The 65,883-nt window shown below is 57.7% G+C and overlaps 18 protein-coding genes across 18 annotated transcripts; 8 read left to right on the plus strand and 10 right to left on the minus strand.

Annotated features, from left to right (window-relative positions):
* Window positions 1-5,525: 5,525 nt before the first annotated feature.
* BKCO1_490009 (uncharacterized protein) lies at window positions 5,526-6,937 on the minus strand (the record flags this gene model as incomplete). The annotated part of the gene is made up of 2 exons (XM_020276598.1): window positions 5,526-6,518; window positions 6,584-6,937. 2 exons carry the CDS (start codon window positions 6,935-6,937, stop codon window positions 5,526-5,528), a joined length of 1,347 nt encoding a protein of 448 aa, XP_020127619.1.
* Window positions 6,938-8,648: 1,711 nt separating this feature from the next.
* On the plus strand, window positions 8,649-10,811 carry BKCO1_4900010 (uncharacterized protein; the record flags this gene model as incomplete). Its single annotated transcript, XM_020276521.1, has 1 exon — window positions 8,649-10,811. One exon carries the CDS (start codon window positions 8,649-8,651, stop codon window positions 10,809-10,811), a length of 2,163 nt encoding a protein of 720 aa, XP_020127654.1.
* Window positions 10,812-12,771: 1,960 nt separating this feature from the next.
* On the minus strand, window positions 12,772-14,219 carry BKCO1_4900011 (chitinase; the record flags this gene model as incomplete). Its single annotated transcript, XM_020276522.1, has 4 exons — window positions 12,772-12,879; window positions 12,976-13,188; window positions 13,282-14,124; window positions 14,172-14,219. 4 exons carry the CDS (start codon window positions 14,217-14,219, stop codon window positions 12,772-12,774), a joined length of 1,212 nt encoding a protein of 403 aa, XP_020127653.1.
* Window positions 14,220-16,228: 2,009 nt separating this feature from the next.
* Window positions 16,229-17,473, minus strand: BKCO1_4900012 (ctr copper transporter family protein; the record flags this gene model as incomplete). Its single annotated transcript, XM_020276523.1, has 3 exons — window positions 16,229-16,314; window positions 16,728-17,202; window positions 17,327-17,473. 3 exons carry the CDS (start codon window positions 17,471-17,473, stop codon window positions 16,229-16,231), a joined length of 708 nt encoding a protein of 235 aa, XP_020127652.1.
* A 1,051-nt stretch (window positions 17,474-18,524) lies between these two features.
* On the minus strand, window positions 18,525-20,330 carry BKCO1_4900013 (pyoverdine dityrosine biosynthesis protein; the record flags this gene model as incomplete). Its single annotated transcript, XM_020276524.1, has 2 exons — window positions 18,525-19,528; window positions 19,577-20,330. The coding sequence occupies 2 exons, from the start codon at window positions 20,328-20,330 to the stop codon at window positions 18,525-18,527; spliced, it is 1,758 nt and encodes a 585-aa protein (XP_020127651.1).
* A 1,009-nt stretch (window positions 20,331-21,339) lies between these two features.
* Window positions 21,340-22,989, plus strand: BKCO1_4900014 (cytochrome p450; the record flags this gene model as incomplete). Its single annotated transcript, XM_020276525.1, has 3 exons — window positions 21,340-21,927; window positions 21,983-22,861; window positions 22,939-22,989. The coding sequence occupies 3 exons, from the start codon at window positions 21,340-21,342 to the stop codon at window positions 22,987-22,989; spliced, it is 1,518 nt and encodes a 505-aa protein (XP_020127658.1).
* Window positions 22,990-23,567: 578 nt separating this feature from the next.
* On the plus strand, window positions 23,568-25,362 carry BKCO1_4900015 (major facilitator superfamily transporter; the record flags this gene model as incomplete). The annotated part of the gene is made up of 4 exons (XM_020276526.1): window positions 23,568-23,900; window positions 23,949-24,279; window positions 24,342-24,677; window positions 24,749-25,362. 4 exons carry the CDS (start codon window positions 23,568-23,570, stop codon window positions 25,360-25,362), a joined length of 1,614 nt encoding a protein of 537 aa, XP_020127657.1.
* Window positions 25,363-26,151: 789 nt separating this feature from the next.
* BKCO1_4900016 (sentrin sumo-specific protease) lies at window positions 26,152-28,232 on the minus strand (the record flags this gene model as incomplete). The annotated part of the gene is made up of 3 exons (XM_020276527.1): window positions 26,152-26,516; window positions 26,793-28,089; window positions 28,149-28,232. The coding sequence occupies 3 exons, from the start codon at window positions 28,230-28,232 to the stop codon at window positions 26,152-26,154; spliced, it is 1,746 nt and encodes a 581-aa protein (XP_020127656.1).
* A 2,371-nt stretch (window positions 28,233-30,603) lies between these two features.
* On the plus strand, window positions 30,604-32,570 carry BKCO1_4900017 (conserved glutamic acid rich protein; the record flags this gene model as incomplete). The annotated part of the gene is made up of 4 exons (XM_020276528.1): window positions 30,604-31,591; window positions 31,643-31,733; window positions 31,782-32,322; window positions 32,379-32,570. 4 exons carry the CDS (start codon window positions 30,604-30,606, stop codon window positions 32,568-32,570), a joined length of 1,812 nt encoding a protein of 603 aa, XP_020127655.1.
* A 1,940-nt stretch (window positions 32,571-34,510) lies between these two features.
* BKCO1_4900018 (polyubiquitin binding protein) lies at window positions 34,511-37,010 on the minus strand (the record flags this gene model as incomplete). Its single annotated transcript, XM_020276529.1, has 3 exons — window positions 34,511-36,363; window positions 36,445-36,898; window positions 36,963-37,010. The coding sequence occupies 3 exons, from the start codon at window positions 37,008-37,010 to the stop codon at window positions 34,511-34,513; spliced, it is 2,355 nt and encodes a 784-aa protein (XP_020127660.1).
* Window positions 37,011-38,288: 1,278 nt separating this feature from the next.
* BKCO1_4900019 (btb poz-like protein) lies at window positions 38,289-39,743 on the plus strand (the record flags this gene model as incomplete). The annotated part of the gene is made up of 4 exons (XM_020276530.1): window positions 38,289-38,374; window positions 38,436-38,629; window positions 38,686-39,136; window positions 39,461-39,743. The coding sequence occupies 4 exons, from the start codon at window positions 38,289-38,291 to the stop codon at window positions 39,741-39,743; spliced, it is 1,014 nt and encodes a 337-aa protein (XP_020127659.1).
* Window positions 39,744-45,389: 5,646 nt separating this feature from the next.
* BKCO1_4900020 (vanillyl-alcohol oxidase) lies at window positions 45,390-47,305 on the plus strand (the record flags this gene model as incomplete). The annotated part of the gene is made up of 5 exons (XM_020276532.1): window positions 45,390-45,948; window positions 46,000-46,229; window positions 46,289-46,387; window positions 46,450-46,620; window positions 46,694-47,305. The coding sequence occupies 5 exons, from the start codon at window positions 45,390-45,392 to the stop codon at window positions 47,303-47,305; spliced, it is 1,671 nt and encodes a 556-aa protein (XP_020127612.1).
* A 2,848-nt stretch (window positions 47,306-50,153) lies between these two features.
* BKCO1_4900021 (sugar transporter) lies at window positions 50,154-52,005 on the minus strand (the record flags this gene model as incomplete). The annotated part of the gene is made up of 3 exons (XM_020276533.1): window positions 50,154-50,530; window positions 50,591-51,171; window positions 51,224-52,005. The coding sequence occupies 3 exons, from the start codon at window positions 52,003-52,005 to the stop codon at window positions 50,154-50,156; spliced, it is 1,740 nt and encodes a 579-aa protein (XP_020127613.1).
* A 3,712-nt stretch (window positions 52,006-55,717) lies between these two features.
* On the minus strand, window positions 55,718-56,233 carry BKCO1_4900022 (transcription factor c6; the record flags this gene model as incomplete). The annotated part of the gene is made up of 4 exons (XM_020276534.1): window positions 55,718-55,738; window positions 55,788-55,880; window positions 56,021-56,099; window positions 56,226-56,233. The coding sequence occupies 4 exons, from the start codon at window positions 56,231-56,233 to the stop codon at window positions 55,718-55,720; spliced, it is 201 nt and encodes a 66-aa protein (XP_020127610.1).
* Window positions 56,234-56,514: 281 nt separating this feature from the next.
* Window positions 56,515-59,061, plus strand: BKCO1_4900023 (uncharacterized protein; the record flags this gene model as incomplete). The annotated part of the gene is made up of 1 exon (XM_020276535.1): window positions 56,515-59,061. The coding sequence occupies one exon, from the start codon at window positions 56,515-56,517 to the stop codon at window positions 59,059-59,061; it is 2,547 nt and encodes an 848-aa protein (XP_020127611.1).
* Window positions 59,062-59,311: 250 nt separating this feature from the next.
* BKCO1_4900024 (uncharacterized protein) lies at window positions 59,312-60,367 on the minus strand (the record flags this gene model as incomplete). The annotated part of the gene is made up of 1 exon (XM_020276536.1): window positions 59,312-60,367. The coding sequence occupies one exon, from the start codon at window positions 60,365-60,367 to the stop codon at window positions 59,312-59,314; it is 1,056 nt and encodes a 351-aa protein (XP_020127608.1).
* A 2,370-nt stretch (window positions 60,368-62,737) lies between these two features.
* On the minus strand, window positions 62,738-63,166 carry BKCO1_4900025 (cell wall biogenesis protein; the record flags this gene model as incomplete). Its single annotated transcript, XM_020276537.1, has 2 exons — window positions 62,738-62,931; window positions 62,992-63,166. 2 exons carry the CDS (start codon window positions 63,164-63,166, stop codon window positions 62,738-62,740), a joined length of 369 nt encoding a protein of 122 aa, XP_020127609.1.
* A 162-nt stretch (window positions 63,167-63,328) lies between these two features.
* BKCO1_4900026 (inositol-pentakisphosphate 2-kinase) lies at window positions 63,329-64,979 on the plus strand (the record flags this gene model as incomplete). Its single annotated transcript, XM_020276538.1, has 2 exons — window positions 63,329-63,658; window positions 63,711-64,979. The coding sequence occupies 2 exons, from the start codon at window positions 63,329-63,331 to the stop codon at window positions 64,977-64,979; spliced, it is 1,599 nt and encodes a 532-aa protein (XP_020127606.1).
* Window positions 64,980-65,883: the final 904 nt, after the last annotated feature.

Genomic DNA, 65,883 nt, shown 5'->3' on the forward strand with positions numbered 1-65,883 from the left:
GTCCGTCGTCCGTGCCCAGGTAGTCCTAACAGGCCCCAGTGCCATTTTGTTCCTACCCTTATCTCGATCCTATACACAACCTCAGTGTGCGATGGCCCCTCGCACACGGATAGGTCGGCATGGGCAATAATCTCGCGACCCTGGCAGAAGAAAAAGGCTTGATCAGCCGACATCAAAGACCCCGCCAACTAAATCAAAAAGGCGACCAAGGACGCACGCACGCACTCCCAACAGCGAAAAACCAGCGCAAGTATGGAAACATGCACGCTTCGACCTACCGGAAACGAAAAAAAAGGGGTGTGGGAAGGGATGGTGAAAAAAAAAAGAAACGCAAAGAAGGGAAAGAACGAAACAGCCATGTTCCCTGTCGGTTTAACGCACACACCACCACCCGCGCCAGCGTTGTAACGTTATGTCACACACACACACGTCAGGCGTCGAATGGTGCGGCAACGAAGGGGCGTATTTTGCATGTGCGGTGCAAACTGCGGTCCTTTTTTTATTTTTCGGGTGTGGGTGTGTATGTGCATGTGCGCAGCGGGGCCGGCGAACTGACCCATCCCTATCTAAGAAGGCAATGGAAGTCGTCAGGCTGCATGTGGTCGTCGAAGGGAGGGGAAGAAGGAGGGGGGGGGGGAGGGACACAAAAAAAGTAAACAGTTCCAAGCCGCTCAGCCGCTCTCGCAGCTTTCGCTAGGTATACCTACTAAGCCCTTATAGGGCTGACGGCGGTCGATGATCGACGCGGCCGAAAAGAGGAAAAAAAATTAATTTTTGGCTTCTCGTTGGTTGCTGGCTGCTGGGCCTGTGATGGATCCGCATTCGCTTTCGGCCGCGGCCGCGGCGGCGAGAATGGAAAAAAAAGAGGCGTTGGAGCGTGGCGCCGTTCGGACCCTTGCGGACGAGCGGGTCTCTCTTTGTCTATTGAACGGGGGCCCCGGGGCGCAACGCGTGCGCATACACGTTAAATACCGCGCACGGAAGGCAGACGCGGCGGCGGGGATCGTCAAAGACCACCCGCTGGCCTGGGCGACGCAGCGGCGGGCGGGTGCTGAGCATCCTCGCGTCTTCTTATTTCGCCGCGGAGTTGCGGGCGAGGGCCGACGGCGGCGGCGGCTGGAAGTCTTCCAGGCCTTTTCTGCCTCGTTTCCATGCGTCTGGCGGGAAAAGAAACCAGGCGAGCTTCTTCTTTTTTTTTTTTGTTTTTTTGCGCGACGCGAGCCGGGGAGGGGAGGGGAAGGCATGGGATGGTCTTGTACTGTACATGCGGCGACGGATGTACGACCGGGGGGCGTGGCCAAGGCAAGAACCGCGTCGTACCCCCTGCCTTTCTATTCGCTAAGGATTGCTGCAGGGCAGCCGCCGAACGGACGAACGAGCGAGCGAACGAACCCACCCATGGCCGCCGCCTTGCCGCCGGCATCAGTTGACAGCGGCACAGTTCCGCTGCCTGGGGCTCGAGATTAGGCCGAATCGAAAGCAGCTAACTCCTGCGGCGCTCCTTTTCCCTCAGGCAGGCTGATCGGGCGAATGGGGGAAAAGATGCAGCGCCATGGCACGCTCTCTGTCCAGCCATCTGTGTCGCGGGAATCCTTCCATCTCATCCCACAGGCGGTGCTCGGGGGGCAGGGGGAAAGGCCCGGTGCGGCGAACGACTTGGACGGGCTGGCCGAGTATGCCGAGCGAGCGGGCTTTTTCCCCATAGTATAAACTCGCGAAAGACGGGAATCCTGAAGGATTTGCGGCCGCCGTAGCCCTGGCGTGGCGGCTGTCAAAGCGGCGCGGCGGCGGCGGGCGGGGGGAGAGCAGGGCAGAGCAGGGCAGAGCAGGGCACGGCAGGGCACGGCTCGGCCGGGCAGGGCAGCGTAGTGCAGTGGGTTTTTTCTGTGCATGGGAATCATGGCTTGACCGCCTCTTGCTGAGCTGAATGGCATCGCATCGCCAGAGAATCGAGTGAGTAGCGCCGGCAGCTAGCCAGTTGCACATGATTTGCCTTGACGCCGGCCGACAGGGCTGCGGCCGTCACGGAACAAAGCGTGCATGCGTCCAGCATGCATGCATGCATGTACGGATACGTCAAGATCAATTGTTCCTGCTCTGCATCATGGATTTCCTTTTTGGCCCCCGCGGCGAAGCGAGCGTCGCTGATATTAAAAGGCGAGCGAGCGGATCGTCCTTGGGCAGGTGTGTGCTGATGATCGAACTGCCCCAGCCCCCCGCCCGCCCGCCGCCTGCCCGCCGCCTGCCCGCCTGCTGCTGCTGCATCGTCACGTCCATTCGGGAAATCCGAGCCCGCTCCTTGCCCCTCGCGCCCGGGCCTCGCCTTGTCCGCACTATTGGTCATGATGGACGCAAACTCCACAACGAGCAACGCCTCTCTCGTACCACCCAATTTTAGACTTCTTATTTTTAATTTTCCCACCGACCGACGAGACGAAGAAGCACCGATGCGCGTGCCCGGGGGCTCTCCACGCCCAGCCGAGCGAGCGAGCCGCCGACGGCAGCGGCCCGCGCTGCACAGCTCAGCTCGACGGCCTCTGGCACAACCTGCGATCGACGATGAGACTCTGGCGGTGGGGATCTACGCAAATACGGTGCGGCGGAGGGCAGGCAAGACAAGGTGACAGAGCATCTCGAATAGGAAAGAATGGTGGGAACGGGCATCAACGGGGCTCGCATGGTGCCGACGATTATCATGCAGCAGGGGTCGTGGTCTGGAATGAGGATGCCAAATCATTTCGACTCACCCAGGCCTTGCCTATCCACGATAACGTACGTGACCGCCGCCTCGCTCTTCTCATCAGCCCCGGTACGGGCAAGACTCGGACGCAATTTGGCGCTTTCCTGCAGCGCACATCCGACACACCGCTGGAGCACGAGCGAGCAAACCCGCGCGCGCGCGCCCACGCCTACCGACGTTCGCGCGCCGCAGCCCTAGGTACTGCGGCCGGCCCATCATCATCACCACCGCCACCAGCAACACCAGCTTTGAGACCGCCCACCGACACCACCTCCGACCCCCATCGCGCCCTTTCAGGCATTGGCCGCGGCTGTCAAAGGTTATCGACGAGATGAAGGGAGAGACACCCGCAATTCGCCTCGGCTTACGCTTCGAACGAACCCGACGCTCGCGAAGAACCAGGCAGGGTCATAGCCATCCCTTCTGCACAAAGCACACTAAGGCTAAGCGCGAATGACTTCTCTGACAGCAAGCCAGGCCGTCGCCGCTACGCCAGACGCGTTGCAGATGACGACGCACAGACGGGGGCCAGTGCCGGGGCAGTGAATGATCGCCACTCGACTGACGACTATGTTTGCCGTTAAACTCCCCTGGGAGCTGTCTGTGGGGGCCACAACGACGAGTTGAAACATTCGAGATCGTCAGCAGTCGCCGCCGCCGCCGCCGCCGCCGTCGTCGTCGTCGTCGTCGGCGGCGGCGGCCGCCGAGAGAGACCCCATTTGGGGCTTGGAATCGGCCGACAAAGTAACGCTTTGGCACGCGCACCTGTGACCACTTTAACGTCCGTACGCAGTACAACTCCACTGCCAATGACGACCCAGGCGATGATGCGCCACGGGCGGACGATCTTTACGTTTCGCTTGTCCTCTCAGGGAGACGACGATGCGGGACCCTGCTTCTCGAACTTCCCGCCGCCTGCGCATTGCAGATCATGGACCGCGTCTAGAACCTTGAGGTGGCAGTGGGAGCTAGAGCTGGGCCTGGTGGACGCCTTGCGGAGCACAAGAGAGATTAGGCAAGCAGGCACATGCTCCAAGTAGATGCGGCTACGTGTATGGACTCACTTAGCCGCCTCTCCCTCGCGGACCACGGCGAGCTGCCTCAGGGGAGTCGATCATCGTGAACACGATCGGTGGCAAAAGATTTCTGACCCCAACCGCCTATGATGTACCAGGTATGCTTGATCCATATGCGGTCCATCAACGGGACTAAGAACTACATTTCTCTGCTTCTCAACCAGGAGGGAGGTGTCTCGATGACAGAACGGTTCGACTGTAGGTGCTTCCGCCTAGAGAGTTCTGACCACGCCAAGCCGTTTATCCTCATACAACCCTGTGTCCCTTCGAGAAGCCAACCCGTTCAGAGGTGCGTTGGGAAATAACGGCTCAAACCAACTAATTTCCGGCGGGTGTTCACTAGCTTCCCCAGAAAATCCTTCCGTTCGACGCATGTGCTTGACTGCGAAAACGCCGAAGGTCAGCTAGACGGCTACGGCCGTAGCTTTGAGCTAACGGGGAGTGGGCAGACGGGCAAAGGTTGGTGGTCCCCACATTGACGATCATCCAGTGCGAGAGAGCGTTGTTGCCTTGACCGGTGGAACCAAATGCAATAGTCTCGGTGCTTTGCACGGCGGCTTTCTTTCCAATGGGTTTCTGGCTGGCGGCAATGGTGATTACCATCACCACAATATCGCGTATACGCACCAAACTTGGCTTGCGTTGTTTTGGTACTATTGCCTGCTGGCAACCACAAGGGAACGTAGGTGTAGGTTTGACGGCTGACTGGCTGACGGACTGTGGTGCCGCTATAGTTTTTTTTGCATCCACAGCTTCACATCATCGCTGCACAATATCGCTTCGGTCAGACTGGTTCCCGGCTTTGGAACTATGCCGGCCCATCTCTCCAAATTATCTGCAATACTCGACGAGGTCATCCTTTTCGATTGTTACTTTGGGGGTTGGCTACCGAACGAGCATCCATGGCCGCACCCAACCGTGGTTGCGGGTGCAGAGCCGCAACAACGTCCCGCGTAGCACAGCCACAACGACTCAAAACAGTGGTAGAGCATTTTGTGCAAAACATGGCTGCGCGCAAACGGGATTGCGCGAGGGCAGTCTAAACGCAAGTGAAGACGCAGTTAGGGAGCGCACATTCCCGAGGTCGACCCTGCCTCCGGCTTTTGCCCTGCATGAATATGAGACCGGGTTCATGAAAATGTAGAGTCCCAACTCGATATGCACGCATCTCTTGCCATAGGTGTTCTCAAAGGACAAGCGCCGACATCTTCCTATCTTCTAGCGCTGCCCGCGGATGAGTCAGGCGGCAGCTGAGAGATCCGAATGACTATCACAACAAACACTTCTCAAAAACCTGACGAGTTCAATGATAGAGCATTTTCTTGTGGATTCATCGAATTCTCAAGCTACTAAAAATTAACATTACCCTAATGCCACCCCCAAAAAATGGAGGTACTTCGCAGTTCCTAACGAGAAGAAGCAATAATCCTATAAGCCGCAACCTCCGCGTCTATGCTTCAACACCGAGTGACCACTTGATGAAACCAAAAGAGAATTGGCCGCCCACAAATGTCCTCCAAAGCAATGATGACCCAAACGTCTTTTCCCAACCCGCCAGAACAGGCAGACAGACAGCGATCTACCCAACGATCCCCTCCCAAAAAAAAAACAAGAAAAAAAAAGCCAAAAACCTCACCACAACAACTCAAACTCTCCCAACCACCAACCACCAATGATCATCATGATCATCATCACCGTAGACCATTCACTCAGTGCTCACCGCACACCCCCCACACCCCCCTCAACACGCCCCTCAGCCCCGCCATCTCCCGCCTCGCCACCCACCCCTGCCACTCCACACACGCCCACACCAGCTCCCGCTTCTTCTGCCGCAGCCCCCCGTGCTCGGCGTCGGGCCCCATCCCGATGGCCACCGCGTCGTCGTACTCGGCGAAGGCGGCCGACACGGCGCGGCGGTGGTGGGCGGCCATGCGGGCTTCGAGGGGTGGGCGGGGCGATGGCGACGGTTGGGCCGATGGTTGGGGCGGGGGCGGAGCGGTTGTTGTTCTCGTGACGGTGTTGATGAGCGTCTCGTTGCGGCGGAGGGCGTGATCGAAGCGTTGGAGGTTGGTGAGGGCGAGGGTGAGGGTGCGGGTGGGGGAGGGGGAGCGAGGAGGCGGGTGGGTTGGGGGCGAGGTGGTGAGGCAGTTGAGCGTGGGCGACCACCATGTTGTGTTGTTGCTGGCGGAGTCTGTGCTGCGGGTGGTGGGCGGCGGCGGCGGCGGCGGCTGTTGCTGCTCCTCGACGTACCTGATGGCGAGGATCGCGGCGCGGAGGTCCCTTTTGGCGTTGAGGCAGGCGATGTGGTCGCGGGCTAGGGCGGCGCGGAGGTCGGCGGTGGTGGCGAATTCGTGGATGGTGCCGGAGCCGTTGGGGTGGTGTTGCGGGGCGGAGCAGGTGGAGGATGGGCCCGTTCCTGCCGTCGCTGTCGTTTCTTGTTGTTGGCGAGGAACTGGAAGGCGCTGCTCTTTCAGGAGACGGGCGAGGTTCGCCCGGTACGTGTTGACGCAGTGGCAGGGCGTCAGCGCGGCACGGGCGTCCTGCAGGGCGTTTTGGAGGGCTGTGCCCACTTGCTGGCAGGTGAGTAGGATGTCGAAGAAGGCACGCAGGCGCAGAAGGCGCTCGATCTTGTCCAGCTCATGTGCCGACGGGAGGGTGTAGTCATCTACAAGCGCTGGGATGCTTGGAGGACCGGTGGCAGCCTGTGATGTTTGTGTCAAAACCTCGGACATGGAGCTAGCTGGGGGACTTTGTGTTGAGAGCGCACCAAGGATTCGCCTTTCAGCCTCGCTCTCATGTCGTTGTATTGGGCGTCGAGCTTGACTATGATCTTGTTCACCTGCTTGAGCTTTCCCATGAGGTGCGATGAATATCGTTCGTAGCCCATAATCATTTGGGTGATAATCTGTTCTTGCTGCTCTTCTTGCGCGTGCGATTGGTTTCCTGGTGTTGCGGCTGCCGGTGCGGCTTGGGAAGGTTCGGTCTCGCCGTCTGCAACCGCGTCTGGCCCGCCGTCTGCAACCGCGTCTGGCCCGCCGTCTGCATCCGCGTCTGTCATTACGGCATCGGGGATAGACGACATGTTCGATAGCGGTTGCTCGGCTGGGTCGGGGGCACTCATGATGGCTGATAGCAATGTGGTGGGGCGCGAGTGCGAAGCCCGTGACTCGGGTGCGCGGAGCGATGATGATGTGTGGTGTTAGAAGATGAGGGAGCCGCAGCCATAATAATGGTGCGCGCCGGGCACACAGCTGCAGAAGACGCGGTGAGGTTTCTGGTCTTCACTCTTTTCGGCGCCTACCCTGCAACCAAGGGTACGGCCAGACCCTGCCACCTCCACATCAGGGCGCGCACCGTGTGGTCTCTTTTTTGGAGCTCCTAACACTCGATCTGGTTCGGTGGTGTGGCAAGTCCCTAACCACGGCTTCGCCTCGTCTTCGTCATGCTATTCCACGGGCTTAGTGGGTTTCCGCTCTCCACTCGGGCTTGCCGCAACGATTTCTCTTGATGGATGGCTCGGTTCCATTAGCCACGTATACCTGTGGAGGACCCTCGGACATTTCCATGGCGCTGTGGACAGATCAGCGCAGAACCTTCCCGTGAGCTTCGGAACACGTTGCGCTAATAAGTCAATAATCCTCGACAATAGGCAGATGGAGTCTGGTCATCGGATAGCCGCTCGCTATTACGTTCCACGAGCGCGTCTGGAGCATTAGTGCAGTTGCAGAGCCTGTGTTGACGCTAATCCAACGCCCTACCGAAACACTTCGCCATTACTCAGCCTGGCGAACACTCTGTCTGCCAACTCGCTACACCGAGGACCGACAGTCTACAGACATCTTGCAAAACGCCTTCACTCGATTATTACCGGATGCGGAGTAGAGCGAGCAAGGACGGAAACTGGATCGGCATGTTGTTTGCTTCTGATTGGTGGGAATTTATCTTATCGCACGTCAAGCATAAGCCGTCTACTACTTGCCTCCTACACAGCTGTACAAGCTCATTTGACCTGAAGGAAACTCTTGTCTCATCTCGTTTGCGACCGTGAACAGACCGAGCCACGGGCTGGTGGGCTGTTCGGCTGCAGGCCAGGCGCCACCAAGAGCAATCTGCGACTTGTCTGAGAGTGTTTACAAGCCCATCTCATGCAGCTTCTTGTCAAGATAGCTCGTTGCTTTTCCGTCATCTGGCCGCTCTTGCACAAGGGCTAGCATACATACAGGGGAAAGACGAACAATGCGCTTATAGATCAATTGCGCGACAAGTGAAGCGCATCAATGTTGGTAGAAAGCCACAAATCATTTGTCGTCTGAGCCACAACAGCGTACTTGCTCAGAGCTGTCAGTCAGATTCAGGTTGAGACGATGAGCTGGAGCTGTTTGAGCGACCATTTGCTTGCGAATGGCACGGGTTTGTGACAGGTCAGTGATTTGCTCATTACTTCGGCCAAATACTTGGCATGAGCGTCTGCCTAGCTGGATTCAAGCCTGCTGTACCTATTATACGTGTTTCAGGTCCTTGGGGCATCCAATCAGAGTGGTAGACTGGTGGGCACGGACCATGAGGGTGATGGTTCTGTCTATATACAATCACCTTCACCTTGGCTTTCGAAACACCGGGCACAATAGGAGGGGTTGGGAGTCACTCGAACAATGGCGAGTGGCACTTACAAGAACTCTTCGATTTTGACCCACCTCCCAACTTCTTCCTCTTCTTGGACCACCCTCAACCTTCCACCGACGCTGTCAGATCTCCTTCGGCCTTTCACAACTTCACAGCATCATAACAAAACCACCGCCTCCACCCACAACCACACAAATCCAACCGAAGCCATGTCTTCCAACCCCAGCTCCAGCATCTCCTCTTCTCTCCCCGCCGACGAGCGCATGCAGGACATGCAGCTCCACAACACCACCACCACCACCCGCCACCATTCTCCCGCGACCGAGTCCATCCACGGCTCGCGGTTCCTGGCCCCCAGCGCCAGCTTCGACGGCTCCCCTCGCCGCGCCATGAGCGACCGCATGGCGCTCCCGCCCGCCGCCCCCATCACCGGCGGCTACGACTACGCCGAGATCCCCTCCGGCCTCCCCATCTACCCCGCCGCCGCCGCCCCGGCCCACCCCATGAACGGGCCCACCTCTCCGGGCTACAACCCGTTCTCCAGCTCGCCCGCCTCCTCCGCCGCCGCGCCCGCGCCCATCCCGGCGCCGTTCCAGCAGCAGCAGCAGCAGCAACAGCAACACTTCCCGGGGCCCTCCACCCCTCCGCGCCAGACCTCTCCTCCCTCCTCCGCCTTCTCCCCCGCCGCCGCCGAGAGCGACGACGACGACGACAACAACAACAACGACAACGACGACGACGACAACCCCCTCCTCACCCACCTCCTCACCACCCTCTCGGGCAGCGTCCGCGCCGCCGTCCCCCTCCTCCTCCGGCCCCCCGGCGCCTACACCGGGGGTGATTTCCCCGAGCGCGCGCGGGCGCGCCTCACCGCGGCGCTGGCGCCGCTGCTCGACGCCCACGCCCGGCGCCTGCGCGACGACGCGGCGTCGGCCGACGCGACGGCCGCGTGGCTGCAGGGCGAGCTGGACTCGCTGCAGGGCGTGTGGGTCGAGCAGGACGCCGAGATCGCGTCGCTCCGGGCGGCGGTGGAGAGGGCGCGGGACGCGGAGCAGGCGCGGTACGAGGAGGTGTTGGGGATGGTGCGGGAGAGGGGGGTGAGGGACGGGGAGAGGGAGGGGGAGGTGGAGAGGTTGAGGCGGGAGGTGGAGAGGTTGAGGCGGGAGAATGAGGTGTTGAGGGGGGAGAATGAGGGGCTGAGGGAGAGGGAGTGGGAGACGGAGGAGGAGGGAGAGGAGGAGCAGCAGGAGGAGGGTCCTGCTGGTGAGCAGGAGCAGCAGCAGCCGCAGCAGCAGGAGGAGGAGCAGGAGGAGGAGGAGGAAGAGGAGCAGATTCCTCTTCAGCAAGAGGAGAACGAGGGCGCCGACGCCGACGCCGACGACGAAGACGACGAGGACGAGGACGAGCTGCGCAACATGCGCAGATCCAAGCGCAGGATGCTGGCCTCTGGCGCCAGCCAAGCCGTTGCCTCTGCTGCCGCCGTCGCCCCTGCTGCCGCTGCCCCTGCCGTCGCCACCACCGCCGCCGTCAACTTCCCGCGCCAGGTGCGCACCGCCTTCGCGGCGGTCCAGCACCAGCTGGGCCAGGCGGCTGGCCCGTTCCGCCTCGAGAGCGCCAACACCCTCCGCGAGTTCGACGCGAAGCTCTGCGAGACCGTCGAAGAGAACGACACCGACGCGGACGAGGCCGACGAGCTCGCCGCCGCTGGCTCCCGTCCCCCCTCCCCAGTCGTCGCTGGCCCTTCTTCCGCCGCGGCCGGTCCTTCCACCACCGCTGGTCCTTCTCTCACCACCGCCGGTCCTTCTCACACCACCGCCGCCGCCGCCACAGGCCCATCCACCGCCGCCGGCCCATCTTCCACCACCGCCGCGTCCGCATCCGCAACCACCACCGACCAACACCTCCAAACCGCGCGCTCCTTCCTCCTCGCGCGCATGCAACTCCGCACCACGCCTACCCCCACCTACGTCGACCTCCTCCCGTCCACCACCCCCGCCGTCGCCGCCATCGACGCCTCCCTCGCCGCGCTGCTCCACGACCGCGACCGCGCCGACAAGGGCACGCGCTGGGCCGACGCGGGCGCCTTCTTCCCGGACTACTGCTTCCGCGGCGCGGTGGTGGCGCGGCGGCGCCCGCGCTTCGACGCCGGGCCCGGGCGCGCGTGCACCGAGTGCATGGGCTGCGGGAAGCCGTGCATGGTGCGCGGAGATCACGCGGGAGAGTTGGTCGTCTTGCCGAGGAGGGATCCGGGAGAGGGCGATTGGAGGGAGGCGAGTATGTGGGTGGGTGAGGGGTCGGCGTCGTCGTCTGCGCAGCAGAATAGGGGAGGTGGAGCGGGAGGACAGAAGAGGAAGAGGAGGAGGAGGTACTGAGGGATTGAGCCGCCACCGCCACCGCCGACGAAGCACTATTTCGGAGTTGTTCAGCATGTGCGTTGCAGGACCAGGAGAGCATATCGGATTGGAGGGGGGTTTTCCAGGACTTGAAAGAGGATTGAGAGAGGATTGATCAGTCGGCAGCGAGTGGGATTTGTTTGGCTATAAAGAGCGTCCCGGATTTTCGGGCGCCGGCAGTAGGCTGCCTTGACGAGTTGGTGAATATTTCTGGGTAGGAAAGGCGGAAAAGCGTTGCATTTTTCTATTATTGTTTTTGGTCATCCAGGTTTCTGCCGTATGGCATATGGCGCTCAGAGTTTTGCTGTCGACCCTTCAGTCTTCTTGCAGCAATCCCACAGCGCAGAGTTACTGCTATGATTGGGCGACGGAGGCTTTGTTCAGGGAGTCGAAGTCTCGCCCTTGAGTACGAGAGAGGTTGCTGTACATTGTGCAGCGGGTTTTGGAAAACACCAACGAAACCATTTTTCAGAGGCAAGGATATAGTATCTCAAGCCGTTACAAATTCTCCATAGATCGGTCTGTTCCTTAGATCTAGAGACCGTTGCTCGATTCTACCAATCCAGATGTAGACCAGCAGACATGACAGCGACTACCTTCAAGTGAGTCTTCTTGACCGTCGACAGTGTTTTCCAAGTATATTTTCCTTGTCTCTGCGGATACATTCAAATACTCGACATGCCTGCCATACCAACTATCCGATCAGCTCACCCAACCCATAGATACACGTGCGTTGCAATTGAAGTCAATCAGTGTCGCGGGCTGCTTCCTTTGCCACGTCTATGCCGCAAATCCATCAGTTCGCGTAATAGCGTACCCTTGATTCTCCACCTCCACGGCGCTAACACCGCAGACCTATCATTCCTCATTCCCGTATGAGCCGTTTCAATGGGCTCGCATACAATAAAAGGGGTACCCAACAAGGGTGTTGTTCATGATAACACGTTGCTGAAGAAGACCCTGTTGGGTTGATGATGACGATTATCATCCACAACGTGTACGTGATGGTGTTGACCAACACTATCCACGGTAGATTATCATCCACAACGTGTACGTATTGGTGTTGACCAACACTATCCACGGTAGATTATCATCCACAACATGTACGTGATGGTGTGGACCAACACTATCCACGGTAGATTATCATCCACAACATGTACGTGATGGTGTGGACCAACACTATCCACGGTACCAACAGCAGATTCTTCGCTCAAACCCGAGCTTGAATCCACGGTTGTGCCTCGTGGAATCCTCAACACGGACGAACCCACCCTCATTCGCCCCGATACGGAAGGCACAACAGCAATTTCGTGGCGGACTTTGAACGATGCGACCACTGATTACTTTCCCCCGTCTGTAGGTGCAGGGTGTGGCGTATGTATGCACGTCCATGCATATGAACCTCAAGTTCAGCAACGGTACCTTCGCCAGCCGACGATCCGCAGCAAGGACATGTCTCTGTCTTCATCTCCTCTTCTTTTTCTTCTGCACGGCCACTTGCTCGCGTCGATCCTGTTTCCCATTGCGGCAAGCGCGTAGAAAAAGTGGCGTCGCGAAAGGGCCGAAAAGCGGCGACTACTTGCCTATCGTCTTGCACACAGTAGTACAGCAAGACTCCCGACATCCGTAGTCGGCATAAGCAGCAGCAGTATCAGCGAGAGAGATAAAAAAAAACAATGCACCGATAGGTGTTGAACAAGTCTTCGATTGTATGATATGTATTTACATGCAGAAAGATGTTTGCCTCTAAAGCCTATGTGCGGTACCTATATACGTAAAGTGTCATGAGCTGTTCCCAAACGAGCGAGCGTCCTTTGCGGTCTTCTAATTTCCCTTGTGCTCCAAACGATGGTGTGCGTCTATATACCTACCTGTATCCCAAGCTCCCTTGTCCCAACAGATGATACCAAACAGAACCAACCACACAGAAACAAGCCTACTAAGTCGGCATGCCGGCCTTCAAGTTGTCGTACTTTGAGTCCGGGTACGCGAGGTTGTTCTCGGTGGTATCGGCCAGACTGCCGTTGGCGGACATGCTCTCGTAAACCTGCGTGCGTGATGAGCAACAAGTCAGAAAGGTCGATTCCAAACTTGCCATCGAAGCTGGCTGGTGACGGGGGAAAGACTGTGAACAAAGACTTACGTTGCCAATGATGCTTCCGTCCGTGGTGTTGCGATCGCCAGACGCTTCCCACCACATGGCGCCGCCCATGGACTTGCCCTGCAGGTAGGTGACCTTCTTCAACGCCATGTCGACCGTGTCGTACGACACCATCTCGCGGGTGGAGTTGTCATAGCTGTACGTCGCACCGGCCTCGCTGTCGTAGTACTCCGTCGCACCGGCACGCGGGAGGACCTGTCCCGCAACGAAAAAAAGTCCAAGGTTAGCCTTGAGCCACGAGAAAAGCTTCTGGAGAGGGCGTAGACGGGAAATCCGGGTTTCACGAACCTTGTAGTCCCAGATCCCATTCTCCCAACTTCCCGATCCGACGCCGTTGTAGGCCGTCCCGGGCCCGTCCGTGCTCTCGAACGCACGACCGTACAGCGGCATGCCGAGCACCAACTTCGCGCTCGGGATGCCGTTGGAGGTGTAGTAAGTGACGGCCTGGTCGGTGTTGAAGGGCGTGGCGACGGGGTTCGAGGTGCTGTTGTAGAGGTTCGCCTGATGGCCGGCCGTGGTGTCCCAGCTGCCGGCATAGTCGTACGCCATGAGGTTCACAAAGTCCAGGTAAGGCTCCATCTCGGCGAGGCGCAGCTTCTGGTAGTTGGTCGGGCCGGCGGGGGCCGCGATGGACAGCAAGAAGTCCGGGCGGGTGTAGTTCGCGGCGGCGAGGCTGTCGGCGTAGGTGTCGAGCGCCTCGCGGGTGGCCTGCAGCAGCGAGACCCAGTTCTGGGCCTCGGTGTCGTCGGCGGGGTACTCCCAGTCGATGTCGAGACCGTCGAAGCCCAGGTCTTTGACCAGCTGCACGGCGGAGGAGGCGAAGGTGGCGCGGTTGGCGGCCGTGGCGGCGGCGCCGGGGAAGTTGGACGAGTAGGTCCAGCCGCCGATGGAGAGGAGCACCTTGAGCTTGCGGTTCGCCTTCTTCAGGAGGTAGAGCTGCTTGACGCAGCCGTACACGTTGGTGCCGACGTCGTTCCACGAGTCGCCGTCGTAGTGCTTGTCGGTGTCGGCCCAGCTGTCCGTCATGTACACCTCGCCAGTCTCCGGGCGGACATTGGCAAATGAGTATAGGACGTGGGTCAACTGGTCCGCCGGAAGATCCTGAGGGTTGTAGGCGCGGCCGTAGATGGCCTGGCAAGATGTTAGCTTGGACCGCCACGTTTTTGAGGAGTACGGACCCAGTTGACGAAGTAGGCAACAGTTCTGTATCCGTTTCCGCCGCCCATTGTTGCTGCAGTGGTGCTGTTGATGGTAGGGACAGGAGAAGCATGGGCAGGGACCAGATATATAGACACGGCGACGAGTGCGGCGGCAGCGGCCGCAGAGATGGAAGTCGACCAACGCATTGTCACAGGTGTCACGCAGGATTGCCTGAGCTCAGCGCATCTCCAACATGACCTCGACGGCCGGCGGCCTGAAGTTGATATACGCACCCCATCCGGAGCGTCGTGCCGGGACAGAGGGTGCTGGCCTCGAGCTGCGACAAGGCATGGCGTCGTGTGGACAGAGCAACCGGGTCAGTTGTCGCTTCCATCTGGTTACGACGCCACCTAATACCGCTTGTGGAAGTAACGTGTCTTCCATTCTGCGCTGCTGAGCGCGACAGCTGGCGGCCTGGCGACGCGTCCCGGCAAGGCGAGTTGAGACCTCAGTCATTTGGGCGACGGAGGCTGATAAGGAGAGGCGACTGTGGTGGTGGTGGATGTGGAGGCGGGCCATGGTCGGGCGGCGGGCCGTTGAAAGGTCAGATGGGATGTGGCACCCTGAGGCGCAGGGCGTTGGAGCTGCCCTTCTGGGCGACGAGCCTGGCGGTCATGCTCTTCGACGTTACATTCCTTGCTCGTCGAGCCAGGGGAGCAGAGAGAGGCCCCACAGCACCAATCACGACGCCGCGCCCGCACACCCCGAAGCAATGTCGCAGCGCGACCACCACCATGGCCGCCGTTGATGGAGCAAATTGCCTGCATCACCCGACACGGGCCAAGACGCTCGCCTCGGCCGTCGGGCCATGCTCCGCTCTCGTCGATATAGGCCCAAGTCGCATGCCGAACTGACTTGCTCGCGTGGACCGCACGCATCCTTGCATGGCCGTCGCGATAAGGCCCGGGACGCCCCACATTGACGCTGATGGAGCCTGCATTGTCTCTGTTGTGCACGAGCAGCGTCGCGTGCGTGGTAGCGTTGCCTCGTGAAAGCAGCGACGACCGAGGATAGCGGAGGAACGTCCGTGTCGGGCTTTTGAAGGAGAAGTCTCGAGGGCGCGCAAGAGGGTTGCATTGCGGGGTGCGTCATATCGATAAGGCACCGGCCCCTGCTGAAGATGTGTCCCACTCGCACCTGAAGATGTGACGGTCTCCGCTTGGAAAAATAAAATCTGTACATCTCGGGGGGAGTGTGATCAATGTGTCGCTCCGTCTCGTGCGGACTGGCTGTGACATGACCGCAGGCCCCATCGCGATCAACACATGCAGATGCAGATGATGCGCAAAACAACTATCCACAAGCAATGGCGGTTAGAGACCGATCCAGACGACATGGAAATCTTGACATGAGATTCAAGTGATGGCTTCTTGGCAATGCGGCATCTGAGGTGGGAAATACATGACGATCAAGCCGAGTAACCTTTGGGCATGTTGTTCCCTTGTGCAGGAACAAAACCAAACCGTACCCACCGCGAGAACTAAGCGAATCGTGAACATAGGCAGACATGGCAGACATCGTCTTTTACGAGTGCGGCCTCGCTGTACATACATTGCAACAATAATAAGAATGGATATCAATGCAATATACGCGCGCGAGCATAGACATCCGGCCAAGAGCCTCAACTACTCGACATCATTGCAATACCAAGCAATCCGATCTTGCAATATTAAGAAGAGCGATCTAATAAGATTGCGCAATGAGACTCCCGGTCTCACTGGACCCTCTATTGGAAGACTCCCGTCAGACATCGGGAAACCTTCCCTCGTATCACCACAGCCCCAGATCTTCGAAATCTTTCCCCCATTATCATCGCCCCGCAAGTATTATCATTCCAATCAGTCCGCCCGCATCCCCACGAAAACGAATCCCCGCCCTTTTCGCCAGCCAGCCAGCCAGCCAAGAAGCAGCCGCCCGCTCAATTGCAGCACGAATCTCGCATCTCGGGACCCCTGGCACGTTTGAGGACACGGTCAGCGCATCCCATCGATTGGGTCGGAAAGCTTCAAAGAAGAAGCTCCATCGGAGGGAAAACTTACTCAGCACCGCTGTAGTACGTGTCCCACTGGAACATGGCCGCCCCGAGGAACGCGCCAATGAAGATGCAAATGATGATGTAGCCTGCAGGGGGCGCGACGCAAAACAGCGTGTCAGCACGTCGCAAGTCGTGTCGCGACGACACAAACAAACAAAACAATTGGCAGACCGTTGATCATCCCAACGACGACAACGGGGGGCGCCCCGAAACCGCATCTTCCTCCCCTCCCCCCGGGGGCTGCAGAAAAGACATACAGCAGCGCGCCCCGCATCCCCGAACGTACATACAGCAAGCGCTCGCGCTCGCGCACGCGCGGCGTGCAACCACACAGGAAGCGCGTGGAAACGTCCGGACGTACGCAAGGGGGGGACCGGGGAAGCATGCATGCATGCATGCATGTACATTCGGAGTTCGGAGGGGGGGAGGGGGGTGGTAGCACAAGGAACGAGGTGTAAAAAAAGAAAACGACAGAAAAAAAAAAGGGCCAACCACTCACCATTGTAGTACATGGCCAGCAGCATGACAAAGTACCCGACAGCGAACTGCACCATGAACAGCGCGCTCCGCACGAGCTGCTGCCACCACCTCAGCGGACCAATGCCGCCTCCGCCACCGCCTCCCCCAGCACCAGCACCACCAGCACCACCGCTCCTCGAAGCGCCAGCACCAACAAACCCCTTCCCGCTACTCGCCCCGCTCGACGCACTACTACTAGCCACTCCTCCTCCTCCCCCTCCTCCTGCTCTCACTCCCTCCTCGCGGGCGATGGTGTCGGTACCGGTGCCGGACGTGGCGCTGCTGTTGACGCGGCGAAAGTAGCGGTCGAGGTCGCGCTGGGCGCGGCGCAGCAGCTCGAGCGAGACGACGAGCAGGATGACGCCGATGCAGGAGCCGGCGAAGGCGCCGGCGCTGCGGACGTGCCACGAGCGCGCGATGAAGCACGCGTCGACCGTGTACCAGTTCCAGAGCATCTGTGAGCAAGCACGCCGAGTCAGCGGTGGTTTCGTGGTTCTCGGGGGGGGGAGGGATGGCTCGGAAAGCGTTTGTTGTTGTCGCAGGTGAGTGAGGGAGGGATGGATGAATTAAATAACGTACGGAGATCTTGCATGAGCTGCCGCCGCCCATGCCTCCCATGCTCATTTTGGCGGTGCTGGTCGCGGCGGCGGCGGCGGAGGTGGTGGCCGTGGAGGCCATGGCCATGGCCATGGAGCTGGCTGTTGAGGACGTTCCGGACATGTCCATGGTTTGCGGGCGTTGAGGGAAACGGAGTGACGTGCTGCGCAGAGACGGCTGACGGCGAGAGACAGAAACTCCGGTGAGGCTGAAGCTGGGGTGAAGATGAGCTGGCAGGTTTCGTGCGAGGCGCAGATGCGAAGAGTGGTCGCTAGGCGCGGCGGAAGGCAGGAGACGGACTCAGTGCGCGCGAAGGGAAGGCGGGCGTCGCGTAATTAAGGAAAGGTTTGTATTTGGAGGTAAAGGTGGAAACGCGATCAATGATATAGGCGCGGACAGGCTGTGGGTTTTTATGGGCCAAAGCTCAAGCGGCCTTGTCACAGCTCTATGCTGTCGTCTGGAAGTGGATAGGCTTCCATCCAAGGGCTCGCCACAAATGACATGCTCACCGCTGCACGAGGGAAGCGCCGCGGAAAGCGAAAGAGAGTGAGCTGTGCCACGGCAGGCGCTATCCTGTCGCTTGCTGACGATGCTACACCACCCTTGATCCCGGGGCAGGGCGGCGCTTGCCCAATAGGATAATGTGCTCAAACCCGAGCATTGGCGGAAAGCTTGGCGCGGAGCGGGTCAAAGAGCGGGGGAGGCCCGTTGCCATTGAGCAACTTCATTGTTTGCATGAACAACTTTCGCCTGCCGTTTCTTCGTAGGGAATTCCCTCCAGAAACTTCATGGCACCACCGGGCGGACGGAGATTTATTCGAAAATATGTGGTGTTTTCGTCCTGCGTTCCTGCTTTCCGCCCCCGGCCAACCGCATTCGCGTAAGCGCTAACCGCCGGCACTGCGACTGATCAACACCACGCATGACGTCTGGTACGCGACCAAGCATAAACCTCCGGTGTACCAGTGCCTTTCGCACCGCAAAGTAAACATGATTCGAAGATATCAGCTCAGTGGAACTATCACATGGTCGCCAGTCGAGAAGTGAAGAACATCGACTTCATGATATCAACTACCCGCTTCTAAGGAATATCAATTATTGGACGTGCTTGCTACGCTAAAGGACAATGCAAAAATGGAAACAAAAAACCATAGGCACGGAAAGAAACTCGAGGATTGAATCATGCAGAAGTCCAAGTCCACCAAGCACCGCCCATCTGCAGAATGTACTCGGTCGTCCACCTCAACGGCACATACACAACCGGCAGCATCCTTCCCAACACCGGATACTCCTGCACGAGCAACGGCTGGCGCTTCTCGACCGCGCTGACGACAACCTCGTCCTGCGCCGCCATGGCCACCGGCGACTGCGGGATGACGACGGCCAAGGGCGGAGCGACGTGTGTCGACGTCGTCGCCGTCGGCGGCTTCAAGGCGAAGTAGCTGCCATTCTCCGAGCCCGTCCACGCGCCCTGGAGGTAGCCCTTCGCGATGGCGTCGTGCGCCGCGCGCGCTTTGACGAGGTACGGGGTGGGCTCGCCCTCGACGTACGCGAGGCAGTTGTGCCACGGGGTCGGCGTGTGGTAGTTGTCCAGCGACGCCTGCGCGCTGCGGGACTCGAGGTCGTCGACGGCGATGGCGGCGAGCAGGCGGATGGCGAACTTGGGGCCCGAGTTGTCGTGCGCGTGGATGGAGAGGCGCACGTGCGAGGGGAAGAGCAGCTCGACGAGGTTCGAGTACGCGCAGTTGCGCACCATCATCTCGGCCGCCACGGCCGACGCCATCTTCTTCCGCTTCGACACGCTGAGCCCGCCGGCGAACGCGCGGCTCTGGGACAGGTCGTCGAGCATGAAGCGCGACAGGCCGCGGTACAGGCCGAGGGTCGAGCGGTCTTGGCTGCTGATCAGGCTGCGCAGCATGGTCTTGTCGTTCTGGCCGAGGGCCATCATCAGCTTGCGGCAGAGCTCCGCATTCTCGGAGCGCTCCGAGTCGATCGGGTGCGTCAGCTCGACTTGCTCGACCCACTGCTTCTGCAAGAGGCCTGTGACTTCCCTGTTGCCGAAGAAGATGTCGGTCAAGGAGGTGAACTGAATGTTGCCGTTGCACTGCTTTCTGGACTCCATGCGATGATACATCTGCTTCAAGGACTCGCCATAAATGTCGACTTGGTCATCCTTGACCTCCACTGCCGTTTGTCAGGAAACGTATGCCAGGATGGTCATGTTGTACTTACGCAGGTCGGAGAAGACGTGTCCGTCACTGACGATGAGAACGATGGCGCCCGGGCTGTAGATATCGCCCACGCGACGTGCGAACTCGTCAAGCGTCTTCAGAGCAAGATGCTCAGCACCGTCTGGATCAGTGCCGCACGTCTTCTCTGCGCTGGGCGATTTGCAGGGAAACGCAGGGAGACAGAATTGAATAGGCTGGCGACGAGTGACAAAATTCAGCACGCAGGACTCGAAGTGGCTGCGTCCAATGCTCCATTTGTCGTTCCGAGTAACGTTGCGGAGGTACTGGTCAAATATGTCGGCGACGCGAGAAGCAAGCTGTGCATCCTTCTCATCCAGGTTCCCAGAAGTGCGTTCTGTCGGTGGTAGGAGACGAGTCTCGCAAAGCACGAACAACTCCGCCCAAGAGACCAGATCGGCGGACGAATCGTCGGACGTGGAAGCAGCGTTCTTGTTGCAAACCAAGCCAAGAATGCTGTCCGGCCGTGCCGGATCGTAAAGTTCTCGGACACAGTATGTGCTGTGTTCGGATGAGAGGTTCAAAGAGATGTCGGTTGCCTTGATGTGTTTCCCTGAGCTAAGGTCAACACCATGGCGCGGTTTGGTGGCCAGAAGCTGCTCGCGCAATTGGGGCCAGGCAGCTTCCAGGTAAGCGCCGTTGGTGCCGTGTGTGGAGACCAAGGTGAAGTCGGCTTGGCGCCAGTAGAAGCCCTTGACGCCGTGATAGACCGACGAACCGCTGTTGAGAGAAGACATTATAGGAGTATGGTAAGCGCCGGGGTATGGGCTAAACTTGAAAAGGTAAAGTGAGGAAAATCAAACTTGATCTTTGCTTGACGGAGGAAAAATTGGTAAGCCTAGTAAAGGGAAAAGGAGCTCGTTGCTTTGAGGAGATGATCAGTGTAAAGTGATGTTGACTGAATTGGGGTTTCGAGTGTTGATCTTTTATGGGGCTACCGTGGGGCCTCTCCGCTGTCCACTGTCACCGTGAAGGAACACTTGGCGAGGGAGCTCTGCGGCTGTGCTTCGAAGACCTGTGGAGGCCCTGGATGACGCAGCTGGCGAAGGTGAGAAGCTGCAAAGGCTGGGTAAGCCACGATGTCAAAAAAAGAGTGCAAGGGTTGCAACTTGCAACAGCCATAGGCCCAGTCCGCGTCTCTCCAGGCGACAGTTGCCAAGCCGTTGCTCACGGCGTCCGATGACAGGGATGCATGCGCTTATGCAGGTCGGGGAATACGTAGCCAGCCCGCAACGAACCGAAGCCGTGGTGGCCAAGCTCATCGGAGCTGGCTCGAGGCGGTCGGCGCCATATGCAGTAGCGGTGCGTCAAACGCCGGGTACGCCTTCTCGTTGGAGACCCAAGAATATCGGAGGCCTAGAAGGAGCAAGGCCTGCATTCTTGGCGCGATTGGCGCAGATGCACATGCATTCGTCTCAGCCAACACCGAGCACGCACGCGACGCCGCGTCCCATTTCGGTGCCCAACAAAGCACAGCCCTGTCAGCCTGCTTGGCAGGTTGGCCGCAATCAGTTAACCGGGGTCACGATAGGGCGGTTACCCGTCAGGCAAGTCCTTGGATGGTGTCGTTACACCCGTCGACGTTGCGCCATCCTTCCATCATCCTTTCAGCCCAGCTGTGGCCGAGTCACTGCGCCTTCCCGGCCGGGAATTCCAGTGCTCATTTACTTGGCACCCCGGACCCGAAATGCTTCGCGAATATCAGGCATTGGATAGGACCTCAACCCGAAGCATACCACCGGCACCATGATTTCCAACTTCCTTCTCGTCTGTTTCATTGCTCCGGTCGGGCTGGCCGTCCTGGCAGCCATCACCTTTCTCCTGCCGCCCAGCAATTTCCCCAAGAATATTCCAACCATCCCGTTTTACTACACTCTTCTTCCGCTTTTCCGCGACTGCGACCAGGAGACTCTCTATCGAGAATACCTCGAGGAGCCACTCAAGAAGTATGGCGCTGTCAAAATCTTCTTCGCTTCGCGCTGGAATGTTTTGGTGCAGCGGCCCGAACTGCTCCAGGAAGTGTTCAAGAACGAGGATTTGTACGCCAAAAGCGGCAACCAAAAAAAGATCCCGTACAGTGTCATCGCAGATTACACGGGCGACAACATCATTTCGGCCCATGGAGCTGACTGGCGGCTGTACCGGTCTGTCATTGCTCCTGGACTGCAGCGAGACTTCGACAGCAAGCCCCTGGTCCGGAATGCGAACCTACTAGCAGATCTCTTCGTCGAGCAACAGAAGAAGTCTCGTACGTCTGGCGTTCTCGTGCTTCCGGTCCTACAAAGGCTTTCACTGGAGAACGTTGCTCAGAGCCTCTTGGGCACCTGTTTCGGAGTAAGCATCACGAAAATGCTGCAACGCTGGCTTACTGATACGATACATTTCACAGACTCTCGAAAACCCTCAGGCGACCATGAATCAGATGCAGGTGGCAGTGAAACGAGAGATATTCAAGCCATTGTTCCTGAACTTTCCATTCCTCGACCGCTTCCCCATCCCGAGCCGGAAACGGGCACGTCAGCTCGTCGATGACTTCGCCAGCCACCTTTGCACCAACGTGTTGGAAAGCCACCAACACGACCACGACGAGAAAATGGTCAACGCCTCCGCCGGATGTCACCTGGTGCGAGCCTACCGGTCCGGGCTCCTCACGGAGCAGCAGTTCCGGCACAACGTCTCCATCATCCTGATCGCCGGCCACGAGAACCCCCAGCTGCTCTTCCAATCCCTGCTCTTCCTCCTCGGCCAACACCAAGACGTGCAGCAGCGGATCCGCGAGGAAGTGGCCGCGGCCAAAGAAGCAGCAGCAGCAGCAGCAGCAGCAGCAGCAGGCGGGGACGGCGCATCAATCCATGAGCTGAACACGCCGTACCTCACAGCCGTCGTGTACGAGACGCTGCGGCTGTACCCGCCCATCTCGCAGCTCATCAACCGGCGCACGACGGCGCCGACGGTGCTGGGCGGCGGCGTCGCGCTGGCGGCCGGCACGTACGTCGGCTACAACGGGTACGCGACGGGGCACGACGCGGCGTTCTGGGGCGCCGACGCGGACGCGTTCAGGCCGGAGCGGTGGGGCGCGACGGCGGACGAGGTCAGGGCGACGTTCCGGACGGCGAGCCGCAAGGGCGGGTTCATCGCGTTCCACGGCGGGCGGCGGGCGTGTCTGGGCCGCAGGTTCGCCATGACGGAGGCGCGGCTGACGGTGGCGGTGCTGGTGGAGAGGCTGGCTTGGCGGATCGATCCCGCTTGGCGGAGGCGCATGACGCCGGTGAGTTGATGCAAGGTTGCGGGCCTGGAGGAGTTGGCTGTTGTGGCTGGAGGAATATATCGCTGACATTGGCATAGGCGGGGCCTCTGAGCCCGATGCTCCTTCGGCTTATCTTTGAGGAGAGATGATTGTTGGGAGGCTTTTGGAGGAATTGGTGGGCTGCAATGGGATCAGGCGTCTCGGTTTCTATTCAAATGATAATTACAAGTGATGCATAGCTCAGCGACCTGCTTGTGCCACATGCCCTGCGAATTCCCTCTGTTGCGTGTAAAGCGCGTCTGTGGATTAGAAACGAGACGGAGCGGAGGTGCGGTGTGAAGATGCCGGCGGCTTTCAAATGTCCACGGAGACCCTGGCAGTGGCTTCCTTCCTCATTCGGCAGTGTTGACCGGGGTGGGCGAGCGGGGTGGGCGAGCGGGGCGGCCGCCGACTCGGGTGCCAAGTAGAGCGGCTGGGCTGTGGCTGCCCTCCCGACGTGCGACCATGGTGGCTGCTCTATTTTCCCGACGCCCAGCTGGCCTTGCAGAAGACCCGCATGCCTTCGATCCTGCGCCTGACTCACTATCCTCTCTCGGAGCTGTGCTGACCCGGGCGCAGCACAACATGTCAGTGCACGTATTTTTGGCTATCCCGCTAACCGCTGCGCCCAGAGCCTGGTTGCACCTGTCATCGTTATACGCTCACTGCGACTACCAAACACGATGATATGAAGAATGGATATCCCGCTCAGTCCTCTCTCATTGCACCACTCGTTCAGGCCTCTCCGTTGCTGCTGGCCAAAATGAATAACGTTGAACCGAAACCAGACGGCACCGCAACGCCCATTTCTACTACATCCACTCTTGCTCCGCCATATTCTGCCTTTTCGCTCGCTACCCGGCGGATGATTCTTGGCCTGGTCACCGCCGCCGGTTTCCTCGGTCCCCTCTGCGGCGCCATCTACCTCCCCTCACTTCCTCTTTTCGAGGACATCTTCCACACCTCAACCACAGGAATCAATGCATCCGTTACTCTTTACATGGTAGTCTTCGCCATTGCCGTGAGTTCCAGCTTTAATGAATACCGCCTTCCAAGCTGACCCCTACAGCCACTTTTCTGGGCCGCTGCCGCTGACCACTGGGGTCGAAGGCCCGTCTACACCGTCTCCTTGGCCATTTTTATCGCCTCCAACATCCTTCTTGCTGCCGTCCCCGCAAACATCGCAGCTCTGTTTATCCTCCGCATCCTCCAGGCCCTAGGTTCCAGTGCAGTAACCTCTGTGGGCGCCGGAACCGTTGCCGACATCACCGAGCCCAAAAGCCGTGCTTCTGCCATGTCCATCTTTTTGCTGGGGCCCCACATGGGTCCTATCCTCGGTCCTCTTATCGGTGGACAGTTTGCTGCTCCCTCCCGATGGAGGTGGGCTTTTGGATTTCTCGGTACGTCACCCGCACTGCCGCATGATGATTCACTGCAGCTAACCGCAATGCTGCCCCCGCAGCCATCGCTTGTTTTCCCATCTACGCCGCCATTCAACTATGGCTACCCGAGACCCTGCGCACTCTCGTCGGCAACGGAGAAAGCCAGCGGCACCACCCCCTCCTGAAGGTGCAGCCCTTCCGACAAAAGCGCGAAGACGGCAAAACCGCCCCTTCCCAGCCCTCGCGCGTGCGCGTCTTCTGGGCCTTGCTCGTCTACCCGCCCAACCTCATCATCATCGCCAGCACCGCCCTGCTCTTCGCCGGCCTGTATGCCATCCTCGTCGACTTCACACGGCTCTGGGTCCACGTCTACGGCTGGTCCGAAGCCCAAGCCGGCTACGCCTACCTCTGTCCCGGTAAGACCCCCTTCCATCCCACCCCCACCACGGAAACCCCCCTCCCTAACACCCACCCCCCCTCCCCTCAGGCCTCTCCCTCTTCCTCGGCTCCCTCGCCGGCGGCAAAGCATCCGACCTCCACCGCGCCCGCGCCATCGCCACCATCACCACCACCACCACCACCACCAACCCCGCCAACCAAGCCGCCGCCGCCACCACCACCAGCCAAGCCACCCCCCCAAACCCAAACCCCATCCCCCCCGAATCCCGCATCCCGCTGCAAGCCCCGGGCTACATCCTCACCGCCCTCGCCCTCCCCCTCTACGGCTGGCTCGCGCGCGCGCACGCGCACCCCGCCGCCACGCTCTTCGCCTCCGCCCTCGCCGGCCTCGGCACCGCCTGGGTCCTCGTCACCAGCACCGCCTACCTGACCGAGTCGTCGCCGCCGCACGCGGCGCGCATGGTGGCGCTGGCGGGGACGGCGCGCAACGGCGCGGCGGCGGCCGCGGCCGCGGCGGTGCATCCGCTTGTGGGCGCGGTGGGGTACGGGTGGTGTTATTCGGCGTTGGGGGTCGGGGTGGGGGCGTGCGTCGGGGGCGTGTGGTTTTTGTGGAGGAGGGGGGAGGGGTATCGGGGGGGTTTGGGGGAGAGGATGGCGAGGGCGGGGGCGGTGGGGCCAGTGGCGGCGGCGGCGAAGAGGTGAGTGTATGGTGGTGGTGGTGGTTATTCTGGTTCGCGCCGCGGGGGGAGGGTCCGGTAAGGTCGAATTTTTGTGGGACGACGTGCGTTCCGCTCGAGAGGTGGTGATGCTGTGCAAAGGAAGGCGTCGACTTCTTGTGTTGATATTCTTTTGCATTGCAACTGGCGTAACGGGGCATTTCTGCGCTGGGTGATGGGATGTTTGTGCGGTCAGTGTCTGCATGTAGATGTCTGATGCTAGAGTCGTCATATTATAGAGCCTACTTGTTCTTCTGATTTCACCATTTCGTTTGATTTCCAACTTTTTGTTGATATGATCGCATAGAGATTGTATTCATGCTATATACTAGTCTTTTATAGACATGGATGCTGATTGCTGGCTTATTTGCCTGCAGTCCACTGGAAGTTTGCCTGTGTTCGGCTCGATTTTCAACTCTTTTCCGTGGCTGGCTTAGGAAACTGGAGAGAGGGAGAGAAGAGTCATCTCAGTGAGAGTCCGCGCAAGTGTGATTCATGGCTGCAGCTGCAGCATTGCAACCCTGCCGGTCATTCGCCGTATAATACCCTCAGGTTCGCCGTACATTGTGCCTTTAGTAGTAAAGTGATCAAGAGCCGACTTGCGCCGAAGAAGCGCCAACCTGCGCCAGAAAGATTCCCACAAGAATTCAATCTCATCTCTCCATAATTCACAACGCCAGGAAGAAAAGGCCGCACATATCCACTTATCCCCGTTCAGAGATCTGTATGGTGGATCAAATATACGTCTCCCTCCTCCGAGAACCTCTGTCTGCGCTTAGACATGCTCGCTCATGGACACCACCAATGAAATCGTCCGTTCATCAATGACTGCGTCCCTCAACCACCACGGATCGAGTATCTCGAGGTCGCTCGAGTTGAATAGATGATTGAAAAGGCCGATCCGTGTCACCAGATAGACTGTCAGGTCCGCGTTGATCAGTTTTTTATGGTGCTCGCTCGTCAGTTCCTCTTCAGGCGTGTTCATGATCCTATCATTGATCCGTTCTCGCAGGAGTTTCTTGGTGAGCTCCTGTGCCGTCCACTCGATCCGGGCCTGGACTTTTATTGCGAAGTTGAGCGGCCGCGAATGGTCGTATATCGTGATGAGATCCTTGAATTTAATGGATAGTTTTACAATACCTGACTCCATTGCGGTGTCAGCGCTTCCACCTTGTCGCAACTTTTGCTGTTGCTAGCGCCGCTGTTGCCCCTGTGTTTCGACACTTGGCAGATTTGGCAGCGGATGAGTGCAGGAAGGTGTGATTCCATGAAATTTGTGATCTTCGTCCCCTCCGTCAGAGCTTTGATGGTGTCCAGAAGGTCTTTGCTGTAAGGGGGTTTCGTGGATTGCTTTCCCCGCATCTGAGCCTTCAATTTCTGTAATAAGGTTATTGGCTGCTGCTGCTACGGGCCTACTTCCATGTTCCTTCCCGGTACCGCTGTTCGCCCTGGTTGAGGCTGCTCTTTCTCGCATCCGGCTATTGTCGCCATGTAGTACTGCCTGATCAACAAGGCTATCCGTGAGACCAGCTAACCTGCCAGGTGGGATGCGGAGTACAACAACCTTTGATGCGCCATTGCTTGTGGTGTTGTTGTCATGATTGTCGAGATTTTCAGCGATGGGCTGGGCCTCTTCGAAAGGCACGCCACTCATCAACGGCTCATTGTACCTGGTGAAGAAGTCTTTGAGGCGTGTTATGTCGTGCATCATCTGGATCTCGGGCCAGTAGCTCACTTTGTCGAGACCAACTCTATTTAGAGTAGGCGGCGTTAAGGGACCGTCGTTGGTGTCCTCTTTCATGCAGAAATGTGAGACTTTCTTGCCTTTACCGAACTGTACCGAGACTTTGTTCGTTCTTCCCCCCTGGTCGAGCTTCCACCTATCGAGCGACTTCTGTCGATTTAGGTGGCCTACTTCGAATCGGTTTCGGTAAGGGTCAGGCAACTGATGGGCGACGAAGAATTTGTAGGCTCGCTCAACAGTCTCTGCATCCAAGGACTCCGGTTCAAGCACAATCGGATTATCCGTAGAACCAGAGGATCCGTTGGATGGGGGGATGATGCTGAACTCGGGGAGCTTCTTCCGGGTGTGATGGCCTTGGCTGATCGAATGTGATGTTCGAGGGGCCGCGGGCTCTGGTCCGCGAGGCAGGTCTGTTGCGATCGTTTTTGCCCGTTTCCTTTGTTCCGGTATGCCCGATTCGCCTGTGAGCGGCCGCTTCGATATCGGGTATTTTGAAAGTGTGCGACAGCTGGTCTGCTGGGATTGGTCATTTGAAGACGTGTTTGCAGCGAAGACAGGAAGTGGACGTTCTCCTTCAGGATAATGTGTCGGGTTGGCGTTCGTGTTGGCTCCAGGTGGGATGGACGCAGTCATCGCACGTCTCAGAGAAGAGCTTGCTTCTGTTTCTATAGACGTCTCCAGATTATGATACGGATTCTGCCCGACAGACTGTGATGGAGGAAGGGGAGGTGAACGTTCTTGCTCACTGATAGGCGTTCTTGGTATTTGCGGAGGCGGGTTGTCGCTTTTCGGAATAAAGCATACATAATACGCCGTCGACTCTGAGGACACCATATTCAACCTCATAAATGTGTTGAAGCTGATGGGAAGGACATCGTTTGACTTCGTGCACTTCTTCGCCCAATGGATGTGAAGATCGAAATGCTTGGAGGGCTTTGCGTAAGCCCCTCTAATGAAGTTTTCAAGGTTCTGACGTGACGCAAATGAAGTCAGTACGTTGGCGATGAATGAGGCCAGGGCTAGCTTACCTCGAAGCTGTTCTTAAGCAAAGAATCGTGGACCTTGTGTACTTGTCCGCCTGAGGCAACAGTGTCGATGACGAAAAGGCCCATTGGTGAGGTGGTTATTTGGTATAGAACAGGTGAGCCAGGTTGAGAAAGCCGTTGATGAGGGTGAAAAGTATGGACGAGGGCGAGAGAGCCTCGTGGAAGGCTAGCGTTGGGTGCACGATGCGGCGAGGAAGGTGCGGCGAGAACGGGAAGGCGCAGACAAACGATGGTGGGCGAGCATCGCTGCCAGGTACGGCTGACGGTCTCGGTGCAAGAGGTATTGGACGTAGACAGCTGGCTTTAGCGGCACCGTGTACGTCATATACAGGCTGCTTGCGATCCAACATGTTCACGGTGTGATGGATGAAGAAGTCAAGGTTGGACGCGGGTGATATGGGCATTTTCACTGCCATGGCGCACCGAGTATGAGTAGGATTTCTGGACGCTCATGCATAGACTGAATACAAGTACCTGCTTCCAGGCTCTTGCTTTGATTACCTACGTAGAAAGGCCTGTGGAAACAACATCCATCTACGCTTGGAGGGGTTCTCCCATTGCTTGCGTAGGTGGGTTGAGATTTTCTGCAACCCACTGTGCAGTGGCGGGTGAGCCTAAAGAACTGAGGCGTGAAGGAGGAGCCGTCATTATGCGTGTCACACGCCACGGGGAGCGGCGTGTCAAGAGGGCGGAGGTCATGTGCAGCTACCATTCGTCCAGTGCATAGACAGATACGTACCTTGGCCGTAGCTCTTTAGCGGACAGCACCGGCGCATTGCTCCAGAAACACCACGGACCAATGCAGAGCTACATGTCTACCAGCATCAGAGCCCATGCGACGAACGCTGCCTTTCTGTGCGCACAGTAAAAGACGTGACAGGCGGGGTTTGCGCTGATACGTGAACTTCATGTCGGTTGGCTGTCCGCTCACCGGCACTACGGCAGGCAGCAGCGCCCGAAGCTGAGACAGACAGCTGCAGCCCGCCGCGCTCACTGCGTTGGCACGAGCCCAAGCGGTACCTTGCCGGTCTCTTGCTGGCCATCCGAAAAATCATGCTGCCCTAAGTTCGGGTACCGACGGATTGCTGAGTATAAGGCTCGCTGTGAGACCGTTTATCCGACGATTGGAAGACAGAGGAACCATTTGAAACGCCTTTCGTGGAGACGCCTGAAGAAACAGCAAGAACCGAACACTGTGTACAGTTCTCGTTGGTCCTGTATGACCCAGCGACGCCTGGTTCCGACACGCCGGTCTGTACAGAATTCGCCAACTCGTCGACTTTGTTGCAACCTTTAGCAAACCAACACTGGGCTTTGTATTTCGCTCACGTTGAATCGGATGCGATCGGCGGGCGGGCGAATCAGCGGGCAGCGCATGCGAGTCAACGGGCAGGGCTCGTGGGGATCAGCGCTGGTATCTGGGCCGGCGAGACACAGGACGCGAAAGGGTCGGGCAGAGCAGCAGCGGGCGGCTTCCATGATCTCGTGCAACTCCCTGGACGGGGCCGATTCGCGAAACAGGGACGAGGCCTGGACCGGCAACCCTATAAGAGGCGGTCGCAGCAGCCGGGCAGCGTGGCATGATGCGGAGATGAAGACGGCTAGCCGGCGAGAGGCTGGTTTGCCTGCATGACGTCGTCATCGCGCAGATGGGCCCTCACCGCAGACTGCGCCTGTTCTGCCTCCCTCACCGGCCTGGTGCCCGGGCACAGTCACATGCGGGGGGGAATGCTGCAACTTATCTCTGGCAGCGGCTCGCTTCGCAGGAAGCCATTGAAACAATGGACGGGTCGCGCGCGGGCGGGCGGCGGGCCCTGCGACGGCTACCTGGAAATCCCAGCTGCAACCAGGCGCGAAACGGCAACGGTGCGTTGGGCACACAGCGGGAGTGCTAGGCTGATCCAAGGGCACACGACGCAGGGCTGTCGCTGCCCGTCGCAGGCAAGCCGGCGGCGAGCAGACGCCCAAGACGGCAGCGCAGTGCACCCTGTCGAAGCTCCGGCGGCCTCGTCTGGACGTGTGGATGCAGCGTCGGGCAAGCGAGGGGCCAGCCGGCCAGGCGGGGCGAGGCGATGCGATGCCATTGATGGCGGAGCAGGAGGCTGCAGGCTGCTGGCCTGGAGAGGCCGGGCGCGTGCAGGTGTGAAGCCTGAAGCTGGCAGCAAGCCCGTGCCAGCCACGAGCGCAGAAAACGTCATCTTTAAGCCCTCGCCCACCTCCTCCGAACCTGCACCTCTTCCTACTCCGGGACCCGCCTTTAAGCTACGGGCTGCGTTCATCGCCCGCCAGCTCACACTGCCCATCTCCGCATCCTCAACCTCCTTGACGCCTTGTGCCTTCTCCACACTCTTGCAGCTCGACGCCCAGCCGCCTGGCCCCGCGGCCGACCATCGCTTGATCCGCCCGCCCGCCGATCCCCCTCACCGAATCCACCGTCATGGGGTCCCGCCGCGCATATCCCACCGCCGAGCTCTACGACGACCGCGAACGCGATTTCTACGCCGGCGGCGGCCGACGCAGCCAAAGAGACTACGACGAGCTGGATGCTGAGATCCGCCGCCCACGCTCCGAGTACGGCGTACGTCGCCCCGGTCCGCAGCCTGAGTTCCTCCGCGAGGACTATGGCCGCACCTCCGCCGGCCCGCTGGTCGTCTCCGATCGTCGCAGCGTGAGAGAAGACGACTGGAGCCCGCCTCCCCCGAAACCGCGCAAGGACATCGAGCGCGACGAGATCATCATACGCGACAGGAAGTCGGAGCGCCCTCCGCCCAGTCGTTCCAGCCAGGCCGACCGTGATGACTTCATGTACCGCCGCGGCGACCCTTCTCCCCCGAAGCCCCGTCCCGTCGAGCGTGAAGAGATTGTGTTCAGACATGAGGAGCGCTCGCCTCCAGGCCGGCCCAAGCCGCGTGATCGCGAGCGTGAGCGTGAGGAAATCATCTTCAGACACGAGGAGCGCTCGCCCCCGCCCGCGAGGCCGCGGCCGCGTGAGGTAGAGCGCGAGGAAATCGTCTTTCGTCGCGGCGAGGGTGCACGCTCCAGGCCTCCGCCCAGCGAGGTGGATCGTGAGGAGATCAGGATAAGGCGCAACGAGGGCCCTCCGTCGCATCGGCCTCGTGAAATGGAGAGAGAGGAGATCAGCATCCGCAGGTCCGAATCTGAAGGACCATCTCGTCACAGGTCACACTCCCGCCCCGGCGACCTGATCGCACGCGAGAAGGAAGAGTTCGTGATCAGGAGACGTCCGCCCCCTCCTCCTTCCCCACCGCAAGAGAAGCAGCAGGAGATCATCATCAGGCGGACGGAGAGGTCGCCCAGTCCCGAGTCGCTCCCTTCACCTCCTCCTCCGCCCCCGCCTCCGGAACCAATCATGAGGCCGCCGATCGTTCAAGAGATCATAACACATCATCGTCACATCGATCATGGTAAGCCATCTAAAAATATGCTCATCGCCGAAATTGGCTAAAATAGTGCAGGCGTCGAACGTGCACGCTCACCCAGTCCTCCCCCTCCTCCGCCGTCCCCGCCCAAGGACGAGACTCTTGAAATCTCCATTCGCAACCGACGGTAAGACTTCACGCTCCCTTTGCACCGTCAGTGCTAACTTACGCTCAGTGGAGAGAATGGGAGGTATGAAGAAGATATCACTTTTGAGCGTGATGTTCGAGAACGTAAGGCACCAGCCGATGACTTCCAAATCAGTCGACGCCGCTCCGTCAGCGTGCCTCGCAGGAAGCATGCAGATGACTGGGACGTTGATGGTGAAGCCGATTTCTACAACCGCAAAGCCATGGAACGGGCTCACATGGGAGAAGCCCACAACGGTGCAACCAAGGATTGGGCCATCGTCGATGTCCCTCCGGGGACGAATCGAGTTCGCATGGAAGGTGCGGGAGGCGGCGCTCAAGAAGTCACTTGGCAACGTTACAACGGCGTCCGTCGGTCCAAGTTTCTCTCCGACGACCGTGAATATGCGTCCGACTGGGGCGCGCCAGCGCAGGCGCCACCACCACTACCGGCACCATCAAAGTCCAGGCCTCCGGACATGTGGACAGAGATCACTAAAGACCTGGTGTTGAAGGAAGCGATCGACTCGATGGGTTACGATTACGAAGAAACCGATTACTTCTTCTACGTGATGGATTATCTGCGCTACGTTCGTCATCACCATAAATCTCCCTGCTTTGAGCTTACTGCTAACTGTTTCAACAGGAGGATGTCCTTCATCTGGTCGAAATCTCGGACGACATTCGCCGAGAGCGCAGACATCGCATCCGAGAGATTGAGTATGAGCGCAAGAAACTTGAAGCCCCACCGCCAAAGAAGGAATACGACTACTACGAGCGCGAAGTCATCTACGAGCGAGAACGGGAGCGAGACGACCGCCGCGGTCGGTACCGGTAAACACGCGAACGTTGCCAATACTGCGATCACAGTTCACCTGTACTTGTTCGACACCACTGGCCTTCGGATGGCCAACGCTTGGGAATGTCTCGACATGCACCGACTTCTCTAGACCCAGGGCGTACTGATATTCTCCCACCGATTCTGGCGCGAAAGCCATGACTTTGAACCGGCTCTCGCATCCAGTTCGGCTATCCCATTAGACATGCTTGGCGTGCCGTACCGTGCGGATTCTTTTGCTCTTGTTCTTACCGTGTGGTTCTTCTTGCACCTTAAGCGACAAACCTGAACTGAGAATACAAAAAGCCTGCTGCTCCAGCGGTCAAGACAGCCCAAGATACCACACACCCCACGATAACGACATTAACGACCTTTCATAATGAAACACGGGAAAATCTCTGGCGGGACGAATCTTCTTTGCAAGCGGATCGAAAAGAACGGAATGGGCAAGCTAAACGGCAACACTTTTCGGGAATTCGTGCTGGCAGGCGATGTAACGGGAAGGGGTTTTTTGTTGCTTCTCAACTGCTGGCTTTCTGAAGACCTGTTTTTTTCTTCTTCATTTTTGCTTTCTGTCTGCAACTTCTTCGCATTACCTTTCTGCATCGGGCGGGCAGCAGTGATAAAGAAAGCTAAGGCAAAGTTGAGGTATGATTTTTTTTTCTTCTTCTTTTTCCCGTTTGTGGGATTTAACTTTTTCACTTTTCCTTTTCCTTTACGCTCTATCATAGCCAGCAGGACAGCTTTATACAGCTTGCTTTTTCCTATTGATGGCTAATTTCCCGATATTCGCTGCCGTGCTCTGTGTCCCGAGTGTATGTGTGTCACCAAAGGCTGCAATCCCGACACCTCTTGTGAGTCTTTCCCAGTCAACAGCATGGATAGCTGGGTCAAACAGACTCTCCAACATACCCGTGACCTCCCACTTCATTCATGATTGGAAGAGAGTCAGCTGCCCTCCCCATCATGAGTGGCTTGTCACGCCCGCACACCGCATTTCCACGCCTCTCGGTCCGCCTCTCTCCCATACACACACAGATCCAACATCTCATCTAGAAGAAAAGACGCGAGATACTTGATACACATGAGTCCGGAGAAACACGGCGCCAGCTTTCCACTTTCGTGGCGGATGCGGCAGTCGCTATGAGGAATTCCTCCTCCGACCTATCTGCCTACCTACCTTCGACCATCATCACATCGCCTCCCCCTTCTTCTTTCTCATTGCTCCATAGAACCTCAAGGCAGAGAACTCACCCCCATCCACAAACACAGATACCGCTCCCCGACAGACTTAGAAATAGATTCTATGAGTGAGATTTTCTGTAGACTTTCTTACAGACGAGACACTGGTATCAACATCGGGAGAGCGTTTGGGACAGTCCAGTTGAGTTAAAGGGATAGAGGGGAGGGTGTATGTGTGCGTAGGAGTGCAGTTGTATTTACGTCAATTAGTCAACACGAATGATGGACAGCAGATCTCTATCTCTCAATTTTCCTCTACGGATCGCACTAAAACTAGAGAGAGCAGAGAAGGCTGGAAAGTGCCTGCCTTCTTCCCGGGGAAAGCGCTCTCCATCGCTACACTCCTTTCTTGCTTGCTTTGGACCTACTTACGCCTCCTCTCGCTGATGCTTGAGAAACAATGATGGTGTAGTTATAATGAAAGAAGGGAACGGGGAGAAATATTGCCCTGTTGTGATTCTTTATCATGGACTTGGGGAGAGCGGAAGAGTGAGAGCCTACAATTTGCCCTCCAAAGAAGGCAAGTGTGAAGGGCGAAGGAAGAAAGGAACATCCAACTACCATCCCCCCACCAAAGTGCAAAGATGATAGTAGTTGGTTCCTATATTCCCCTTCACCACGGAGTTGTCTATTCCGGCAATCCACGAGCGGTAAGCCTAGTCCTTGATAATATGTGCAGGTCGTTCGAGCGGCAAGGATCATGCGGCAGTAGACGACACAGAAGCGAGCTCATCCCGCATCTCCGTCACTACCGACTTGACTCTCTCCTCCTTGCTGATCTGCTGTGCACGCACAAGCGCTTTCTCAAAGTCAAAAACTTCTTGGGCTGCCGCGCGGAAGTCTTCTCCAAGAGAGAGCAGTGTACCGGCACCGACGAGAGCGCGGTACATAGCCTCGGGCTCCTCCACCGTGTTGATGATGTTAGTCAAATCATCAAGCAGCGTCAGGGCTCGATCAGCATTGTGGCTGGGTGATGTGAGAAGGACTGCACAATTGATGTACAGAGTAGTTATGGCCACGATCAAGTTGCGGTTACTGAGGTGCGAGTGGATGAATGGTTGGATGAGAGGATGAAGCACCTCGAACGTGCCGTCCATGATGGTCCGGCCTTCCTCCGTGCTGAACAAGTTCGCGAAGACACGGACACCAAGCATTACGTTGTTGGGCGGTGAGTCGGGAGCGAACACGCCGGCATCCCGAAGTAGATGTACGATTGTGGTATCTCCAGAACTGGTATGCGTGGCAGTAGTTGCTGATGCTGCAGCGAGAAGACGGAGAAGATCGAGACCAGGGAGTCGTTTATCGGACGGCCACGTCGTCGCGATCTTCACAGCGACGTCAATGCCAGCTGTAGAGGCAGCCTTCGCAGTCGATGCCTGTTGTAGCTGTCTACAAACAGCGGAAAGAGTTGCCAGGTCGCTCTCGTTGAGAGAGAGATCCTTAGAACCTTGGTCGAGAAGCTGTTGGTTCAGCTCTTTGATTTTCTTCTCGATGATGGCTAGATTGCCCGAGTCAATCTTGAGGTATGTGGTCTGCGGCAGAAGCTTGGGCTTCGAGGCAGCGGAGGTATTGCCAGGCGTAGCTGAGCCTACTTCACCCGGACGGTACCTCGACTCAGTGCCCCACGGATCGGAACCTGGGGGTTGAGTAGCACCCGAAGACTGTCCTAAAGTGGCGCCTTGGGTGTTCGTGACGATGAAGTTCGTAACCTGATCCAGATAAGAAATTGGAAGCTTGTTGTCCTCAATGAACTTTCGCGCCGTTTCATACGGGTTGCTGGACAGGTTGTACGGAAGTTTCAGCGGAGGCTTTCCGTCCTCGATGTCAACATCAAAGACGTAATCGTAGTCCTTGCCGTTGAAGGTGATCTTCTTTCCGCTACTGCCAACAGCGTCGACAACCGTACCAACGTTGATCCATTGCGAGGCAGCCGTGGACCATGTGTATGCTGCAACGTTTCCGTTGTCCTCCCTTATCATTTGAACCTGGCCCTCCTTTGTGCCAGACTTGGAGGTCAAGAACTCAGGGCCCGGAAGCTGCTCCTTGTTGATATTTCCGACCTGTTGTTGGGGAATGGCAGAGCCCTTGACGGCGTCGTCGAATTCCTTGATAGCGCTGGCTTCGGCCTGGCGATCTTGAGCCCGACTGAAGACACGGACAGTGCGGTCGCTGGCTCCGGTGGCGATGTCTCCGTTTTGCTGACAAACAGCCACCGACCACACCGAGATTGCAGGGTGTGTGATGGTCTGCACACATTCGGTGCCCTTCCATATTCTCACGGTCCGGTCCTCCGAGGAGCTGACGAGTTCACCGGTGGGCAGTGTCGCAAGTGCATAAATGAAGTTCTCGTGTCCGAAAAGCTCCGCAACCTGTTGTCCTTCGATGGTCCACAGTCGGATCACACCGTCGTTCCCGGCAGATGCAAACTGTGCGCCGAAGGGGTGACCTTCAGGCAGCCTGCATAAAGCTCGAACGACGTCAGGGCCGCCCTGTATGGATCGGAGAAGCTTGCCATCGATCGTGAAGAATCGGATCTGCTTATCGGCGCAACCTGATGTCAGAGGCGGGGGTCAGTCGGTAGCCGCGTTACACAAATCGCCGTTCCAACACCACTTCCTGGGGAATGGCGTACCGGTGATGACGATCTTGCGGTCGTAGGCAAGGACTGCCCAGACGCTGGCGGTATGGCCGCGTAGCACGGTCGAGGCCTCCCAGTTGCCAACCTGCCATATGCGCGCCTCAGTGTCCCAGCTGCCGCTTACAATTGTACGACCATCCTCGGCCACATCCAATGCGCACACATTGCTCTGGTGGCCCAGCAGAAGAGCTTCGGCGTTGTCTTGCGGCGTCTTCGAAGGCTGCCGGACCTCAATGATGGTGTCCTTGCCTCCGGCTACTATCAGGCCATCGGGGTAGCTGGATGAAGGGGGGACGTAGGCAACGGAGTTGACGAAAGCCGTGCCGTGCGAGGCCAGGGTGCAGTCGTAGGTAGGCGGGGAGTTGGAGAGGAGCTTCCACACCCGCACGGTGGCATCTCTAGACGCGGAGAGAACGAAGCTGGGGTCCGGGAAGGCGACGCTGCGGACCTGGGGGGCTCTGGTTTAGCATTGAAGTGCGACAGCTGCACCGAAGCTGAAGGGGGGTGCTCACGTCGTCCTCGTGGCCCGGCAGCTGGGCGGACAGCTTGAAGTCGCCCATGGGTGCAGCGGAAGCTGGGCCAATGATTTGGGGCGCTGGCGGCGGGCGGGAGAAATGATGAGGCCCGAGAGGGAGACAGCTGCAGCGCAGGATCGGAGGCCAGACGCGGTGTCAGCTGGATGAGAGGGTGCGATTAGGTGTGTGCTCGCGGGCAGCTCTGGCGACGTTCTGACGTCCTTGGCCCGTGTCGTCGAGCCATCACGTGTGGCAGGCACAACCCCGCGGTCGGGTGGCGGCGGCCACGTCTTTTGGCGCGAGACGACACTTGGGGTGCTGGGGGCTCTGACGCGGCGACTGCGCCCGCCCAACCACCCCTCTTGGCCACGCGCTCGCGGCTGGGCTCTCATCACCCTTCGCCCGCACGAGCGCTCGGCTCCGAACAGCGTGCAGCTCTGGGCCCTGGGAGGCGGTGCGGGCTGCTGCCGCTGTCTCTGCCGGGATGCCGCTGCCGCGCCGCTTCTGCAGCGTTCCCGAGCAAGGCTGGCCGTTTCCAAGCAGTGGCGGCGGCAAGGCTCACACAAGCCGCGACCATGTCTCCAGCCGCAGGCGGTACGCGCGGATGCTGCACACGCGCGGAGGTATCCAGACGGTGGCTTGCGCCAGCGACTGGGCCAGCCGCCAGCCCTGCGACCGCCTCCGGCACCTGACAGACGTGCGGCCAAGGGTGAAGGTAGGTGCCGTTCTGTTCCCGCCGTCCCACAGCATGCCCGCCCGCCGGTGATTGTCGCGTTACAGGCTTACTGCCTGTATCGCCTGACCACGCAACCCCAAGCTCGGCCTATGTCACGCCGCCCAGTTCATTGCGCAAGCTAGCTGCGCCCGCCAAGAGGGGCTCGGTGTGTGATGGTGTTTGCAAATAAGAAGCACGAAGCGCTGCTCCGCTGGCCGGTTGGTAGACCGCTTGGATCAGCATCAGCAAGTGAACAGCTATATAGCGTCTTCAGCTCCTGCCCGCATCTTTCCAGCTCTACCAGTTCCAGCCTGCACACCTCCTGTCTTCGGCGTCGCCAAGAGTGCCACTGCGCCGTTATTCGGTCTCCTGTGGTTTTGCCTGATTGAACCGCTCAAGCCACCACTGGTCCTTGGGCATACAGGCGGTGCCACTTAGCTTCCTCCAGCTCCCCCTGCGACCCTGTCGATCCTGCCGCCCAGTCTGGAAGTGCAGCTGTTGGCCACATGGTCGGAATAGATATATCAAGGGCTCCCGCGCAGCGGCCCTTCTGCAATTCAAACTCCCCCCGGGACTCCCAAACACACTTCAACTTCTATACTCCCCCAATGCCTTCCATTCAGCAACCCCCCGCGCTCAAACTCGACACCAAGATGGATGCGCCCAACGCAGAGCTCCTCACCGCATTCGCCTCGTATGCTGCCCCCATTGCCAATTACCGTTGACGAGCACGACGACTGACTACTTGGCTCCAGACTTTTCTCCTCGGGGAAATACTCAGACCTCACTGTGCAATGCGGCGAGAGAAGCTGGGCGGTCCACAAGGCGGTCATCTGCTCGCGGTCAGAATTCTTTGACGGAGCATGCAGCCTTCCGTTCAAGGAGTCGTCGACAGGGGTCATCGACCTCAGTGAAGACGACCCTGAGGCGGTGGAGCACATGATTAACTGTATGCATGAAGATGGTGTAGGCACAAGCGAGGCGGGCAGCTAACGTGGACGCTAGACTTCTACCACCTCGACTACCTTTCGAAATCGCCGAAGTCGCGGCGAGCAACACAGCCGTCGTCTCCGGCGTCCGGGCCTCGCGCGCGGGCCCAGCAGCTCAGCGCCAACGCGGCGGTACGAATGCCGGGGAAGCTGGACCTGGCCCTGGTCGAAGATCCGCTGCTAGCGCAGGCGCACGCGCAATCCGTGCCCAGTGCGATCAGCGCGACCGAGATCCCGTCGAACGCTCCCGCGTCACCGCTGCTCACCCCGCCCCACACTAATGACCGCATCGACTACTTTTCCTCCATCGACGCGAAGCTGCCCCTGTCGCCCGTCGATGCCCAGGGTCTTGACGACGATCGCCTGGACTACAGCTCGTACGAGAGTGAGAGCGAAGATGAGGCCGGCTCAGACGACGCGCCCTCGCACCTCATCGCTCACGCCAAAGTCTACGCCATCGCTGAAAAGTAAGCTCATTCTTTGTCTTGTGATGGACTGCCCCCCTCTGCCCAATTGCGCGCGCCCAGGCCCTGCGTCTGACTGCACGCCTGCCATGCCCAGCGTCATGAAACGCTCACCCCCGCTATTCGCGCGCCCGCTGCTAGCTGCAGTCATCTTTTATGCCGGACTCGGAAACTCCTTGCCCCACCGTCAATCACGTCCCAAGCTGCCTCAACCCAACATTCCTTTAAGCCTTTGAGCCAACGAGCGCCCTGCAACCCACAAAAAAAGCAAACGCTGTCGTTCACTCTCTGACGTTCCGTGGCTAACCTGACCCCCGCTCGTCGTAGATACGCCATCACCGGCCTCAAATCCCTCGCCCGCCGCAAGTACGCAGGCCAGCTGTTCGACGACAACCATTGGTCCTCGCGGACCGCCGACTTCGCCGAGTCGATGATCGAGGTCTACGAGAGCACCGTGGACACGGACCGCGGCCTCCGCGACCTCGTCATCCAAGCCTTCCGCGAGCACCCCGAGCTCGCCCGCAGCAAGGACGTCGAGCTAGTCGTGCGAGACACCCCCGGCGCCGCCTGGGAGCTGTTCAGGCTCGGCTGGGGCCTGCCAATCTGCTAGAGTACCACCGCCCACCATTCGCCTCCCTCCCCCACGCCACGCACATACGCATGCCATACCGTTCTTTCGCTCCGGCAGTTCCTCCCCGACCGATCGTTGAGGGAAAATGCCAAGGCGGAGAGCTGCAGATGTGGGGGGGGAGGGTGGTTTGCCAAATCGTCGCAGACCCGAAAACTGCAAACGCGATCGGACCCCTGCAAAAAGACACTCTCGGATGTATCGAAGCGGAAGTCCGCCGCCGACACATGCGACATGCAGGGCAAAGACAAAGCTGCAGGTGGAGGTGAATGATGGCAGTGGTGGCGAGACGCGCGGGTGCGTTGTGCTGCGCACACGTCGCTTGCGCGTTCCGCTTCCATTCGCGTCAATGGGATTGTCAATTTGTTGTCGTGTAAGGCGACACAACGGCGTTGCGCGGCGTTTTACAGGTGTCTTCTCTTTGTTTATGCAGATGTGGCGGCTTCCTCCCCGGACCCCTGATGCTCGTTACGATTTGTAGTAGTAGAGACGCACAGCGAGATTGCTTTGATTATTTTCCTTTTCCTTTTCTTTTCCGCGGAGAGCAAAAGAAACCCGGAGAAACGGCGTTCATGCACAATGCGGGTTTGCGAAGAACTCCTTTTTCGTTGGCGAAACGGCGGGATGAGGCGGCTTTGGTCGACCACCTTAGGTATTATTTGTACAATAAACTAAATTCAGAAACCGATTGAACCACTATCCAGCCAGGTCTGTCAAACGGACCCTTCAGCTCCCTCCTACTTTTTCGTCGTCTTTCCGTTTTCGTCCACCTCTCTGGTCTGGCTTTTACCTAAAATCCTCAGCTATGCTCAGCCTCCCCCTTTCTTCTTCTGCTTTTCCACCCCGGAATCCTAGCGTTCCCCTCTCTCACTACCCACCTTCTGCACAGCCCCTCCGTGTTCGCCAAGCGATAAACCACGACAGCGAAGCAGCCAAGTAGCAGTGACGCAATTTCCCGCCCCAGCAGCACATACTATGTACGGATTAAAAGTGGGACCGGAACGCTTATCAGACAGACGGGGGGCAGCGGGCAGACCCTGGTCGCACAGGGCCATCGCCAATCGTTCAGCCCCACAGTAAGTGACTTTGCTGCACCCCTTGGCTCCGCAGCAGGGCTATCCTGCAACTGCAGGGCACACCCACACACACAGAGAGAGACAAGACATTCCAGGACGGCGGCGAAAACAGAGACAACGTACGACATGTTGACACGGTGGGGGCGGCGGCAGCGCCAGGGGCGCGGTTGCAGACGATGCATCGATCAATTATCGAATCGAATATGATTGCATAGCAGAAAAAAAAAACAACGTCCGGTTTGACACGCGTGTAAAATCGCTCGATTTTCGAACCTTCTGACACATGGTCGTTCGATGAAAAAGCAACCAAGAGAAGAAAAAAAAAAGCGATGGGGGTGGGTCGGTATGTCGGTAGGTAGACGTTATGCATCTGCTGTCGCACCGCATGGCTATACCCGGAATTCACGAAGACGGAGAGAGAATCGGCGCAAGGAACAATAGGCGACGGCGGCAGGAGGCAGATCTAGAGTGGCGAAGGGATGGTGAGGGCGGGGGAATGGACTGGGCCTGGATGGAATCTTCCCCTCCCTCATGTTCTGGCCGTGCTACGTGATACGAGGCGTGGAGTGGCAGAGCATTAGGGGAGGGAGGATTGCGGGATGGATCAAGAAGGCTTGGCCAGAAGGGAAGGCTGGCTGGCTGGCTGGCTGGCTGGCTTTGTCCCGTCTTCGTAGAATAAACACGTGAGGTTCATGGATCTGTTCAAAGCTAAAATAATAATAATAATATCCAAAGCTGAGAAGTATTGCCAACAGCCACCACCAGCTGAAGAGCAGCGTGTCGGTGTGGCAATACCGCAAGCGGCAACGGGACAGGCTGAGAGGTGCGCGCCTGCGCCGAACCTCACATTTGCTTTTTCGGCCCTGCCGAAAAGACTCTCTCTAGCGATTCTCGACCCAATGGGGCACCGGGGGAGCAAGCATTGTAGGGCTCCTCCCATTGGCTGGCGGGTTGTCCAGCTGCAGCTGAACAGGGGGATTTTTCCTCTTTCCCGCAATCTTCCGCACTAACGCTTTGCTCTTTGTCCCCTCCGGCAAGTCTGGTAGGGGGCGTTCGCGCTTTCCTTGGGCGTGACTGGGATCAAGGATGAGGGGAAAGGCCTGGGAAGAGAAAGGTTAACCGGGGATCTCATTGGTTTGGTTGGCTGTGGCGTGACGGAGACTAATAGGCAAGTTACGAAAGTTTGCACACGGCGCATTTTAAGCATGCGCGCGCGAAGCAAAGGGAAGGAAAACGGGGCTTGGGAATCGGTTCGTGGCGTTTTTTTTGGAGGGTAAAATTGATGAAGAACGCGCGGTGCGCTCTTGGAAGGGCCGAACGTGCATTAATTACGTGCAATGTTTGGTTGTCGCTGCCTTGTTTTCTGTCTTTCTTTTTTCCCACTTGTCGTCGCAGATCTGTTCTGCAACGTGCAAGTTGCCGCTGCGGAGCGGTCGGGAGAGATTTACTATGTGGTCCAGGATCAGCCGAGCGACGCAGGAGCAAAGTCGTGAGGGGCAGGAAATCATGGTGAAAGCCGGGGGAGCCCTGAGAGCGGGACAGGGAAGGGAAGGGGAAAGGGGAAGAAACACAAGTAGTGTGTGGTGTGCAAGAGATGGGACCGATGGGAACGGGTGGCCAGCTAGAAGGGTGGTAGAAGTTGGAGGCGTGGGATAGCCGGCTGCCAATTCGCAGGAAGGGCGGGCGGGCGGGCTGCGGGTGCGACAGCGGTGGCACAAGGACACGCAAGTCTCGAACTCTGGCTCTCTAATGGAACAAAAGAGAAACTTGGTGAGTTTTGGACTAGAAGGTCCCTCACCGGCCATTTCCATCACTCTTGCCGCGCGCATCGAAGGGAGGGAGGGGGATCTTCACCTACAGCTCCCCACTTTCCTACCTTCTCCATGGTTCGTCGGCCTGCTTGAAAATCACAAAGACCGCGTGGACGTCAAGAGCGCCACTACGACTGACAGGCCCTCGTTGGTCCTGCTGTCGGTCATCACGAGCTGCCTTAGCTTCCTTTGAGGTTAAAACCTTCTGCAAAACCATATCTCGCGGTGCTGATGATCAAGCCTCCTACGTACCTCCAGCAGCCAACCCCCTCTCTCGTCTGCGATGGAGAGGTGGGCAAATCCCTCCGTCTTACTGACTGCCCCTCGCCTACCCCGCCAGGAGCAAAGCAAACACACCGTCACCGGCCACTGGGCGCTGTTGACGCTTGCGTAACGTTTCTCTGCCCTAATAATCAAAGCCCAGAACAGCGAAACGCCCGCGCTAGCAGTAGCTTTGCAGAGCGCTCACATCGCACGCGCCTACTCACATATCGACAGTTCATGGTGAAGGTAAACGGTGGGCGAGCAGCCGCGCGTAGCGCAGCCTGCTGTTTCCTTGCTTTTGGCTTAGAATGCGCGCGCCTGATGATATGCGCTGGCCGGGTCGCGAAGAAACATGGCGAGATAAAGTTATGGTAGTTTCTCTGCTCTGACGTGGTTGGGGGGGGGAGGGGGGGGGGGGTCAAAGAGCAGGGAGCGGCGCGTGCTTTCTTCGCGCGGGATGTGCATGATCTTCGAACGGGCCGTCCGGCGAGTCGGGCGGCTGCTGGTCCGCGGTCGGCGAGTCGGGCGGCTAAATGGTCGCCGCTTGGCACGTTGGTTGCTGTCGAGACGCGCAAGAAGAGTAAGCCTAGTAAGGTGGGCCAAGGAGTGACTGTGATGAGACCAAGGACCACGACTGGGAGCGAAGAGGACGAGTATGCCAGACGCGCCCGAAGAGGCAATGATGTGGTGGTTGGGAACGTTGCGGCGGGCACCTCGGCCGGGCACACCCTTCGCTAGCCTCGCACAAGGCCTCGGCCGAGGAGGAGGGGTGCTCGTGTGGGGGCTTGCGCCTTGCTGGCGGGTTGTCATGCGTTGCGACGACGGCTGGCGGCGGCCCAACGCTGGCTCTGGTATGGTGGAAGAAGTCAGGGGCATGATGGAGGAGCGATGGGACGACGACGCGCGGTGGAGGGGGTGCGCTTGGCGGCAGTCGGTGGTCGGTGGTCGTGATGAGCTGGAGTGATGGTTTGGGCTAGCTGTGGCGGTGCTGCTCCCGCACCGAAGTGCTTCGAGAAATGTCCTGGCCAGCACGCGCTTTGCCGCTCTGGGCCTAGCCGCCCCGCCGTCTGTGCATCTTCGCTGGCCGCCTCGAAGCTTTCTTTCCGCTCTCCTGCTCTCAAGCATTTTTCGTCGCCACCGGTCAGCACCTTCACACTTGTGCCACCACCCAGACTCGCCTGATTTCGGAAGCGGAAAGGGAAGTCCGCAGCCACCATCGGACCCTTTGACCGCGGCTGTCTTGCGCTTGGGCCCCAATGACTAATGAACGCTACAACCGCCAATTTGCTACCTGGTACTGCCGCAAACGGTGCAAAGTAGACCCTGGACAAGTAGACCCTGGTTAATTCGGACCCTGTGTATTCATCTGGACCGGGGTCCCAGAACTCCAGCAGTCGACCGGCACCACGACCCTGAAGCCCTCTCGACTGGCTCCGATCTGGCCCGGTTTAGTCGGCTTTTCACTACTGGACTCCATGACCATAGCATCTAATAAGGGCCTCCGGAGCAGGGCCTGAGCTATCCCGAGCGACTAACGCAAAATGGCAGAAAATAGTTCGGGCTTCCTAGCAAATGAGAACCCCCATTTTGTCTGAACCTTGGCATCCAGATGGTTTTTGTCGTATCATCATCTTTCTGCTTTAGCTCCGCAGACGTCGGTGTAAAGACTCACGAATTACAGATTATGTTTCCCATTCGAGAGGCTAATGCTTTACTTACCATCCTTTAGCGTCTCAATACTCAGGTTGTTATCTCCGAAACTCCATCGGTATTTGCTATCCCATCATCCCAAAGTCAACTTGCACAAACGGAACAAACACCCGACTATCCGGCACCTTCCCTCAAATCGCTTTCTATACATATTTTTTTTCTTTAGGCTCTCGATCATCTTTCACCGAAATCGCTCAACAAGCCCTAAATTCTGCATCGATATACCGATATAGCGACGGTCGCTGGGTTGGGAGATGACTTCACATTTCCACCTGAATATCCAATACATGCAACTCCACTTTTCCTCTTGAAGATCATTACACATCATTACACATCACTTCAATTCGGGATTCGAAGATTCAGCGCATACTAACAATGCGGGGATTCAATGAAGACCTGACGTTTTCAGTGACCCACACCACCCACATTCAGCACCACGGCACTCGACAACGGCGTACCCCTCCTTGCCAACTGCCGGACCTGCGTACAGCAAATATACAAATCGGGAAACCGCGCCGCTCATCCGACGCACGGTAATCAACCCAAGTGCCAGTTCCGTTAATGACTATAGGGTCTCGTAGCGCTTGTGTGGGGCAAGGCAGGGATGTCGCGAGCGCCTGATTGCCCCGCATTCCATGATACAAAGGATGCGCATCGTGAATAAGAAGTGCTGCGCGGCATGCGAGGAGAACATTCAGAATCGAGGAAGGATTGTTTCATCTTTGACCGACTTTGTATCTTACCCACCTTGCTTCCTTTGGCTGCCAATGTCTCTCTCGCGCCCTCTCGCTCTGCCTCCGGGTGTCTCCGAGTCCACTTTTCACCAATTCATCGAGAGAATCACCAAGACCACCCCAGATGTCACCATAGTAGAGTCAAAAGACCAATTCCCGGACGGCGGATACCACGAACCGCCTTCCAGCCATGATCCGTTCTACGTGCAGGACAAGGATCACTTCATTGCTTCTGCATTCGTCTGCCCGAGGTCAGTCGATGAGGTTCAGGATATCGTGCGCGCAGCGGGAGACTTTGTGATCCCTTTATGGCCAACATCCCTCGGACGGAATCTCGGATACGGAGGCGCTGCTCCGCGTGTCAGGGGCAGCGTGGTACTCAATCTCGGGAAGCACATGAACAGGATCCTCGAGGTCAATGTCGAAGGCGCATACGCACTCGTCGAGCCGGGTGTCACTTTTGAAGCCCTGCACAACTACTTGGTGGAGCACAATCTCAGGGACAAGCTCTGGCTGGACGTTCCAGATCTGGGTGGTGGATCTGTTCTGGGGAATACTCTTGAACGGGGTGTGGGTTACACTCCCTATGGAGGTATGGTTGCGTCTCTACACATGACAACAATTCATCTTGACAAGCTTGCAGACCACTTCATGATGCACAGCGGTATGGAGGTCGTTCTAGCCAACGGAGAACTTCTCCGTACAGGCATGGGCGCGTTGCCTGCGCCCAAGTCGGAGACGGAGGGCGTCACGAAATTACATGAAGAACCTGGGAACAAGTGTTGGCAGCTGTTCCCCTACGGTTTCGGCCCGTATAATGACGGACTGTTTTCGCAAAGCAACCTTGGTATCGTCACCAAGCTTGGGCTGGGAGTGAGTGACCTGTTGTCCACTACTTCGACCCGGCACAAATGCTAATGACTTCTTCCAAGCTCATGCCCAATCCTGGGGGCTATCAATCATATCTCATCACCATTCCAGGCGAAGAAGACCTACACAAGGCCGTCGAGATCATCCGACCGCTTCGTCTGGTAAGCGCAGAAGTCGCCCACCACCATCTCAGAATCACCACGTCCCTAACCCTCGCACCCAGAACAACGTGATCCAAAACGTCCCTACCTTGCGCTACGTCCTCCTCGACGCCGGCATGATGGGCCACAAATCCGACTACACCTCCTCCACCTCCCCCATCGACGAAGCCACCACCGACGCCATCGCTAAGAAACTCAACCTCGGCCGCTGGAACTTCTACGGCGCCTTATACGTACGCACCTACCCCCCCTCTTCCGTCCCCACCGCCGCGCTAACAAAAGACCCCTCCCCCTCCCTCCCTCCAGGGCCCCCCCGAAATCCGCACCGCCATGTGGAAGCTCATCCACGCCGCCTTCTCCGCCATCCCCGGCGCGCGCTTCTTCTTCCCCGACGACGTCGCGGACCCGCGCGCGGTCCTGCACAACCGGCACAACGTCCTCCAGGGGATCCCGTCGTACGAGGAGCTGCGCTGGGTCGACTGGGTGCCCAACGGCGCGCACGTCGCCTTCTCGCCCATCTCGCGCATCTCGGGCGCCGACGCGGCGCGCCAGGTCGACCTCGCCAAGCGCCGCTGCCGCGACGCGGGCTTCGACTACATGGGCACCTTCACCGTCGGCATGCGCGAGATGCATCATATTGTTGAGATCGTGTTCGATCGCACGGACGCGGGGCAGAGGAAGAGGGCGGAGGCGTTGGTGCGTGGGTTGGTGGACGAGTGTGCGGCGTTGGGGTGGGGCGAGTATCGGACGCATTTGGCTTTCATGGATCAGATTGCGGGGACGTATGGGTGGGGTGGAGGCGCGCTGGGGAGGTTCAATGAGAGGGTCAAGGAGGCGTTGGATCCGAAGGGGATTTTGGCGCCCGGGAAGAGTGGCGTGTGGGGGAGTCGGTTTGGGGAGTTGAAGGGGAAGCTTTGATGGGAGTGGGTTGGCTTGCGGATGGGGGATGTTTGGGAGATTTCTTTTGCGGTTTTTCTTTCTTTTTTTGTCGCCGTGCTTTCTGGTTCTGATTGGTATCAAAATTGAACAGATATAAGCTGGGATTGATAGTACAGATCTGAAAGTCACCATATGGTCGAATGCTCGTTCAGATGGCGTAAATTGTGCAACCCAGGGAATAGAGGTTATGAGCCAAAGAAAATGATAAACATACGGTATGCAGATGTGATTGGCATGAGCGACAGGTATGCTTTGTTTCCAGCGATGGCATCCTCATGTCTTTTGCTCGTATTTAGTCAGCTAGACGGCAGCGGCATATATCCAGTCTTGAAACTCATTCTGTGGGCCAATCCGCTGCATTCTCCAGAATGGGATTGAAGACCTACCAAATCCATGCGATATTGAGCTCGAGGATATTGCGGACAAGGCCGATAAGGCGGAAACAGAGCTTGTCTCTCTGCTGGAAAGGTTAAGCGTACCGAAAGATGCAGAATAAAGGAAGCGGAAGACGGCCCGAGTGGTGGTCAGGAGCCTGCGAAAGCAAGAGAAAGTACGGAGCTTGGATGATCGGCCACAGATCTTACAAGCAATGCTGAATTTATGGAAGCTACAAGCAATGAGGTCAGGATGCTCCAAATAGGATCTGTATACATGTTGAAACATCGCCACAGGAATGAGACATCCACTGTTCAGAGAAGCATTGAAGAACTTGACAGACACCACGAAAGCCCTTGGCTCAGAGACGGCTCAATCACTTGGACAAATGGAACAGACTCTCAGTAAGATCGAAGGATTGATCGAGCAAGATTGGAACAACGAGGAGGCCAATTCTTCCACTTTGACGCCGGATCTCCCGCAGGTAGTAGGCCCAACCGCATATTCTGGAGAGATTCCAGGCACAATCAAACGCTATTCAATACCTGGATCCGTGCAAGGCCTCACACCAACTGAGAAGATGGGATCCAGAGAAAACGAGAAACAGAGATGGAATAAGCAATTCGACAGTGACCTGAAGTTCATAAACAATTGATGTTGGTCTCATATGAGGCAAAACACCTCTCGGGAGTCCACGAGTTCCTGCTCACGCTCCACAACCTTAATCTGGATCGACGCTTCAGTGATGTAGAGGACGAGTACTCCGATATCTTTGGATGGATGTTTGACAATCCAGATCATAGATTCCGATAATGAACAATCACTTCAGTAAAACATATTTACGGCTCAAGGGTCGGTGCATGGACTTTTTCCATTCTCCAACAATTGAAATGCGAATGGACAGTGAGCTGCCGTTACGCGGAACCGAACAGGTCGAGTTCTTCCACCGTGCCCCGAATGACTTTCTATTGTATTGTAAAGGAAGCAATGGTTGGAGGACAATGCGGGGATAAGGTTTAAAGCCTACCATACATACTACACGCAAAGCAGCTCTCGGATCACTCAAGAGCTTCCAAACTATCCCGGAAAACCCCGAAAATCATGGCCTTCACAGTTTTTCGGTGGACCTCACGTACTTAGTTCCTGTGGCATAAGAGTCTGAATCATTACACAACAGGCCTCTGCTTACGGAACTTGATAAGCCAAAGAGATGCTTCGCACGAATTTGTCAGTCATTTTTCCTTGGAAATCTGTCAGACGGTGATCGCAGACGGTCACAGGGTGAAGCTGGTGGATCTGGATGATTCATTGTACGCTGATGCTATCTGGTGTTCATATACAAGAACGAATAAAGGGGCAGCGATCGTAGCAAGGGGCATCAAGGGAGGTGACTAAGACATCATGATGTTGAATACCCTTCTGGGTTGATGACGACGTTCATCCTCACGATGAGCATGCGCTTCATCGTCATTGAATACGTGTGATCTTCATCTTTCCTTGGAGATCACACCATATATATGCTTTGAAACAGCCAGAAAATGGTATTCGAACAGGCTTGGCATTGCAAGCGATTCCATCTTTTGGATTACGGGGCCGATTTATTTGTGGCAATTCCATGGGATATCTCAAACGACGAACGTTGCTCAGGCCGTAGCATTGAGACTATGCTCCAGCAGTTGTCGGTTCCTTCAGATGATCCGCTCTGCGAGAAGCTAGCGCAGAAACGAAAGCAGAGTAAGAATTAAGGGCAAGGTCCGGGGCAGACTCCGACGGAGACTTCATTGAGGTGGTGTGGATGTCAATACGACAGCTCCAGTGTGAAACCGTTCTGGCTGAACGCGCAAGGGGTTACGGCGATCCTGCGCGCGATTGACGTTTTTGGTCTCGGCATTTCAGGCAGCAATGATTGACAAGCAAGAGAGATGAAGAGGTTGAAGGCGAAAGGCAAGCGACGAGGTTCACCAGCCTTCATGGCGGTTAAGGCAGCAGGATTAGTTGTGAGTGCCCCATCAGGTGATTCCCCGCGTCAAGTAAGTGAGTGGCACTAGAGGCGGAACGCGCAATTGGCACTTACTCGGCTACCTGCTGCATGCAGATATGGGTAGTTGAAGGATTCATCTTGATGTGGATGTGAGTTTACAAATTCCACAAAGACACCCAGACAATGTCTTCGACTACCAGGCCAGCGTTAGCCAAAATCCGCCAGCCTGTCTTAATGCCAAGGCCGCCGATAAATCGGCTAGTCCCAATTAAGAAATTCCGCAGGTAGCAAACAGCACAAAGGAGCAGCCAGCAAATAGACCGTATACGTTCATAAGCTCATTATATTGGTATCATTACTGCGGTGCTCCGTCCACCCTTCACTCGCGTAGCGGGTATCGCAGGCGAGACTCGAGAAAAGAAAAGAAAATAGGTATCATATCGACCCCCCCTCTTTACATGCACCACCCATCTACTGGGAATCGCCAATGTTCTCCCTCTGCTTCTCGAAGGTAAAGACCTTCTTGATCCTGAAAGCGAGCAGGTCGGACGTCGTTTCCTTGACCTGAGCCCAATTCTCGGCGACGATCTCGCGGGTGGGCCTCTGGAAGATGAGATCAATCTCCTCAAGGGTCTTGTCCTTGGTCTCAGGCATGAAGAACAGCTGGTAGAACCAGCCGAGAATGGCAATGCCGCCGTAGAAGCCGAGAGTAAGACCGATACGTGTCATGGCCTTCTTCATGCGGTCGAAGTTATAGGTGACGATGAAGGATGACAGGAACAGCCAACCATCGGATGTAGTCATGCCATAGGACCTCAAATACGTCGGATAAACTTCTGCAGGAACCACTAAAATTTCACTCCGTTAGCTGTCTACGTTCAAAATGATATCAAAAAGTTGTTACTTACCCCATGTGAGGGTGGCGTAGGAGCCGAAGAAGCCCTGGTAGACGATGATACCAGTAAGGTACAGACCCTGCTGGGCGACGTTACTGCCGCCGTACTCAGACACACCGCAGAGGATGAGACCGATGAAGAAGCCGGGAAGCATAGCAATGGCCCAGAAGCGGCGACCGCAGCGCTCCATGTACAGGACAGCAGGGATGGTGCCGAGCAGGAGCGAACCACCGCCAACGAGAGACATGTAGTTGGCCTGGATCTTGTCGAAGCCAATGTCGCTCATGAGCACCGACATGTAGTACATGATGGCATTGATTCCGGTAAACTGGCCGAGGAAGATCATGATGTTGGCGTAGATGATGGCGCGGCGGGCACGGGGCACGGTGATGAAGTCGAGCCAGGGGAAGCGCCTGTTGCTGGCACCGGCCGCCACCTCGGCGTCCTCCTGCTCCTGCGAGGCCTTCATGACGAAGAACTCCTCGCGCGAGTCGGCCGTCTCGACGCCGCGGATGCGCTTCCAGACCTTGAATGCCTTGAGCGTCTCGCCCTTGTGCATGTAGAAACGGGGAGACTCGGGCATGAAGAGCATTCTGCCGCAGTGTTAGATGACAGTTACGGGTAGAGTAAGCGGGGTTGGCTTACCCAATAAGCATAATAGTGGAGAAGACCAGGGAGGAGCCAAGGATGTAGCGCCAGTTGCCGGGAACCTTCAAGAAGATGGCCGCAACGACGTAACCCAAGACCTCGCCCAGAGCAATGTTGAACTGATACAGAGAGACCATGTTTCCACGGAGTCTCCTCTCAACCGTCTCGGCGACGTAGACGGGGACGGTGCCGCCCTCCAAACCAACACCAACGCCGAGCAAGAGACGGGCGACGACGATCATGGCGAAGTTGATGGAGCCGGCGCAGAGCGCGCCACCAATGGTGTAGAAGACGCAAGAGATGATGATGGACCAGCGACGACCGAACCATTCGTTGGCGGGCGACAGCAGCAGGGCACCGGCGACGGCACCGAGCGGCATGCCGGCATTGACCAAACTGTTCTGGGAGTCGGTGAGACCGAGATCCTCAGGCAGGAAAAGGTTCGCGCCGGAGATCAGGGACTGGTCGAGACCCGAGAGCAGACCGCCCATGGAGGCGAAGGTGACCAGCAGCCACGTGAAATGCTTGGGGTTCTTGAACTCGAGGTCAAAGACACCCTTGGTGTAGCCCTCGGCCTTGTGGTCGTCCTCCAATTGGCGAATCAGAGCGTCGACCTCCCAGCTGCCGTTCTTGGCCTTGGCAATGGCATCGGCCTCGCTCTTGACCACGGGGACGCTGCCGGTGCGGACAGCCTCCTCGACCAGCTCCTTGTTGTCGGGCGCGTGCTTCTCCACGTGGGAGGCATCGGCGATTTTGTCCTCGGATTTGATCTCGGACATGGTGGGAAGAGTTGCCGGATCAAGCAGGGCGGGGGGTGGAAAGAAACAAAACCTGCCGGGTAAATGAGGAATTGAGGCGGAGGAGTGAATGGGGAAAGAAGAAGCGCCTTGACTGCGGGCCGGCAAGGCTTTATGGGCGCGGGGACTGGGGACTGGCGACTGGGGCGGGAGGGCGTGGAGACTCTCGAGGGCAAAAAGCTGGTCACCCCGGGCCCCGCTGGGCGGACTGCGGAGGACTGGAGCGCCCCGTCGTTCGCTGGACGCCGGGCCGATTTGCAGAGGGAGCGGCGGCGCATGGGAGCGCGGTGCTGGGGGCTAGCACCGGAGCTGACAGGCGTGTTGGAGGGGTGCTCCGTTGCTGGAGGTCACTTGTGCGGCTCCGGACGGCCAGTGAGCCAACCATAGCGTGATGTCGGCGGCTGATGGGCGCGCGACGCCTCTTCACACAGGCCAGCCCGCCGGTGCCCGCCTAGTCGTGGTGGCCGCCGGCCGTGCCGCGTCGGCGCCTGCCACCCGCAACGGTGCCTGCTCGGCTACTCTGCCGTTGCCGACACCACGCCTGCCGACGCTGGATAATCGCGCGCCGCGCCTGTTTTGTTGAGATGTGCGCCTGCGACGCCATCAGCCAAGGGCGGGAGGCGGCTGCTTGACGGGCTCTTGCGCGCGTCTGGGCACGCTTGCGCACGCTTGTCCGCTGCTTGTCGTTTGCTGGGCGCGCCCGAGCCTGGGCGGCGGCACAGCGACCGCGGTCGGGTCGTATGCAGCATGCGTCGTTGCGGCCCACATGGCGGGCTGGACGGCCGGGCTGGACGGGCGCGCGCAATAATCGTCGTGGCGTGAAGGGCGCTCTGGTGGTCGTATGTGGCAAGTGCCGGCGCTGCAGGCATTTCGGGAGTGCAGGACCCACTTGCGCTCTCCAGGTGGAGCGCGGTGTGCTCCCCGTGGCACGTCGTCGGAGAAAGTGCGGGCGCGGAGAGAAAGGGGGGCTCCGCGCTTCGCCTGCCCCTCCCCACGGGAATCAGCCTGCGACGGCGGAGATCATGAGCCTCCAACACTTACCCGGACGAACAACATCGCGACTTTCACCACAACCGCTGGCTAAAACCCACGATGCTCAGCCTTACCCGAACAGATCTCCCGCACGCGTCAAGCCAAGCAGCCTTTCCCGCAGCCACCCCTTGGCCGCTGCGATTTCCGGAACCTTAATCGCACCAACGACGCTCGGGGCCATTTAAAGCCCCCAAAATGCCCCAGGCCTGTCCTCCTGACCCTTCCTCTGCCTCAAAACCCTCCAAGTCCCCTCGCCCTCTTCCGACTTCAACACCACTGCGAACTGTTGTTCGTGTCGCCGTGCACGTGACCCCTGCCCCATTGGGGAATCCGGAGAAAAAATCCTGGGGAAGCACCACCCCAGGTGCGCTATCGTATGACGTCGTGAGACATTTTCTGCGCGAAATTCTCGCTCGCTGGCCTTCTCTCGCCTTGCCCAAAGAAAATTGACTCGCCTCGCTTGAAATGAAGGGAAGGCCGTTGGTGTTGCCGCCGTCGCGCCGCATGGAAACGCAATCCCGACATTTGCCGGCCTCATATCCATAAGCGGTGAAGTTGTACGAAAGCTCAGGCCCACCCCTTACCAAAAGGATGCAACCCGTCCATGGAACCCTGCTTTTTTCTCTTTCTTTTTCCCCGTCCACCACTCCTCTGACAAGTGATGCTTTCTGCACCGGCCGTCTTCGCGTTTCGCTCGCGGGCGATCCTACGTCAGTCTCTCTTCGGCTTCCCGCCTGAAAAAAGCCATCGGCACTTTTCGGTCGGCCGCCAGCCTTGGTCATGGCAGCAGCTCGGGTCCTGCCTTGGCTGCCGCACACTGCGGAGCCCCCGTACTGTGAAAAACTTTCAAGATGGATGATGAGCAGGCACGCGCCGACTGGAGATCCGGAGCGATATCTCGCAAGTCTCCAGAGTTCTCCAGTCTTCCTGTTTGACCATGGGGTCGCGCCAAGTGCGCGGCCTCGGAGGCACCTTGACAAGGATGCTTCCTGCACTGACGCCCAACAACCCGGTTCCCACTCTTGCTGAATCTGTGCCGCCTCCCGCTGGGAATGATGATGATTGTTCACTGCCGGCGCGGGGCGGACGACGACGACGACGACGATGACGGAGAAAATGGCCCTGGCAGCAACGATCTCACAGCGATGTTTCGCCGTGCTTGACTCGCACGCCCGAACACGCTAGAACGCACTCAGTGCGAGAAGATGTTCATCGCAGGCGTCTTTCCTGGCTCTTCGGCACTTGTGCGGGTGAATGCGCCATGACCCTAGAAATCCCGGGCGTTCGTTCCTGTCGTCGTGAAGGGGGGTGATCCCTGCCCGCTGCATCTGCTCACCGGAGCCGACGACCGCCCTCGAACGTTCCCATGGCTAGGGCCTCGAACAAACACTTTTTGGCCGGTGAGGCTCTCGCACCCAGGTCACAGCGGTTTTCTGCGTAGTCGCATGGCTGGCGCCACCCGAGGTGGCCGGTGAAGACATCTCGGAAAATACGCTCGACCACTAACGCATTGAGGTGCGGGAAAGCGAGGAAGCGACGACCGCGACCGGGTGACAACCGCGAGAGAAGAGACAGATGCCACGGCCTGGAGTGAGGGCAACAAGGGCGTGATCCTCCCAAGTCTCCCGGCAATGGCCTGATGGGGTTGTTCTGGAATCTGTGGGGTGACTGACAGCCATTGGTGGATCATTCAAGCGACGCGTTGGACGAGTAAGCCCGTGACTCCCCTCAAAGCACGACCATTCGAAAGAGGCGCTTACAATAATAACGTTGTACGCTTTCTACGGTTGGCATTTATATCCCCACGCACGAACCGAACGTCGGTAGCGTTTTCCAACGACCGCCATCAGTCTTCCACCCTCAGTCTCCAGATGTCGCGACAGAAATAGTCTCTTGGCCCCGGAACACATGGACCTGACACCATGCCACCCGAGTGCAGTGGAATTCTGCAACAGATTTTGCATCATACCGTGAACATGATGCCCTGGTGGTTGGGTTTGCGGCTGGAGTGCCGTATGATTTCAACGAGATGTAGTTGCTGTCATTACTTACTGGCTTGACTAGACGCGCATCCAAGTAGGGGTTTGCTGATGACGAGCAGCGGATGGTCCAGCTTGAAGCGTTTGCGAACCCATATTTGTATGTGGGATTTTCCCAGATCCAGAAAAACTACAGCTGAGTAGTCGGATGCTTAGACCAAACGCTCTGCTTTGAAAACGTGAAATTCCAGCTGCGGTTTTTCATTGAGTTGTGGCTTCTGCGAGCTTCGGAGTGCCAAGTGCGGCGAATGTACATGCCATTAGAAGAGCGACCCTGTTTGTCACGGACGATGGAGAGTTCGCACACCAGTCCATTAGCATTTACACTCATCACCACATGTGATGTAGCACTGCCAATGAGCGAGTTGAATGGAGATTCCGGGCAGATCGCAATTGCGATGCATCCAGCCAACGGTGTTATCGTTTGCAGAGTGCATTTAAATATTTCCAGCAAGTTACGACGATTCTGTTTGATTAACAGTACGGCAGCGAGTATGAGAGCATAAGGTTCTCTCATCAAGTATAAACGAGAATAGAGTTGCAGGGATCGATTGTCTAGACTGTACAGGCGCGGATGCTCAAGGTTACCACCCGGCGACTCCCGGCCGCGGTTTGGCGCTGATTTAGTACCAAGTCTTCTTGCCCTGTATTTTTATCAGAATTGGTCCGCGGACTACAGAAGAACCAACGTACCAAAACTTGGCGGCCCATCATGTACATGCTAGCGGCGAAGCCACCCCAGAGCATGGCGTAGTAGGGCATGAGGATAGCCCTGCTGCGGGGGGTCTGGCGAAAAGCATCAGCCCAGATCCAAAATGCGGTCCCAACCCCTCTTCATAATGTGATTTAAGGTATGCGGGATGACGTAGAATTCGGCATGGTGTGCGGCTCGGCGGTGTTCAGCGGAGACAGCCGGTGGAGCTCACCTTGTTCCACTGCCTGATGCCGTCGTGCTTCTGGAAGAGGCGCTGGTAGTGGGGAACGCGGTTCTCGCGGTTGACGAAGCTGCGACGGAATCAGCAAGCTGCGGGGATACGGAAGGGATAGCCAGGCTCGGTCGGGTCCCGCAGGCGCGGGGGGGCGGTGGGCGCGCGCGGGTCGGGACCATTGCAGAGCGGCGAGGCGACTTACCCGGCCATGGTGATCGAGTTGGTGGAGGCGGAAGAGCGGAGATGATGCAATTGGATGGGCTGTGAGCTTGGGGATGGCAGAGTCGTTGTATCGACTGATCGCGAAGCGCGCCAAGCCCGGGGCCCGGATTAACTGCCGGCCCGTCGCCGCAGCAGCAAAGCTTGCCTTGGCGCGGATTTGTCCATGAGCAAGAAGATTCGTCTCTCCCGCCGTCACCCGTTTGCGCCCTTGACGACCGTTCCGATGTCATGTCGGAGGGCGCCTTGCTAAATCTCGACCACACCAGGCAATGCGCATTGCATTGGACCGGCTGCTCGCGCGATCGTCGATCTTGCGAGTTCACCGACTGCTCAAAACCGAAGAAGAGCTCCCGTCCGCCTCCGTCTCCCGCGCGCATTGCCGATTGCATCCTACAAAAGCCTCGATTGGACAGCAAAGGGTCGCAGGGCGCGCCTTTACATCTTCCAGAGTGCGCACAGAGGAAGAGCCGCATGGATCTGGCGCAGTTTCTGGAACCAATGCCATTAGCCACACCTCGTCCTCAGCCATCAGTGGCGAAGGCACCAAGGATGCCGTCAATATTTCTCCGGACAAATGGATCGAGTCTCTACAATTCAGACAAAGACTGTATGGAAGTGACGGAGTTCAGGCCGTCTGGAAAGAGCTGAGGCAGAGCGATGTGGATCTGCCAACTACCGGTCGTTCTGCACGATCCCTCTGGGGGACTTTCCTCGCTGACAAACAACTGCTTCCCGAGGTGGTCGCCTATGCCGAGGATCTAAGGGAGAGGACAAACGCTTTCTACAGGCCGCTATACGAGACTGTCATCGGCCGTTGCTTTCACGAAAACAGGTCCCAAGACGTTCAGCGGTGGCATCACAAGCTGTACCAGGCATTCCCTCCCCGAGAAGGTTCCATGCGCCTTTTTGCCTCCAAGGCCGACAGTAATGCCTATGTGGAGGCCTTCTGTTACATCTACGCTCGACATCACGAACGTAATGTCTACGACGTCCTCATCCCTCGTCTTTGCAGCAGGAATCTGTGGCGCAGGGCGCTCCGGTGTCACAAATGGCTGATCAAAATGAAAGACTTCCCGGCTGGAACATCCACGGCCTCCTCTGTAGAGCTGACATTCCAGGAGCTCTTGCTGGCCAATGGGCAAAGGCACAACGCCAAGCACAACACTGTGGCTGACACCCGCGACCACAACATGTCGTTTTCCAGAGAAACTATGAACATGGTCCTTGGAGAAGTACATGGGATACCACCAAAGCAAATGGACGACCACTTTTGCGCTCGAATTTTTGCCACCAAGGCTTTCTCAATAGACGTCATCATCCGCGGTTTGGGCATGTTTGGAATTGACGAGGTGGGCCCACTGGCATTGCGTGAAATGGCTTCGAGAACGGTAGATCCTGAGCAGATATCCCATCACATTCAAACGTTGAATGAAGCAGGAATTTCTATTGGCCGCTCTGTCTACTCTCAGGCTCTTCAGAAATTTGCTCATAGTAACCGGCAAGATCTCATCATGTCCTTGATTACGACAGATCAGCATCCAGACGCTTTTGAGGACCATGGCCTGCAGCGCAAGTTGCTCAGTACTTTTGTTGAAAGAGGAAGCTGGGACGAGGTGCACCGGACCCTGGCCATTTTGACCATCTTCCATCGCGATCCAGTCAGGGAGCAATGGAATGTTTTGGTGCAGAAGCTTGCCTCTTTGCGGCTTCTACAGATGCTTTGCAAAGTCCTTGAAGACATGCTGGCACAGGGCGTCTCTCTTACAGAAGCGTCTCTAAGTGCACTTCAAGTTTACCAGCTTCGTCCGAGAACTTCATCCAAGGCGCCTGTCCCGGGTGCGCTGGACTACGACGACACTACATTAATCGGAAACATTTTGCGCAGCACACTTGTAGCCGGTGGCGCCGTGGGCCCTCGGCGCTGGATCGAGATCTTCAAGCGCTACGGGATGACAGAACGGTTCGATGACGTTGTCAAACTCGCGTTATGGCTCGCCGACTGGTACTCTCTGGACAAGATCCACGCCAGCCCAGGAACCCTTCAAAGCATATTGCAACGCAAGCAACAAGCGTTGCAACCCATCATCGACCGTGCCCTCCCACCAACCAACCCGCTGCATCCTCTCCGCCAGATCTTCACGAACCAACAACTTCGCGCGTTCGTCGCTTGGGGCATTCGTCGCGCCCTGATCCTCCCCAGCCCGGTCGACCCGGAAAAGAGTAAGAAACCACCGCATTACTGGGCACAAGGACTCCGACTTTGCATGGCCCTTCGTAAACGCGGCGTACACGTCAGCTCAAGGGTCGTGACAGCCGAGCTTCGTTTGCAATTAAGTCATCTATTTGGTCATTACGAGAGCGTCCGTGGCCACAACCGCCGCTCTGCTGCCAATGTCCCATACTCCCTCCTGGAGATGGTCGAATTTGCAAATCAGATGTGGGCCGAGGGGGCTGGCAAGCCTTTGATGGATCCGAGGGAGTTGACCAAAGGACCGTCACATCATTTTGGATTTTGGTGGGCGAAACGGTTGAGGTGGGATGTGCTACGGCAGGCTCAGGCAGCACTCCGTGAAGAGGAGTCATCGAACTCGACAGGTTATGACAAGATTGATATGGCCGCGATGCAGGGGAGTGAGAAAGATTTTGTGAGCAGTGGTATTTGGGAAGATATGGAGGCGACCGATTTCCGTCAGACGCAGGACGCCAGCCACGAGATTATGTCAACACCGGACCAAGATCGTCTTCGATCGACTTCGACTTTCGAAGGTCCTTCGGAAACATCCCTTTCTGAACCTGTACACAAGAAAAAAACCTAGAAGCGATAGGTAAAAGTGGTAGTTGTGTCACAGTACAAAGAGCGGGACCATGTCGCAGAAGCATCAGAGGCATGGACGGCGAATATGCTATTTCGACGTCGGAAGGGAGTACAACGATGCTTAAAAACAGGTTCAACAGCGCTCCAAAAAAAAAAAACCATGAAGTAAATAAATGTAAAAAATCGTCTACAACCTCCACGCTCACTTCCGTAGCAACGGCCACACCCGTCCATCCTCCCTCCAACCACTCTCAAACCCTCGACAAAAACTTGCACCACCCATCCACAAACCTCAACCCAGACAAGCCTTCCGGCCTGCCCGCCGCCTCACCCCAACCAACCCCGTCTCGCTCCTCCTCATCAAGCCTCTCTCCCTCCCATTCCCAATCACCATCCTCCCACCCACCACCACCACCTCTGCCATCTGTCCCCGCCTCCCCCGCCGCCAGCTCATCAGCACCCCGGCCCTCCTCCTCCTCATCCTCCTCTCCCTCCTCCTCTCCGACATCCACCCACCCCCCACTCACCTCGCGCTCCGACCTCGCACTCACCCGGCGCGAGAATGTCGTTTGAGCGCTGTCGTCGGTTTCTGCGTCCTTGTCGTTGCCACCGCCACCGGTGCTGATGGCGGCGCGGAGGTGCGATGGAGAGCTGGGGAGGCGGTGGCGGCGGCTTTCGTGGTGCCTGGGGGGAGGGCGTGGTGCTGGTGTTGTTGGGTGGTGAATGTGGCTGTCGTGGGTGCGGCTGTCGTGGTGTGCGTTGGGCGAAGGTTTGGCGGCGGCGACGGCGGCGGCGGCGGCGGTTGTGGTGGTGGGTGTAGCGGGCGATGATTCGGTGGGGGGTTTGGCGGGATCCATCCAGCGGGGGCGGCGGCGTGGCTTGGTTGCTGGCGCTGGTGGTGGTGGTGCTGGTTCTGCCGATGGCTTTGGCGGACGTGGTGGTGTGGACGTGGTCGACTGTGATGGACCTGTTGGATGCTTGTGGATTTTTGGCTCTTTCACTGAACTGCTGGGGATGGGAGCAGCGGTTTTGGAAGCGCTTGGCTGTTTTGCTATTGTCGCGGGCACTGCTGATGATGGTGTTTTGGTGAGGTTTGGCTCGGGCTTGCCGTCGTCAGATTGCAGCGGTGGGAACCATCGCGGGCGTCTGTGAGCTGCTTCTGACTTCTGTGTCTTTGAGATTTCGCTTGCTGACTCGGGAGGTTGTGTGTGCCTGTCCTGACTCTTCTGGGGTGAGTCTAGCGGAGGAAACCACCTTGGGCGACGGAGACGACCTCCCGGCGCGGGGCTCTGGGGCGTTTGAGACATCTTCGGTTTGTGCAGGTTACGAGCTAGAGAGGTGCCAAGGCGCGTATGAATAGCAAAGGAAGTAGGGTGTATGGGCTCTGTGTCTTCCACAGACCTTGGTGTGTGAGCGCGGTTGAATCTGTTACGTGGCTACTACCAGGTGTAGTGACATATACTGTTTTTCTGTCCTTCACTGCCCGCCGCAGGTCGTCTTGTGTGATCTATATTATGTAGTTGAGCTAAAGTCGAGGGTTTTACTTGTCACGATGCTCAAGTACGCGTTGTGAATGTTGAATCAGGGTTTTCTCATGGTTCCATTACCATGGTTAGAAGTGACAGCTCTAGATTCAGCGTCGCCTATAATTCACCGCTATCAGACAAAGGGCTAGTCTAAAACAGAACGCTCCCAACAGGGTCGTTCTAATGACAAACTGAGGATGAAACTTCTTCAAGGTATTGTGGTAAGTGAGGTATGACAGAGACATGATCCTTAAAAGGCATTCTCGGGACCATTGTCTTGCTCATTGGTCTAAGATGTGCAACTGCCCCAAGTAAAGAAGAGAAAATTACTTATGCGACGTTCTCCGGCGATAGAATGCGTGAGCGGAAATTAGATAATTAGATGATGCGTCTATTCCAGCGAAGTGGAAACGTGAGGTTTTGTTAATGCGCAGAACCAATGACCGGCATCCAATCGGAAAGTCGCAATATGAACATTACCTGCCCGCGCATAGGATTAGTGAGCTTCATCTCTCTTTACAAGGTCGTTATTGTAGAAATGAAAATGCACGTTGTAGCAAGTCCACGGGTAATCCAAGTATTTTATTGAGCTGAATCTGGGCGGGACCGTTGTAGCACATGACGGACAGGCCAGTTCCTAGAGGATCGCAAATACATAGCCCGAGATATTGACCTGTCAACCCTAAACATGATCACAGGAGATTTGGAGGAGACTGGATAGCTCTGAATTAGTTTTGATGCATTTGTAAGGGACTATTCAGTTGCTGAAATGGATTAGCTCTTGAGATGTAGTGCCGCGGCACGTGGACAAGCGTAAGTGTCGATTGCTTGCGACGGTGTCCTAGCGGTCGGAGCGCCTCGGGCAGAGAAAAAGTGGCAACCTTTAAAGACCGCCGGTAGCGCGCAAGTGTGGAATGAAGGTAGAGTAAGCCGCAGACTGATCTAGAAGGCTTGTCACATGGGCAGCAAGAAGCGGAGAGGGTTGAAGATGCAGCGGGGTGAGAATTTAAAGTGGGACACTGTTTCGGGTAGAAGCTGCGACCTCTGAAACGGGGTTCCGGATCACTGGGTGCCCCTGCAGCAGGATTGGGGAGATTCTAGAACAGCCATAAAACGGAACGCACGCCGAGTACCACGTGGAGGCCACTTTGCGGCGAAGCATGCCATGGAAGCTTCGTAGAAGGCGAGATGAGTGAGCGTGCGCCCGCACGCATCCCCATTTACTCAGTGAATTGTTAGGGAGCGAGGCAACCCCCCGTGCAGTTACCAAGCGCTGTTCTATGCGGCGTGACATCCGAACCCCCTTGGCTACACGTGTGCAACGTCGCGTGGGCGGGCTGTTTGCGTCAGCAACGGAGGCCTGCTCCTTTCCATGCTAGCAAAACGACTTCATGCAGCGACGTGCTCCAATCCTTTCGGACTAGAAGCGGCTACAGGCATTTTTACCTGACACACACGCAAGACCAGGGCGAATGAGGGCCATCAGGCCATCTGGAATAGGGGATAATGTGTCTCGTCAGCAGGCCAAGAGCTGCATGCCTTGAAGTGGAAGCTTGCCCCAACCTGCATGCAGCCGTCCAAGCGGCATATGCCAGTCACAATTAGCGTCCCCTTTAGCCTGTCGGAATGCTCGCAGTGAGGCGTCGTGCTGGGGTGTGTCCAGAGCTAGGCATGGCCGACATTCAGTCCGTTTAATCTCCCTCTGACTTGAGCATTTGAGCCCCGACGGGTTGCCTGTCTGCACGCTGATTTCGATTAGTCTGCATGGGGCGGGGGCCATTTCGCAGCCACGCGATTTGAGCCGCAGCGCCGGACGGAGGCTTGGACGAGCTGCGCTTGCGAACGACCCAGGCTGTTGGAAACGAAGTACGGGAAGATGCGGGAATCACCCCACATGGACAGAAGCACGGCGCATGGAGGAGCTGGTTCAGCGGCATTTCCGAATCGTATTCGTCGATCTGCTTAGCCACCCACACGTGACGGCCAGCCGCCTCGTGGCCTCCCTATGCGGCGTGGCTGGCTTCTCCACAGCGCGCTGGGAGATTGGCCTCCTGATTCAGAGGCCGCCAAGGTCAGCCCCAGGCGGCAGTGCGGGCTCCTGCGCGGAAGTCGGCAGCAGCCTGGTGTCCCTTTGTCCGTCGCGACGCGACGCTACTCGGCCGTCTCCTGGGCGGCGTGGTCGGCCTGGAGCAGCTTTTCGACGGCGGCGACCTTGTCCTCGAACGACTGCTTCTTGTCGGTGCGCGAGCCGACGCGGATGTCGCTCTGGATGCGCACGACGCCGTTCTGGTGCAGCAGCGCGTGCGCCTGACCGATGACGCGCATGACGTCGTCCCACGAGCCCTCTGCGCGATACGTGGTGAGCGTCACAGCCTCACGCACAGCGCCGCCGGCGACTCACGTACCCAAGGTAGTTCCTGCACTGTGCATGCTGTAGTGGAGCCCGGAGCGCTGCAGCAGGCGCTGGACCGCGGCTACCTCGCGCGACACGGAGGCGGTCGGGGTGCCGAGCGGGATGAGGCAGAAGTCGGCCGTGCAGGCGGGCGGCGTGGACAGCGCGGAGAGGTCAGGAGAAGGCATGGCGCTGGACGGGCGGTTATATAGGCAGGGCGGTTGATGAGGGGCGCTTGACGTGCATTGGAGTGCGCAATGCGCGCAGCCGCCTATTATTAGGAGAATGGCCGCGGGGCTGCGGACCCTGGTCGTCTGACGCAAGAGCTGATCCCCATGTAGGGCTTACCCATGGAAGGCGCCCGCACAGATCAGAACACGCCGTGCCAATTCTCTGCCTCTTCAACCACATTCCTTGCTGCTCCGGCCGCCGACACCATCGCGCCTGCTCCCGCGCCCAAAATCCGTCACACCACCCGTCCCTCCTCCCAGACCCAGCACCATGTGCAGCTCTGCAAGGCCGCCCACAGCACAACATCACTACCACAACCCCACCGCTCCACCCCGGCCACGCAGACCATGGTGATCCGCGCCAAACTCGCGCGGCAGCCGCCTTGTATGTCTTCAGCTCTATCAGCTTCTCTCAACCCGATGGACGTCGAACTCAGGTTCCGCACGGAAGTAAGGCCGGTGCAGACAGGCACGCTTCTCCCGACCCCGCTGACCGGCCCAGGGCAACGCGAACGTCATCTTTAGGATCGCGGCGCTGCATCCCCCCCGCGACGCCTGTCTCGACGAGCTCCAGCTCAACGCGCGCGACGCCGACGTCCACGGCGTGCTCGAGCCCGATTGGCGCCACAGCGACCGCCCCTTCGAGCAGCGCAGGTTCAACCGCGAGATGCGCAAGAAGCGCCGCGAGCTGCTCGGCGCCTACGCCGACACCGGCCTGCAGCGCGCCCACGACTTCATCCGCGCCGTCAACCAGCACAACCTGACCGGCCAGGGCGACACCCTGCTGCGCCTGAAGAAGGAGATGCCCTTCTACCAGGACGACGAGACCACCTACAACTTCTACATCAACACCGTCGCCGACTGGATCCCCCCGCGCCATCTCGTCGAGCAGGACCTCATTGACATTGGCAACGACATCATCGACCAGTGCAACACCGAACTGCGTCACCAGGAGAGAAAAGGCAAGCGCGACGCGAACCGCCACGGCACTTCGTTGCACGCAACCAACAAGGCTCTGGTGCTGCGCGACATGGAGAGCGACGACCCGCAGATGAGCGTGACGCTTGAATTCAAGCCCAAGTGGCTTTGGCAGTCGCCCCACGCCCCGGAAGGCGCCACTCGCTGTCGCACCTGCGCTCTGCGCGCCAAGCGCAACAGTGAGGGCAAGAAGGAGTCCAAGACCCACGGCGTCCAATGTCCGCTGTCGCTCGCTACCGGAGAACCCACGCTTGTCAAGGATGCCATTGAGATGCTCATCAACAACCACGAAAACTACGTTGGCTGCAGGCCCGGCTGGCTGCAGCCTCAGAGGACCCGCCGCAGCTCGACCTTTCCCCTCCAAAGACCCGCGCCGAAATCACGCGAGGATCTCATTGCCATTCTGCACGATCATTTCCAGAAAAAGCCCGATGGCACAAAGGGAGAAGGCTACCGCGTCCTCGAAGGCCTGCGCAATTTGCAAAGAATGTTGGACCCACGTGGCATCCTAAGCTATGAGGGGGACCCACCCGACGACTTCCTCCTAGCAATGACGCTACGCGACTGCTCACTCTACGTCCAGGTCCACTGGGACAGTCGGCGGGTCGAATCCCGGTTAGGCGACCTCGATCCCAAAGTTGCCAGGGGTGGAAAACTCGAGCAATGGCGGGAGACGGAACGGGGGTTGCTGAACGGAGGCTGGTACTTTGCGAGACCAGGGGATGAGACATGTCTTCTCAGCAGGAGAGACCGACCGTCTCCCACTCGCCGCCCTTCACGCGCCCCAACCTGACCCATTGGCTCATCTTACGCACACCCACTCATCATTGCCTTCCCGTTCCGGTCGCGTATATTGTACGTCCGTGCGCATAGCGATTTCTGCTTTTTCGCCGATGTTGCGCCACACAGAGCTCGAGCTCCTACGCCTCGCTCTGCACTTCCCCGGATATTACTCCTGATCATCTCCAAATCAAACTCGCACCGCATCAATTCTCCGGCATTACACCGCCACGCTAATCTCGTCAAATACAGCGCGACTTTTCGGTCGACGTGGCTTGACGAGCATTGGCCTTTTACGATGGACGGATTCGACCTGATTCCTGCCCTCGTTCCCGGCTGCCCCGGCCAATCCCACGGCCGCTTATGTCCAACAATTTAGCAAAGCACGACGTTGCAAACCAAGTGTACGCGATGCGATTCGGTCCTCCTGACAAATCCTCGCGACGATCTTTCGGAACACGGCCCTCGACTTTCACATGCGCCGCTTTACAGGTGTTTTGATGGCCAATATTCCGCATGTGCTCCTTGGGTCATGGATGCTGCGGCTAGGGGCATTGAGGCTGGTCGATTAAGAAAAGGGATGCATCAATATCGTTTTATTGGGAACCGAGGGAGTGCTTTAGGAGGTGACCATGCATCAAGGATGTTACGAATATCTGCGAATCTTACCGGAACGAGTCGCAAAGTCCCGGGAAGGGAGACCAACGCCCGGAGCGACAACGCCACGATGGAGTTTCCTGGGACCAATTTTGTGGTGCTTTTGATGACACGGGACGGCTCACATCAAACCGTGAAACATGGTCTCACGGTGGGTTGCATAAGACTTTGTCTTCTCGTTTTCTACGAAGAACACTGCGCTCTTCTTCACGGTCAGTTGAAGGGAATGTCTGGACGTTGATGTCGGTTTGAAACCGCAC

This window comes from Diplodia corticola (genome assembly GCF_001883845.1).
Source record: "Diplodia corticola strain CBS 112549 chromosome Unknown scaffold49, whole genome shotgun sequence".
In the NCBI taxonomy this organism is placed as follows: Eukaryota; Fungi; Ascomycota; class Dothideomycetes; order Botryosphaeriales; family Botryosphaeriaceae; genus Diplodia; species Diplodia corticola.